The 64661-nt window shown below is 32.0% G+C and overlaps 2 protein-coding genes across 3 annotated transcripts; one reads left to right on the plus strand and one right to left on the minus strand.

The window, feature by feature from the left end:
- Positions 1–6891: 6891 nt before the first annotated feature.
- Positions 6892–46919, plus strand: LOC143916405 (protein gooseberry-like). 2 transcript variants are annotated; one of them, XM_077437503.1, is made up of 6 exons: positions 6892–7514; positions 8847–9019; positions 10679–10819; positions 15995–16106; positions 45760–45956; positions 46032–46919. In XM_077437503.1, exons 1-6 carry the CDS (start codon positions 7478–7480, stop codon positions 46767–46769), a joined length of 1398 nt encoding a protein of 465 aa, XP_077293629.1. In that variant the 5' UTR covers positions 6892–7477; the 3' UTR covers positions 46770–46919. The 2 variants fall into 2 exon arrangements, with proteins under 2 accessions (XP_077293629.1, XP_077293630.1); XM_077437504.1 differs by having other exon boundaries at positions 6898–7510.
- A 1758-nt stretch (positions 46920–48677) lies between these two features.
- Positions 48678–59002, minus strand: Nplp1 (Neuropeptide-like precursor 1). Its single transcript, XM_077438772.1, has 5 exons — positions 58919–59002; positions 57488–57601; positions 56196–57414; positions 50357–50389; positions 48678–48912 (listed from the first exon to the last, which is right to left on the minus strand). The coding sequence occupies exons 1-5, from the start codon at positions 59000–59002 to the stop codon at positions 48800–48802; spliced, it is 1563 nt and encodes a 520-aa protein (XP_077294898.1). The 3' UTR covers positions 48678–48799.
- Positions 59003–64661: the final 5659 nt, after the last annotated feature.

Genomic DNA, 64661 nt, shown 5'->3' on the forward strand with positions numbered 1-64661 from the left:
ATTGTGAGCGTTGACATGTGCAATAATTCCTTTTTTTGGTATCATTCACTCTCAGGTGGGTATATTTATAGATGTTATCTATTTCGATCATAAATCCGATAGGGGAATGGCGTTTAAATTGTAGTAAACTCTCGATACACCCGTATCAAATTAACCAGGACAATTCATGTCATCTGTAAATTAAACACCGTAAACGATGATTTTTAGTTTGAGTATGAATGTATAAGCAAGCAGTTTTTAATCTGCTGTATTGTTCGGATTAAGTGGATTATCTATTTTCTGGATTTAATTTAATGCTTTTTCCTTTAAATTAATAGTGTTGTGTATATATTGAATAAAGACCTTTTTGAAATAATTTTGAGGAATAGTAGAAGTGTTAGTAAAGTGGTAAAATAATACTCAATTAGTAAAATATTTCCTTTAGAAGAAACAAGACACTTTTATAGCATTTTATGCTACGAAATGTTTTTTACTAATTATGAATTTTATATTGAAGATGTTCCGTACCCATACAAAAACTCGTATTTGTATTAACTTATAGTAAAATTCATGTAATATTAAGGTAGTAAATATATTCATATACATAAATATGAATGTATTTTTTTATTTTGATACTTTTTTTGAAATCGAAATATTTGAAACATGTATTTATATCGCTATTCAAATTCCATAACAATGAATATTCATCTCAAAAGGCATCGAACGTCTGGTTGCGTTTCCAATGTGACGCAGTAATTACTATCTGCGAGATGTGGTGTTCAATTTTCCGGATGATAAATCCGCCTTTTCAACTGTTAATAATTCATATCAAACGTCTAAAATACACAGAAGCGGCACGTGAATAATATACACGTAATTATATTACAGGTATTTTAACTAACATATTTATGTATATGTACATACGTACGAGTGTATAATTCTTTGCCAAAACGCCGCCGTGCGAAAAGGTTAACAAACCGATTTTACTTCTACTAATTAATAGTTGAACATTACTGGGTCACAGTGTATGTATGTACTTTTTATGTATATTTTATGTCGCGTTTCCAACGATAAAACGGCACGAAAGTAACGTTTCGACGTCGAAAATTGACTTTCACTTTTGTTGCAATTTCAATTGAGCGCAATTAAAATTGCAAATTAATTTTTATAAAATTGCTGTTGCAATCTGAACCTTGTTTATTTTTTATATTCGTCGACATGCGATTTTACATTTTAATAGTTGGGTATTTCGAACAGAATGTCGATGTAATATGTAAAATTAAAGGTATTTAAACGTCACAATCAGGTTTATAATGTGACGGAGATAATTTTCACCCAGTAGCAATCCAATGCAAAGTGTATATTGATTATATTAATTAAGCTTCGAATTTGAATTTTAAATTATACACACATACTCCATTTTAAAACATTAAACAGTCAATATATTTTTTATATAAAATTCACACATATACATACATATATAGTGTTTTCACTTCAAGAAGGAATATTTATAAAAGTTATATTGGTCATAGGAAAATTTTTAAATTTGAACTGTAAATATATAAATACATTAATTGAGACTCTTTTTTAGTGGAAAAAATACTTCCCTTTTACGTATACATAAATAGTGATGTAACATATGTATGAACATACATTGTATATATATACATATACGCATTCAAGAGATAAAAATGGTGTACAATCTTAAAAATTTGAATCGTCCAATTTAATTCGAATGATTAGCAGTCAATTTCGTAATTAATTGTCTAACGACAAAATAGTCAATTTTGTTTACAAAATAGTAAAGTTTGATTACAGAATTGTCAAGTTGAATTAAAAAAAAATAGATTTATCCACATTTTTTTAACACGCATTGATTGTTGTTGCAATTAGAAAAATGATTACCGACAGAGGTTTAATCAACTATAAAGTGTCATTGGAGAAAATATCATAATGGTTTTCTTTCCCAATACTTTTTGCTGTTACTTATAGAATATCATCATCATCATTATTCTCAGCCATTCGCCATCCACTGCTTGATAAAAGCTTCTCCAACAAGCTTCCATTCGTCTCTGTATTGAGCAACTCCCATCCATCTCATCCCTTAGATATTTTCTGATTTCATCCACCAATCCCCCTTGTGGCCTTCCTTGTACCCTTTTACGTGCTCTCGAGTACGACTCGAGCACTTCTTTCTTCCATCTACATATAGTCCATTCTTCTTGCTACGTGATCCGCCCATTGCCATTCCAAATTTTCAATATATATGTACTCTCTCTCCATTACAACAACCGCATTTGTCTTCCTTCTAATCTACGTATTCCCTTTTCTATATCTTCTCACTATACCAAACATGCAGGGATCCATTCTTCTTAGTTTATGCAGCTTTTTGGCGTTCAATGCCCAAGTTTCGCATCCATATAACATGCATGTATGAATGAGGACTGTGGTTTTGAGAATGGATTTAGGTTTTGTTTTCTTAAATAGGTTGATAGTTCTTAAAATATAGCTTCTTAAGGTGGCAGACGCACAAAGTGATAATTAGATAGTTTTCTATCGTTGCAACTCTTTGCAAAAACTCACCCCTGAGAGAGTTTTCTGTGATATTTTATCCATGTATTGACATAAGTTTGATAGTCATAGATAATGGTAATACCCATATTTGAAGAAAAGTACGAAAACCAAAATAATAAGATCGTATGAATTAACATTGACATGAAGACACGTCTATAACAGCTGGGTTTAGGGACTGACCATTAGGGGTTTCTTCAGCTCATACCACGGGCTCTTGAAGAATGAACGTCCAACACTCAAGTGGGTATTCCATCGACCAACAAATATAAAAATATTGAAGGATCAGATAGTATAAATGAAATATTATAATCATTTACGCCACTTGACAGCTTGTCTAGGTAACATGCATTGGAAAGCCCTGTATTTTTGTACCACGGTATACAAAAAGACCAAAGTGTATGTGTATGTGTGTTGGGGTCTCCGACACAAAAGCAGATTCACACTTCGTCACAGTCCGGCCGGAAGTCGATGTAATTGGTATTTTGTTGCGGGAAAATGCCGGCGGGCACCCGCCATTTTTTAATTTTCACGCCGCTTCTGTTGGAGACCCTGCCGCCGCAGCCCTCTACCACGATTGATGATCCTCGCCGACATACTTAAAAGTTTGAAAAAAAACCACCTATCCATTCGTTCTTTGTTGTTTTCGTATTTTATAAAAATATTACATGTATTGCCTTTCCTCCCCAAATAATTAAAATTAAATTTTCTGGGATACCGTGAACAATACGAATGATTATATCGGGCTACCCTATTTGGTTGACTTTGATCGAATATACCTACACGTCTTATATATTATATATTTACTTCATCTATTTACAAATCGTGATTAGTAAATTCAAGATTTTAACTGAAATATATCACGTTTTTACAACTTTTAGAAAATTTTAACAAAATCAACCCCATCATTTTGAAAGTTCGTATTTTTAAATCAATTTATAAATTATCTAAAATGCGATGTATAAATATATTTATTTAATTTTCGTCAACTGGAACAGGCGATGTTTTTTATCCATTTTTATAAAATGCATCAAGTTGAAAGGTTAAAAGGAGTAATGAATTTCAAAGAATACTGAGTCTAAGTGTAAATTCTGAGTGGATCGAATTGAAACGAGTTTCATTGGATTTTTTTCTGTAAATGACACTGTTAGTATTCGATACTTTTTTGTCAAAATCGTTTCATGACTAAGTATGTGTACTCCCACAGTTCCAGATAAGCCGTGAAAAACAATATAATCAGTTGACAATTTCTGAAACTAACCGTTGCATTGGCATAAAAAGCGATCTACATATACATACATATACAGCTATAACGATCCTGTTTCAGTTAAAAATCGCACAAAACTTTTCGTTCTCACGGATGAATTTGGACGAGTAAAAGTCAACAACTAAACCGGTGCCGGTGTAGCTAACCGACTGCAATAGATGAAATTTCATAGTCGATGGTTCAACTTTAACCGTGACATTTTTTTCAACTCTCACTAATATAGTCGGATTTCAATTGCTTTTAACACTTTTCTATTCGCATACATATGTAAATAACTGTCGTTGCTATTTTCATTTTTTTATTTTCATTCTCGTTGATAAATTTCGATAATCGATCACGTCGTCTTTGAAATTCTTCTGCGTCGTTCTCATGACTTGCAAACGGTTACGTTTAAATATTTATCAGTGGTAAAAGTTTGACGAATCTTATGAATTTTCACATCTCTCGGTGGAAAATGAAGCTTGTTCCCGTTTTCATGGGAAAATATGATGATTATTTGTGTCATCTGAAAATTAGTGCATTTGTACGTACAATTTTTTTATACCTAATGTTCAATAGTTATTTCATGCCTGATAACATTTCATTAGATGATAAAATAGTAGAAATAGTAAATAATTATTTATATTTAGGTCAAATAATTGACATGTCCGGTAATAAAGAAAAATAAATAAAGAGACGTATGAAATTAGGACGGAGTGCATTTGGACGAATGAATGTTGTTTTTAAATCAAAAATGCCATCTATAAGTCAGTGATGACTTATAGATGTGAAACTTAGACATTGAACGCCAAGATGCTACACAAAGTAAAAGCACCCAAAGAATTATGGAACGCTGTATGCTTGGCACATCGAGGACAGACAGGAAACGGAACACGTGCATATGACAAGAGTAGTGGATGTAGTGGATAGAATGAAAAGATTGAAATGGCAATGGGCGAACCACGTGGCTAGAAGAATGGACGAAATGTGGGCAAAAGAAGTACTAGAATGGTACCCGAGAGAATGCAAAAGGGTAAAACGAAGACCACCCGGAAGGTGGGTAGATGAAATTAGGAAAAAGTGTGGGGTGAGATGGATGAGAGTTGCGCAAAACAGAGACGAATGGAAGCATGTTGGAGAGGCCATCATCCAGCAGTGGATGGTGAATGGCTGTAGATGATGATGATGATGAAAAATACTTTATTAAATTATTCGTATATGTAACTAGGCATATATGAAAATGCAGTAGATTAATTTTATTCTGTTTACATTTATGTAAGTTCTAAATATTTTTCATTCCTGAAAGTTATCACGCTATTTTTATTGTGGTGGTCTTTCTATAAAATCCAATTGGAAAACTATACGAGAAAAAAAATTATTATTAGAATTTCATATATGTATGTACATCCGTAAAATATTTAATTGCATTTTCCATGCACTGAAAATGTTTTTCACGAGGTCGTATTTGTTTGTTGATCCGATCTAAGCGAGCGATCGATGCGTGAGCAAGATAGATATACTTGTGTGAGTGGCACCATAAACTGGATGGGCGTGGTATTGTGGCCCAGCCTCCCGCTTAGCACGAGATAACTCAACAGCTTTTTTATTGTTTAAAAATACACGGGGAACTGTGCGCCGACCGTACTCAAAATAATTTTCATTAGTACTTGGCTCCAGTTTTCGATAAATAGACACTAATCCAATATCTGTAACCTGATTTTGTACTGTCAAAATAGTCATCCTTCGAAGAATCAATGTATCAATTTTGGAGATCATAAAACTTACTGATTTGCCACGATCTATATATACACATATATTTAAAAATTAAAATTAAAATTATTACTTAACCTTATTACTGTCTAACACGCAGAATGGTTGATTGTTCTCAGTGTCTAATAATTACATACGTAAAAAGTATGAGAAACAGAGCAGTTCATTTCCTTATTCGAGTGAAAATTTTTTCCCAAAATTAAAAATGAAAATAGTTACATAATCATATTTTTTTTCACTCAGTCATTAATAGTTACACTAACATGTTGGAAGTTCCAAAATCTACGTAAATATCCGAGTCAAAAAAATCTCCAAGTTCCATAAATATCTTATTTCTCGTTAGCTCAATGCTGAGCGTCGTGGTCATTTCTATCATCTGGAATCCGGTGAACAATCCACCTCCACTCCTTCCAGTCCTGTCCAAGTTGAAAACTGTCTTTATCCCCCCCCAGTTCTTTAATTTGATCTGACCACCTTGTGGAAGATCGTCCTCTCGCTCGCCTTTCCTCTAATGTACCGTGGACTATCGGCTTCTCTAGACTCTCCACATTCTTCCTGTCAATATGGCTGAATTACGAGAGAATCCTTTTTCTACACGTTGTGGAGAGTTTTTTATGGGATGTGCAACATTCACCTCCAGCACCACATTTCAAAAGCATCTAACATGCCCATTTCTCTATTTTTTAGCAACCATGTCTCGACTCCATACAATGCAATGGGGATCACAAGAGATCATTTTTCAATGTCGTATGGAAATATTCCGAATTCGGAAAAAGTGGTTCGCCAGGATAATTTCGTGGATCCAAATAATAATGAAATACATACGCAAATGTGGAAAATATGTGAATGCGTGTGAAAAGAAAGTTTTGATTCATATTTAGATAAATTTGTATTGAACCACAAACGAATGCGTGTATATTCCATTCGCAATATGTGGAATATTTCCGTACGCTGCCCAACCGTCCGAAATTATATGCGAACCAGGCAGTATATATCGGAGTATTTCATCAGGTAAAAGTCGAGTTAATTCATGGGCACTGCAATACTATTGGCATCGCAAAGAGTAGCCAATGACAGGAAGGAGCGATCGACCGAGCCTCGCTTCCGAGCCTAGAGGGTCCGCCCTGGCGAGAATTCCGACTTTTGCCTAACCACGTTCATCACTGTGTGTTTTCGCCCTAATTCTGCGTTTGGAGGAATCTATCTGGAGTATTTTTTTTTTTTGATAATTAATTTTACGTCGAATCACTGCTGACGATGTCAGATGTTACCAAAAATAAAATACAACCGTTGTCGAGGCAGTGTTCCGCGGTGTCGGCGGCAGCGCGTTTCATTAGCGGACGCGGTAGGAAGGGATGGACCTCTGAGGTCTGCCAGAGAAATTCATCCGGCGGAGAGCCGCGTTTTTTGTTGTTGTCTTGGGGACCGTACAAGAAGTCGCCGTTGTTTGTTGTTGTCCTCACGTCTCACAGAACTCGTGTCCGCGGTCTCGGTCGCGCCGCGATACTATCAACCTCAACATCACTCGACTGCAACACCGCGTCCAAGTCGCAAACACGCTAAATCGGCAACAACCGAAAATTTGCCGGGCCGGTGATTCAAGTTTCAGTGTCAAAAATAATCATACCAGTGCAACTCGATCGTGTTAATAGCCCAACATCATAAAAATACATAATCCACCGTGGTGTATAAATGACATCGTCGATGTGATGCAAATAATTAAAAATTGTTTTTGTTAAAAAGCGGCGATGTTTCGCATCCGACCGCTCGTTGAAATCGTCTATTATTTTTATCCGTTACCGTTTCGGGTAAATATGTTATAATCCAAAGAAATGTTAAAATAATAATTATAAGCCGTTGTTTAAATACGTTGGTTGTTGTTTGTTTTTTTTTTTTTTTGTAATAATAATTATGGAACATCAACAGAACGGAGTGGATGTGTGGGTAGGTAAGGAAAATATGTTTTTTTCTTGTATTTTTAAAAGTATTGTATTATATAGCGAATCATACGGTGAAAGTGTGTTGTGAAAAATTTGCATATTTGAGTATCGATTAAAATGTCGTTAATTATGGATTATTTTAAAGATTAAAAAGTTATTTTATTTTTATTGTGCGTTCGTGTTGACGTTAACTGTAGGTGGCTTTGAAATATCTCTTAATTAATAGCTCGTATTAGAGGGTAATTAAACGGTTTAAAATTACCTTTAAGATCCATCAAATGGCAATTAATGTGCTACTCGTACTTTGAAGTTCTTGGATGTTAATAATGAATCATTTTTTATAGTCGAATACGTCAATATATTTTATTTCTAATTAGTGTCGTAATGGTGGAATTGCATAGACAAAAATTACGGCAAATGAGACTTAACAGTTTTATATGATTTTTCTAATACAGCGTTCAAATAGTAATAATAGATTTAACGACTAAAGAGTACTTCGTAGGTATATAGAATGTTTGATCTCTTAACAGGAATTTAATTTATATTTTCTTCTAAACTTTATTCCTTTAAATCAAGTTATTCCATTTGGAAAGTTTAAATATTTATTCTGAAGATACTGTTGTGAAATATACCGTTATAATTGTTATAGTTGATGAATATAAAAAACAACACTATCAGTATATATTTAATAATATATGGAAACTACATATGTATATTAAAAACAAGTTTATATAACACAATTAAGAATTGAGAAGAAGGCTTTTGAGCTCTTTTTCCTATTATGCCGTACACTAACATTAGAATAATAACTAACAAAATTAAATTAAAATTGTAAAATAGATTCAAATATTCAAAAGATGTATTGTGAATATAATTTCGTAATAATAAAAAGCATTTAAAAATTAAAATCAACATAACACAATTATTAAATAACTATATAATATCGTTGTACAAAATATATTCAATAATGCAATGATTTTTTAAGTATCTTAGGATAAAATAAAGTATTGCGTCTCAAATGAAAATTAGAAAATGCATCCAATTCATTTTAATATGTTTAATAATAAATATTATATTAGACTTAATAAAATGACATTTCATGGAGTTGACACTATTTTGACAACCTTTCATTGCATATAATTTCTTCATATAGATAATAGGTATTTCAAATTAAGATAAGTGTGATTATTTAGTATACGAATCCAAAGAAAAAAAATTAAAATCTATTTTTGTTATGTATCATAGTGGCCAAAATTATTCATGTTATGTATATAATCTCTATTAGTTTTAAATATATGATTGTCATTAGGCGTATATATAAATTAATTTTTTTTTTTCAGGACAGGGTCGAGTAAATCAATTAGGCGGGGTGTTCATAAATGGACGTCCATTACCAAACCATATCAGACTGAAGATTGTGGAGATGGCTGCTGCAGGCGTACGGCCCTGTGTCATCTCCAGACAACTGAGGGTGTCACATGGCTGTGTTTCTAAAATACTCAATAGATATCAGGTCAGCAAATTAATCCAAAACTTCTATTTAAATAAAAAAAAGAATTACGGCAATATTGCCGAAATCATATTAAATTTTACTATGTATGTATTTACAAATTTCTTGCTATAAAACGATTATTTAAAATGCTGCGAAAATTCGTGATTATGTCATTTTTATAATAGCGCGTGAGTAACAGTACAACTATTCAAGGTCATTTATTTTGTGCCATCTACATCTCAAATGAAGGCGATATGATTTATATTGGATCAAACGACCCAACTAAAACCCACTGGGTGTAGTATGTGTGTTGTGTTTTTTTTTTCGTTTCTAGTATTTAACCGTGTCAAATCAATCTCTGCTACACGTGTGTGCATATCAATTGACATCAGGTCAATTTGTAACATAAGACCGATTCATATTGTGCATAAAAAATATATATGTAACAGAAAACATTGTAAATTTTCTTTTTTTTTATATACATTTGTATATGACATGCAAATTATTCGGAAATGATTTATATTTAACATTCAATCATTTGATTATATGATTTTTTTTTTAAACATCATTTTATATTTAGTCAGACTTAAACATATGTTCATAAGTTCATAATGAATTCAGAATAATATGCAATATGTGAAATGAACTTAGACGAGTTGACCCAATTAAAAATTACGTTAAATAATTTATTGAGACCCAAATCGTAAAAAAGTTGTGAACGTATGAAATTTGCGCCAATAAAAGTTATAATTTTTCTCGAATGGTATTTATTTAAAATTCTTAATGTTATTCTATCTTATATCACCATTTGTAATTAACAATAGTTCAAAATTAAACATTAAAATCATATTAAAATAATTTACCCTAATTTTTAATAGTATGATTCCTACCCTTATTAAAAAATGTTATTACAATATGTATATTATATTATAATATAACATATTATTTATTTAATATTGTTATATTTTAACGCCAAATATGTACATATGTACATATACTATAAATACTGTGTTGATATAATATTTTCTTCTGTATTAAAAAATATTAAATGTAGGTATTTTGGATACAATACATATGTATATCTATTTTTTTTTTAATAATTGAGATAAACCACACTATAACCATTTAATAAAAATGAACCATAATTTCATCAAATTATAATTAAAGTCGCCCAATAAATATTCAATACTAAATATCCCCCAATTACATATGTATATTAAATCAAACCGTTTTAGAACATTTTTCATACCCCAAATTTACATTTAATCATAATTGCTATGAGAAAATTGTATTAATTTATTCATGGTTCCAAAATAGTTGAGCTCGACTATGTTCTCCATTTTTTTCCACAAACTAAAAGGTTGACTGGCGATGTCAACGCCGATCACAGATTTCATTGATATTATCGGTGCCAATTCACGGTATTGCGACGACAGACGGACACGAAAAAAAAAAACATACAGACAGTTAGTTAAGTCACTTTGGTTTGCGCAAGATCCGCTAGTTCCACAGTTTCCACATCTGATCTCGCGATCGGTTCACACGGTATCGATCGCCGATTTTTCCAATAGTTTTTGTCAGCTCGGACCCAACGATCCGCATCGAGATCGATCACTCGAGCGGACGTCGGCCAATTCAAAAAACAGTCAATTTTTTATCGCATGTTTCGTTTCTGAACAGGAAACGGGGTCGATACGACCCGGGGTCATCGGAGGGTCGAAGCCCAGAGTCGCTACGCCGGAAGTGGAGAGCAGAATAGAGGACCTCAAGAGGCAAAACCCCGGAATTTTCTCCTGGGAAATTAGGGATAAATTGATCAAGGTAAGCTAATTCCAAGTCGATTAATTTTTTCCCCACCTTTTAGAGAGTTTGCAAAATGGATTTTTGCCGTAATTTTGATGAGAATTTACGTTTTGCCGCGTGAATTATGTATTTCTGAATAATAAATTGTCTTCACAACAAAACCTTTTCGAGATAGCGCTAACTTCTATAAATGTATTATAATATTTGCATGAATCATCAATGACAGGGGTCGGAAACTCTTTTATACATACATAGTTTCAATAAACTTATTTTAACGACTGGTTTAAAGCTGATTATATGAAAATGAATAAATTTTCTTTAGTCAAATTGCTAAATGATTTTTAAGAAAAACTCTTCAATTTAATCGTAATATTTTAAACATAATTATAAATTCAGATTTTGGATTAAAAGAATAATAATTAAATGAGTATATATTTTATGTAAGTAAATTGTATAAAAGAGTTCTTTAATTAAATGATTTGTAAATTCAATATATGTAAGTATTCAGTGTCCGACTTCAAATTAAGCATGTTTAATATTTGATTAAAAATTGCACGTTTTAAAGTTTCCCAACTCTTCATTGATGCATTTTATGATTTTTTTTCAGTGATTTAAAATCTAAATTTAATAATAAAATTTGATAAATTTATATCTGTAATTACGAAAGCAATTATTACAACCTTTTTTTTACAAGTTTTTAAAACGCGAAAAGAAAATATTTTTTCACACAAAAAGTGTGTTCACATACAAATAACAGACTTACAGGTAAAAGTGAGAACGCTCGACAGGAAAAGCGGGACTAGATGTTGGTTGCCATTATGCCGGTGCCAGACATGATTTCAAAGAAGTGATCACTTTTTTGAAGACTTTGCTCACACATTTGGTCACATATTGTTGTATCTGCCAGATATATGCTCAAAGATTTGATCAACTATGTAGGCTCGCGCAACTAGGCCTCGCGCAGTGTGGCAGGCACACAAACATTTGGACTTTTATCCCTTTGATGTGCGCTAAAAAACCGACACGGAACGGCAAAGCGCACTTAAGTGATCAAATATGTGACAATAGTATCAAATGCCCGTGCCACACATGTGAACACTTATTTGATCACATCTTTGAACACATGTCTGGCGCCGGCATAATGGCAACCAACATCTAGCCCCGCTTTTCCTGTCGAGGTTTCTCACTTTTACCGACTTACAATCGCCAGTAATGACTTTTCTGCAGCTCATTTCACGTAGATTTTCATCAAATTTCTTCGGTGAAAAGTTTCCTATTGCCTGTGACTATTACGGAGGAACTAATTGTGTACCCCTGATCGACAAAGGCCTCTCGGCATAGTGCAAAGGACCGGTCTTTGGAGTGTGCGCGACCTCAAGTGGCCGCTGCCCCCGGGGCCGACCGCTAATGTATGGGAGGTGCGCTACCTTTATTTTACGATACAAAGAGCCGACAAACCACACTGATCTACTTGAACACTAAACACTATGCTTTTGACAGACTGTATCCAGCCTAATATTTTCGATTTTACACCCGATTCCCTCAATCGATGAGCTTAATTCGCAAAATACACACCCCGTCGACGAGTAACCGCTTTCGATACTTCAACTTCCGCATTACAAATGCTCACCCTGTGGAATGATATGTATTTGGTATTATTTCAGTTTTAGATTTTTCATATATTTGATATGTATGTATGATCTGATTCAAACATTAAATATAATGTTTTGCGTTTAACAATAATGTTTTGCATTTAACAATAACTAAAAAATACTGGTGACCTGAATACCTTTATTCTGTTTTTCCGAGATTCTGGTGACATCAAATAAAAATAAGTGATAACCATTTGTGAATTAAGTCAAACAAAAATAGTGTTTTTGGAACGGAAAATTGGACTTCTGCCACTTTCAAATATAACGGCTCATATGTAAATATGTGCATATGTATTTTTCAATGCCTTGGCCAGATTTTCAACAATATTTTGTACCTACTAGAAATATAATTATAATAACAAGTAGGAAATTTATTCGATAGTCCCTCTTCGCAAGTGATAAAGTTTTCCCAATGTATACTTATTTTTTTAATATAATCGGTAAGCTATAAAATATTCGGTTGAAAGAAAAATGAAAAAAACTATTAAATATTAAACATGTTTTTAAAGCTTTTTTAGCAAATATTTTCAGTTGCTAACAAGAATGAATATGCAAATAATAATTGTCATTAATATTTTGACAAACTTATTACAGTAATAAATTTTTAAGGCAATATTACGGGGGATTTCATCCAGTAACCCATTAAATCTAATACGTATATAATTTCGAAAAAGATTTTGCATGTTTCAAAACAAAGTTTCTATGACGACAATTCAATTGGTTGAATATTATACTTTTTTCGATTCAAATAAATTTAATAAAAAAACATTTACTATTAGATTCGCCAAGTTTAAGCTGTTTATATTACAAATACTGAGCGAAGCCGGGTCAAACAACTAGTATTCTATAAATAAAAATATTTTAGGCAAAAAATACATAGGCTAAATTTCAGATCGATTTAACGATCGGAAGTGCACTCAAATGGACAACAGGGCGAATGAAATTTGTATGTCAAACTGAATAGAAACTTTTAATAATATTAGTAGAGTTGTAAACTCTTCTACATATTTATGTAACTGAATCGATAATTAATTCAAATTATTTCCAAATAAATAATAATAATGTAGGTTTATCTACGATTCTAATAAAACAACAAAATTATGTTAGAATTTGTATGTAGTGTTTACAAAATTTAAAAAATATAATTGAACTGCAAACTTAATATTCAAGAATATAACGTATTTAAAAACAATAGCTATAATTATAATAATAATTGATTCCAAAAAAGGGTACGCTGACAGCATAAACAATCGATTGTTTAATTGAAAGAAATTATAGGCATGTTGAAAAATCGTGACATTACACGCCCACGCGTCAAATAACGTTTCGCATAAGATTCGATCTACGATTTTATCACAAGAAGTTAATATGAATATTAAATTATTAGTAGCATAGTTTTTTAAATTAATTAAAAGCAAAATCGTCGGTGTGCCTGCGTGAGTAATTTATTATAGTACGTTGGACTATGTAGTTTGTGACGAACTTTAAGACTTTGATGACATCAATCAAAATGTCGTCCTTACATTGCCTTAGCTTAGATTATGTCACCTGTCCCAGATTCGGTCGTTATAATTTTCAAGTTTTGTCTGATGACTCTTCCGTGATCGTATATTATTATTACACTGTGACGCAATGACAAATTTGAGCTTTGCTATATACATTGTACATATGCACAATACAAATACATTCAACCCATATATAATACATTTGAAAAATATGCATTTAGCTAATTGATGAATTAGTGATTGATTGTTACACTATTATGCATTTTATAAATCAAGTTGTGTATTAAATTGAAACGTGGCGAAAAACCAAAAATAAATTTATGAATATAAAAACCACGTAATCCATAAGTAATAGAGAATATACGATATAGTAAATATATTAAAATAATATACAAAATAGTGGATTCAATTAAAAAATGACAATAGAATATAGTTTTTTTGCAAACATTCGAGAAATACAAACACATATCGGCCTTAAAATCATTATGATCCTTAGAAGGAGGTGTTTTATTGATCATAATCATCATATATTACGATAAATTTATATTATATATGGCAAATCATTACTGCAGTTTAGCCGCGACTTCCAGCCGAACGAATGAAATATTTTTACGATCGATCGGTCAAGCTTTATGTTTTGAATGGTACATGTCTAAGTAGTCATTTTATAAAGTTCGTATTACATATTTTATTATTGTTATAAACAAAAAATACAATGATCATTAATAGGTATTATTATATTTTATACTTACTTATTCTTTCACGCGTACAACTTGGAATCGATTATAAAATTACGATATTAAAAGACATTCATCACCGTTAAAATTGATTCGAGCGAGACACGTCATTAGCACTGGCATAATATTATCGATAGGAACTCACCAATGGGTATGGTAATAAAGATATCTGGAAACAATAAAAATGCAACCATTAAAAATTGCAGTTTTAATGCGTTTTGTTGGGCCTCGCAATCGTTGCGCGCGAATAAATGTAAATCGTTCCAATAAACCAGGCATAAACTCTTACGCGATTAGAAATAAAATGGCTCGAGTTGAAGGATTATTCTATATGCTTATTTCTGTTTTATGGTATACTTTACTCTGCGATTTTGTACAACGGTTAGCGATTGTTCGACTTCGATATCATGATCCTTGCCTGAGTCAACTGATTTCGATCTGACTATATAGCATGTTTTCAAAAATAGTCTTACATACATATGTATGTACATTCGAAGAATGGTTCATAGTAACAATTTGGGTTCGCATCTGCCACACGCTGGCAAACTGTTTAATGTTTTCAAAAACGATTCGCCACGCTTCCGCTACTATATGAATGCTTTTTTGATGGCATAAAAAATCAGCCTTTTCAAAGGAAACTGAACTTTGTGATTTTAAGCGATGTTCGATCATATTAATATATTGTAAAAAAATTTTGGGAACATCCTTAAATGAGGCGGCATTCATTGTATGGAAAATTAGTTTCCGAAGCTGTATTGTTGCTCTATAAAATAATTATAAGCCATCACTGCAGTTTCATTGGAGGTAAAAGTCTCGATAAAATTTTCATAGCATAAAATTCAGCTTATTTAATGATTCAAAATTATATTTTTTTGTAACAAAAATTACAATAATGTACCTATGTATGTATTCAAAACTATAAATAATAGCAGTATATTTCAAAAAAATATATTTTATACACAAAGAAACTTTGACAAATTTAAATAAAATTACATATTTATAAAAATGTATGTATGTATGTAGTTAAAAAAAAGTAGACGGTTTTGTAATAATAATCCAAGCATATAAACGGCCTTGTATTTTATAAGGTATTATAATTAAACTCAAAGAGTACTAAAACTTTTAGTCGATGTTGGAGATTATGAATTACCAAATATGATACCAAATTTTTCAATTGAAAAGTTTGAGATCAAATGGTACGAAGTTAGCACGAGTGTGTTAATATTTTTAAATACCACCGTTAAAATAACTCATGAATTTATTATATCCAGGATTTAATTAATTAATTTCACTTTATAGGAAGGAGTAACCGATCCACCAAGTGTATCTTCAATATCTAGACTTCTGAGAGGAGGCAGTAGAACAGATCCTGAAGGGAAAAAAGATTACACCATCGATGGAATTTTAGGTGGTAAGTGACTAAATAAATTAAATCTAATTAATAGTTAATTTTGATATACCGGTGGTTGACCTTTTAGAATGTTCAAAGATCAATATTGCCACTTATGGCTAATGGTAATAATGAAATTCCTACGGTTTATTTGTGAGCGATTTTAATTAAATATAAGATAATTCAATATTAGCAAAGGGTGTATGTATTTGTACGTAACGTTTTAATTTGATCTAAAATAGCGTATTCGTTTATTCTTGATATCTATAGGTACATATAAATGTGTGTTAATGTATTAAAATTGAACGTATCTAAAAATACACGTAGTATATTTTAAAAGTGTAACTATGTATGTATGTACATATACAAATTTTATATGTATTTGTGCATAGTTAATCAATGTAAAGTATTTCATTCGAGTCGAAACAATTTTAATCAATTGAGCGCACATTGACGTTGTTGATGTAAAATATTTTCAGTTTGGCCAAAGTATTCGCAGAACGTTAATATTTCATGCCACTTAAAGAACACGGAGTTTACCTTGAAAACTTCCAAGAAATTTGATTAAAACAAACGCAATCGACGTCTGAGATGCGAATTACTTGATATTCGAAGGAGTTGCTAGGTATTGATTTACATACATACATTTAATATGATCGAATGTAGACCGATTCATATCTCCAATAGATTCCAAGTTTGGCGATGAATTTTGTATGCTGTATGTTTTCCAAATATGGCCTCCAATTTATTCGAATGAAGTATAATATCAATATAATACGTTAAATAATCTCACAAATACATAATGTAAAATGTTTGGCAAAGAATGTTTAATATACATACATAAATCGCTATTATAACAGTTTCAATAAAATTAATCCGAGAGCTTAAGCCTTAAACCGTACAAATATTTCCATAGAAATTGTAATAATGGTGAATTCGGTGTATTGAAACCAGACCATTACAGACTATTGTTAGTAAATCTAAAATTATCGCGAATTATTTCAAATCGAATTTAACGACACAATGAACTGTCAATTCGAATGAAAGCAATGATGCGTCAAAACAAGCGGCTACCCTACATTTGTGAATTAACATACATCTAAATATGTATGGTATTAAAAAATACAGGGCTTCTCAATATGATTGATAAAGTAATTTAATTACAGTGACAGATTGGTCAGTTGATTTTGGATAAAATAGAAATAAAAAATGTACTGTTTTCGCAATGGCAAAAGTCGCTGATAGTGTTTGAAATCTTGTCAATAATCGTCGTTGCATAAAAATGCAACTCAATTGTAGTGTCAATTTAATACAAAATAGACAAATATTGATTTTAACCAGTGTTCCTTTCATTTTTTTATACCACTCGGAATAAAAAAAATAAAAAAAGACAATGAGAGATCACTCGGGATACTTATCTTTGAAAATTTATGTGATTGTACACCGTAGAATCTGCGTTTGAAATTAAGTATACATATGTAGTAGTACGTGAAAAATACCAAACCATTGTAATTCTGTCATCTTCAGAAGTTCATGTGAAACTCTTGGAAAAATCCATCCGATGATTGATTACATTTCACTTACTTACAAGTATGTTAATTTTAAGACGACCAAAACATTTTCTTTTGCCATTTACCGTTATTTCCTATCCGGAAGAAACTTTTACTAATTACATTTCATAATATGGCATATGTACATATGCTTATCATAGAAAAACATCTACATATGTACATACATACATTCATTCGAAATAGTGTACATGTATATATTAAAATAAAAAGCTGTTTAGCAATTCGAATGACAGATTGATTCAAACGATGCTTAGTACATGCCTAAATTTCTTCATATATGTACGTATGCATACATATATTTCATATGTCATGTTCGTACACAACAAAGCTGGGTTCTCCAACAACGAAATGACGTTATTATCTATATAGACCCGTGCAGGAATTTAAATTCCTGCACCAGGTTGCCACGCTGTCTGGCCGGACATGGTCAGGAATGCAACCCATAATTACTAGACCCCCTCCCCATCAGCCACCCCCACGAATTAGGAATTCTCAAACTTTTTATTTCCACATATTCCGCCGCAGGTACGATTGAGCAATCAAAAATGATTTATTGAAACGCGGATGAATCAAATAAAACGCGTCGTCGTCATTACGTCATTATACAATCGTAAATCTTATACTTTAAATTGTGACTTTGCAATGTGATTAAAATTTACTTTGATTAATAAGTGAGAATTTTCGGAACTTTTGAATGTAATTTTTATTTGACCGACTTTTCATTTGTACACAGAATTAAAAATAAAATTTATGTTTATAATACTTGTATCAGAAAACCGCAACGTTGTTGGTATTTTATTTTGTTTTTGACCGAGTTTATTTTGAAAGGTCTAAAGTTTAGTTTATTACATCGAAATATGAATCGCAATGGCTTTTTGATTGAAATTTATTTAATAATTCCATTGGTTTTTGCGGTTTGTTTATTCGACGTGGCTTAATTATTTCGTGGTGTGTTGATTTTATGAGGATTTATTTGGGCATTAATAATTCATCCAGTAAACAAAATATACATATGTACATAACCACTCAGAGTGTAAAAGTGAGGCCCCGATAGTTAATTGTGTATGAATATTGTTAGCAAAATCTTAAAATTGGTTGTTTTCGTTAAATTGGCATTTTTTTATTCTCATCTATTTACATTATGTTTATCAAAAGTTAGACTAGAGTCCAGTGTTCCGCAACCTTTTTGTTATCGCGGACCGCTAAAAATGTGTATCAAGTTTCATAGAGTCCTGTGATAAAAATGTGTTATTAAAACCATATTCAAAGTTTAACCGTTTTTATCAAATTTTATATAAACATATAAGGATGTCAACATATTAAAAATAAAACATATTTTAATTGTACTAAATATTTGAATAAAATTAAAAAAATATAAAAAAACAATTGTTATTTTAAATATTTTAATTATCAACATAACTTTATAATAATTAATCAATATCAAAAAATTAGTGTGATTTTGGTTCTTGAATATTTTTCGTTAACAAATCTCTCCTTGGTTTTATTGAATTCAAAAGGGCCAAACGCATAACATATGTACATACATGCTTCGAAAGCATTCTGAAGTCGTTTTTTTGTTGTTTTGATTATTGCCATCACAAAAAGTCCAGTTTCCCATAAATACGTTGACTAGAACTGAATTAGAAGTCGCAACGCCTTTGCATTCGGATCTAATTAATGCTTATTCAAAATTCATCAGTTCTTTTTCTTTAAAAAATATCTTCAAATTTTCACTGGATTCAATTAGTTTATCTTCTTCTGTGGGTGAATGGTTATTATCGGATTAATTTCAATTCTTAAAAGCAGTAATCTTGTCATTCGTTACAAATACGTTACTTCGTGAACCTTGTAGAGAAAGATTGGGATGATTCATAATGGAAAATAATATATCACCGATATAGTGAGATTTGTTACCTAATCTAAAGTTGATTTCTTCTTCTTTCATCTCTGTTTATATATTTCGATAAGGCGAGGCAATTCGCGGACCCCTGAGACAAAACCAACAATCCCAAGGGGTCCGCGGATCACCGGTTGAAGAACACTGGATTACTTTATTTTGTTGTTACAATTGAACTCAAATCATACGATCATTAGATCTGAAATTTAATAATTTTTGAATATATGTAATTGGATATATCTGTTTGGTTACATATAATGAACTACTCACAGATTTTAAGCTGATATTTTCTGCTAATAAGCTAAACATATCAAACCTTCATTTGATATCACACATTGATATTAAAAACGCAATAATACTTAAAATAATAATAAATATCAGATTAAAACCGAAATAATATATATTTAATAAAATTTTTGGCGTTTTTGTACCTTGTTCAAACGTATTGTGCCTTTTTCTAATAAAATTCCGTATAAAAAATGTTAATTTTTTATAAGAAAGCCTTACATATCATCCCCCATATAATATGTATATATTATAAATTGCAGTTTATGTTTGAGAGTCGTAGTAGCGTTTGTGGGTAGTACCTACCTATGTACGCACGAACGAGTGCAGTGTGACGTAAGCGCGCACGTGCTCACAATAGCGAATATCCGAGATTCGCTGCTATGCATAATTTTTGCGTAGTATGATAATACATATTCCACATCATTTCCATGTGAATAATTAAACTAAATTTTAATTTATGTCATGTAAACGTAACGCGCACCGGGACGGGACCTTCTGCACGTTATTCGAGCATCGGATAGTGTCACCGAGTCGGACACGTGACACGTTAAATCTGAAGGTGATCAATCCCTAATAAAATATTGGATGATAGATTTATTTATATAAACATTAAAATAATATAGGAATTTTTCCAGTTAAATTTGACATTTAGCGTTAGTTAAATACATTAAAATTATAAATATTTAACAATATAATTACAAAAAATAAATAATTACATACAGTTAAAGTTGACATTCATGATCAACGATTCTTTGCTATACGTCTTAACTTTCGGGTGCTAATTAATTGAACTTTAATTTTTACCATTTTCACATTCATATGATTTACACTAAATTAATACATATGTACAACTAATATGTCGCACGAATAACAATTTATTGAACTTTAATTAAATGTATTCAACATTCAATAAATTATTACAACATTCAACAAATATTATATATTGCACATGAAAAAAATGATTATCACAGGAATTTATAAAGTCAAGTATTTATTTTAAAGTTAAAAGTATTTGAAATAAAATTACGTGTACTAGTGAATACGATATAAAATAAAGTTCAATTATACATTCCTTTAAATTTGAGTAATTGTTTTTAATGCGAAATATGCATGATATTTATATTAGAAATGAAAATTTGAGAAACGCTGCGAAACAATGACAGGAATAAAATGCAATATGTACATTGTTCGGGCTTGATCGAACTGATTCGAGCTTGTCGCGTTGACGCAATAACGTACCGAAACGTAGACTTGATTATACATATACATATTACTAGTGATTAGCCCAATGGAATATCATCGCATGGGCATAAAATTATTATGGCATGTAAAATTATTCAATAAAAAATAATATTAAAAGTAACCAGAATAGAAATCAAAATCGGGAATCGGAACTGAAATCGAAATCGGAAAATGGTATCGGGAATCGGAATTGAAATAGGAATCCGGAACCAGAACTGAAAAAGGAATGAAAAACCAGACCTGAAATCGGAATCGGAACCGGAATCGATCGAGCACATTCGAGAAGATGTGTTCGATCGATTGCAAATATTTGATCATTTTTTCTTTATCTATGTACGTAGTAACAATAGATGTAGTTTTGTGATCATGTGAAAATTCGAACTCGAGATTTTGACTGATTCGAACTCGGAATTACTGATCACGTTTTCATGATCTAGAAATAAATGTGTGTGTGTGTGTCTGTGTATTTTGGGGATTTTTTGAACACCGTTAATCCTATCGAACTGAAACTTAGTGAAACTTTCTGAACCGGAAGTAGTATACATATTTAAAAAGTAGTATACATACTTTTACTCTAGAGAATTGAGGTTTTTTATGTTTTTCTTAGAAATCTTTTGATTCATTGTACTGACATTTCATATCTAGAAGTTTAAGCATAATAACAAGTTATGTATAAAATTTGGTAAGCATCCCTCAACCGGAAGTGGCAACTTACTCTTGTTCGATTTTTCTTCCACTATTTTTTTCGACCTCTTAAACATGCGTTCTTCACGAAAAAATTCAAGTATAATTTTTGTATCAATGTGATGAAAAAAAAAAAATAAAACCATTATATTTAATAAACCGGAAGTGGGATTTTTTCCTCTTAGAAAGGTCAAAAATGTTGTGTCCACTACTCTGTCCACACCCCTGAACGTTTCAAACTGAAAATTTATATTTGTACTCTTTATGTACTAACTTAGAGCTGATAAGGTTTTAGTCAGAATTTATAAACCGGAAGTAGTATTTTTTTTTTTATTTCATTATTTTATTTTGACCTTTTAAATAATTTAAATCTTCTTGATAATACTGTTTTTTTAATTAATAAAAAAAATTTGAACAAAATCCGACAACCGGAAGTAGAACTTTTGTCTTGTGAAAGTTTCCATACATTTGCGCTCAATTTGTATCGAAAATGCTGTCATAGTTATTAGTACATACTTCATAATCTGTCTGTATGGTTCAATATCGAGTTTTGTTTAGTGACCTTCTTATATTCCTCAAATACATAGATAAAGTCAGGGGTTGGTCACATCCGAATTTTTACTTTATCTATGTACGTAGTAACAATAGATGAAGTTTTGTGATCATGCGAAAATTCGAACTCGAGATTTTGACTGATTCGAACTCAGAATCGATTACTGATCACGTTTTCATGTTATAGGAAAAATGTGTGTGTGTGTGTGTCTGTGTGTGTGTTTCTGTGTGTATCTGTGTGTGTGTTTGTGTGTGTGTCTGTGTATTTTGGGGATTTTTTCAACACCGTTAGTCCTATCGAACCGAAACTTAGTATCGGTTACTGAAATTTTTATCGACACGGCGTAAATTTTTTTCAAATTTTTAAGTTGACCGGAAATGGTACCTCCCCTTATAGGTGTCCTCTTTTTTTAAGTTTTTGAATTCAATTATGTATCTCCAAAACCGCTAACTGAATCGGATTAATTTTTTTTTACATATAATATAAATAATAATATCTATAACCTTATATTTTTTAAATATTTTTATCTGAACCGGAAGTAGTAGTTTTACTCTAGAGAATCGAGGTTTTTTATGTTTTTCTCAGAAACCTTTTAGTTTATTGAACTGAAATTTCATATCTAGAAGTTTAAACGTAATAGCAAGTTATGGATAAAATTTGGTAAGCATACCTCAACCAAAAGTGGCAGTTTACTCTTGTTCGATTTATTTTCTATCGTCGTCGTAATTTTTTTTAAATTCCTTTAAAATATAATTAATTTAATTCCTATATTTAATTGTTCAATATGGAAAAAATGCTTCTTTATGGAAAATATCTTTGCATTTATCATTTCGCTTAAAAATTTGGGAATTCTTTTAAATTTCACATTCAATTTTGACGATTTTGGCGTCTAGGGCCGCTGTTCCATTTGCCCCCATCCCTCATTCGTTCACACGGCTATGGCTGGTTCTAAAATATTCCAAAACATTCTGTCTGTATGATGCGGCATCAAGACAAACTCAACTATTATAATTCAAAGTCATTTTTTTTAAGATATTTATTAATTATTTAATTAATTAATTTAAAACACTTCGCAGATGCGGCATTGCCAATCAACATGGAGGTTTCGTTGTGTCATTATTAGATCTCTGTAACAACATCGCCGACACAATTACTTAAATCGCCATTGATGTTTAGTCCGTCAATTCATAAGCTGCTTGTCTAATCCTCTTTGCAGATGTAGTTTTTTAGTGAATGGTATTTATAGATTGATATATCTCTACGTGTTAGGGTCAAAAACCAATTTTTCGATTCATTAGTTCTGAGATGAAAAGCTGTGTGGTGGCTTTGGCGAAAGCTCTGCTCGGGGGGCTTAACTGCGCTTTAGTTACGCTCGCGCTGTTTCGCCACATATCGGTCAAATAACTGAGACCCTTTTGTGCAACACATCACCGACAAAGGATGTAGATAGAGGTTGCAAAACAGTGGTTCGCGAAACTTGACTAAAATTTCCGGGAAATACACTAGCGACTTTTCCGTGAAAATTCACCATCGTTCGTATGTGCAATTTACGTTAAGGTAAAGTTTTCCGTTCGATGACATTTGTGATGTTGGCCTATCTTTGTATAATGTGAATGCATTGTGTAATATACATAAGTCTATAACGTCACCTCGTACAAATTATATAACATGCAACGTTGAATGGAAATTATACTTTTTGCATATAAATACATATGTACATACATTATACGTAAACGTTTGTTAACAAAACGTTTCAAATTTTTTTATTCGGTTTTTAATCAAGAAATGAATGAAAATGTCATTAAAACATGTCATTAGCAGTTCATAATAATTATAAAAGGTATATATTTTTAATTATTCATCTGAAGCTTTATGATTTGATAAAAAAAATTACGATTTTTTATTCAGACTTTCTCTTTCATTATTTTTTCTATTCAATTTCATTTAATCTGTTTCAATGATGGTTTTATTTGAAATTCAATGTAATTAAAATAAAAGCCGCGTGGACTGGTGGTTAGAATATAATGCTTTCGAACTAAGTGTTCACGGGTTCGATTCCCACTGGTTTCTGCTGGCCAGACCTTGGATACGTGACTCCAGGTCGATCATTTCCTATAAGAGTTTACCAATTTATCTAATTTTCATTGAAACGGTTCCCTCAAATTGGCATCATTCAGCTTCTCGATTTTTGCTTCAATTTATTCAGTTATTCCGCTTCTCGATTTTCCGCTGATTTCTATAAATGCTGGAAATTTCTCCATAGATGTCGTATTTAATGTAAAATATATAATGATTATGTATTTATAATTGATCGTCCAATCGTCGCATTGGTGCGATCAGTAATGACGAGTGTGCATGATTGATAAAAAAATAAAAATATAAATAATATAATTAATAATAATTTGTTTAAAAAAAATTCGGTTGGCCCAAATAATATATGTATGTATAATAGGTACATTTTTTTGAGTAAAAAAACTTACATATAATTTGAAAAATCCATTGCTCTTGTATGTATTATTGAGATAAAGAAAGCGTTTTTTTTTCTGAATGAATTCAACTTCTATGATTTTGCTCGAAATTTACCTGAAAAAGGTGCGAGTGTGCAAAAAGCTCATAGTATCCATTTAACCTGGACTTTGTCAGTTTGAAACAATGACGCGACACTATTGCGATACAAAACCGTGAGAATATCCTCAGGTTTTTGTACGAGAAACAACTATAAGCACAATCGACGACAATGGACCATTTCCGCACACACCAGCCTTTGTGCCGAAACGGACGGCGGCTTTTTTCATTTTCATTTTTTTTTTGTATGTGTATGTATGTTCGTCATTGACCATTATTGACCGAACTTTGTCAATCGTGACAGTTGAATGTGTCGCCGAAAATGTATCCAACAGAGTTCGAGTGGTGAAAACGCAAGTCGCGTATACACAAACGTTCAAATTTGTTATCGATACATTTATTTGACTTTTTGTCGGTACCTGTACGATACTCTCATAATGGATGGTTCATATATTTCATTTTATTTATATTTATTTCTTCTCAATGGTCCGCTAGCCGCTCGCTCGTCTCGGGAAGATGGACGTCTCGTAAAGTGAGATCAAAACTTGAAATAGAGTGAAATCGTTCAGAAAATTTAACATTTCGAGCGAAAATTCAATTGTAAGCACGGGCGGAAGGAAACGTTAATGAACGTCAAAGCCGCCGCTCTTTAAATTCACTTCTCTAACGAGAACGCAAGTTACAATCGTCTAAAGTTCTAATGGATCTTTTGTATTCCGTTTGCATATTATTTTTACGCAATTTAACTAATTAAACGTACTTGAAGAACAAATATTCTTAAGCTTATTTCTACATTTACTACATTTCATTGAATTATATAAATATTACGAATATCAAACATCTTTAATTGAATAATTCAGGAAATCTAAAAATGCAGAGATAAATATCGAAAATTCAAGGTTTGCTTATTTACTATAAAATATACATATACGTTGTTAAAAACTACACATTATCTAATCCCAAATCGATCGTTTTGACATCTGGAATGCAAAAATGCACGGTGAATTAGCATTGAAAAATATGGACATTCCTATCTCTCCTTGTTATGCCGAACACTTCTATGGAAAAAGTGCTGAAATTTTACCCGAGAGGTTTGCTTATTTACTATAAAATATACATATACATTGTTAAAAACTACACATTATCTAATCCCAAATCGATCGTTTTGACATCTGGAATGCAAAAATGCACGGGAATTAGCATTGAAAAATATGGACATTCCTATCTCTCCTTGTTATGCCGAACACTTCCATGGAAAAAGTGCTGAAATTTTTAATTTGAGTGAGTGGATGAAATTAAAAAAAAATGTGTGGGGTGAGACGGATGAGAGTTGCGCAAAACAGACGAATGGAAGCGTGTTGGAGAGGCTTTCATCCAATAGTATGTAGATGGTGAATGATGATGATGATGATGATGATGATGGAGATAGAAAAAATAGTTCGTAGGTGAAATGTATGTACATATGAACAATGTTTACGAAAAGATGCATTACTAAATTCTGCAACCCAAACATATTGAACCGAAAAGTAATTGTTTTTTTTTTTTAATTTTTTTCATTACAAATTCTTTATTCTTTATCATATAATATGATAAAACCATATATGGAAAATCCGCATAGAAAAATTGAAATATAATAGAATCGCAAATCGAAAAAATAGTATTACATATTAATTTGAAAAAAATTTTAGACAAGTGTACTATGTATGTATGTATTTGAAACTTGTACTGCAATTGGAATAGGATTAAATAAAATACTGAAAATAATGTTATACTTAAATTTATTAATGAATCAAATTAATATACATACATGATTGTATGTACATATATACAGCATAGCTCGGACGTTAAGCTTCTGCTTACCGTCAAGAAGGTGCCGGGTTCTATCCCTGAATGAAAATGAATTTTTCAGAGTATGCTGTTGGTCAGACCTGGATTTGTGACTCCAGGTTGATCGTTTCCTATCAGAGTTTGCCAATTTTCTCTGATTTCATTATTGAAACGGTTCCCGGAAAAAAAAAATTGGCTAAAAATCCTTCCTACCTACTATGTCACCACTATTTGAAATTTGATGGATGTACAATAAAAATTTATGTACAATTCATAGATGTCTCGTTGATTTGCGAGTTTTTTCAGTGTCTCGCAATTCAACGACTTATAATAAAAAAAAAATGCTGCATTTGTATTTGTAATTGGCCAGGAAGGCGCATTGGGATTTACCTGTAAGGCCTTCCTGGTATATATGTAAAATAAAAAAAATAAAAAAAATAAAAAAAAAATAATATGAGCCGGTATATTTCTTAATTTTGAGAAATATTTCGCAAAACATTAAATATATTGTTTTGCGTTAAACAATATGTATTTAAAATACTGGTGGACTGTAATACGTTCAATTCTGCTTTTCTAAGATTCTGGACATGTCGAATTATAATAAGTAATAACAATTTGTGAATTAAGTCAAACAGAAATAGTGTTTTTGGAACTGAAATTTGGATTTTAGCCACTTTCAAATATAACAGTTTCAATTTCTTCTTATATTCTATCTTATAACCTTTTCCAAATATTTTAATACTATAGTTTAATTATGCAATGTACTACATATTTTGTCATGCCTTTATTCTTTACTTTTTAATTTGTTTTCCTTATATTTATCTTTTTCATTTTTGTAAAAATCTATTATTGGACTCGGATGTTACATATATTATTTATTTACTTTTTGTTTTTTTTATACCTATCTCTGTACATCCTGTCTGTTGATTTTTCAATTAATAAAATAAATAAATAACAGGTAATACATTTGTATGTATGTGTAATCCTATCACTATTCTGTAAGTCCTCAAATATACATATACGAGTATACATTCAGATTCATAGCAACGCAAAAACAAAAATTGATTTATCTATTCATTCATTGGAAACGTGCGACTTGGCGTTCTCAATTTCCTGAAGCGGATTACTTCAGAGTCACTTACAAACTGAAAGACCCTACTCGCACAGAGCTACAAGTCCAAATTAGATTCTGCACGACACCGCATATGTATAAAGCCAAAATCGATATACATAGCAGAGACGACGACTTCGGGATTAACACGGGACCGGAATTGAAAGACGGTGTGATATATGTGGTCGATGTTTGGGTATAATGAGTGCCGCGACAGGTCCGATACCTCAACATCCTCCATTGGAGCCCCAGATGCAATGTGCCGCCAAAAGGAGCCGACAAAGCACAAAAGGCGGCACACACCACTCCCCGATACACCTCCACAATAGAATCTGAGACTTTTGACTTTTGTCAGTGTGGGGTCCCCCTCACCCTCCTTCTAAACGCCGTGGCGACAATAATGCATTTTGACATTTGAATCTTTATGCAGTTCGGCGGCGCACACGTAGGGCGCTCTCTCTCTCTCCAGAGCCGAGTCTCATTGTGCCTCAAACGCATACCCATTGCCCATATTTTGATTGTGAAAAATGCGAGTGCGGTCTCTGGGGCCTTTGATGTTCTTCAGATCTTTGACGTTGGGCGTAGGATTTGTATGATGTCCTCGACATCATCACGCCCTTGCGCCAAATGATAACAATGCAACACAAGCGCCGCATCTTAAAAGTTCAAAAGGATCCTTATTTTATTGATTTTTCTACATGTTAAAACATTCCTGTCATAATATATGCGTGTTATCTTGTAGTGTCCTTCACAGTCTGTATGTATACTTCAAGGCATGGTTTGTATAATATTATATGTATATGTATCTCTAATATATAATTTCGAAAGAGACTTTGTAAGTACATATGTAAGTAAATATGTAATTTTGGTTCGTAAATCCGTGACGTCATAGAACAAATGAATATTTACTATTAGATTGGCCATGTTTAAGTGGCTTATGTTTCAAATACCGAATGAAGCCGGGTAAAAACACTAGTAATATATATTTCATCATATATTAGAATTATTGATCGTTAAACGTCAAGATGTCCAAAATTTTTGCATTTTTAAACGTGTCTATTACAATTATTTTTCACCATCGAACGATCAGAATCGATTTAAATTTCCATCGTTGATCAAACTGCGCAAAACGATCGGAAGACTGTAGGACTATAATACTGAATCTTTAGCGAAGTGAAACATAAAGTCTAGTAAAAATGTATGATATGGACGAGAGTTGCTCAAAACGTAAACGAATGTAAGCGAGTTGGAGAGGAATTCACCCAGTGGTGGATGGTGAACGACTGTAAATGATGATGATGATATTTCATCATACGTTAGAAGCTTATCATTCGACTTTTTAGCACTTTAGTGGCTTATGCAATGTTCTAAAAGATTAATGAGTTTTGTTACCTCTTTGTCATGCTACATATGTATATGTAGTAGGATTGGATTTTATTATTAATCAATATATATTAGTAATTTTTTCTTTTTATAATATTTGTATGTACATATTATGTATATAGATATGTCATGAATGAGTCATGTTGAGCTTCGAGGGTTAAAATGTATCTTGAAGTATAAAGAGATACGTATGACTGCTGAAGTCGAAGGAAACTAATCGTAAAGGGGAATTGATTGGTAGTAAATACTAATATTAGTATTGAGAAATTGGAGATTCAGATAAAAGCATGTAAGTACATATATATTTCCATAAATATGAATTTCATGAATCTTTATGAAAATTGAATATATCATAGATATTAACGTTCACAGTTGGAGTTATTTTATTTTATATTTCACAAGTTGAAAAATATTTTTAATAAAATACCAGCGAAATTATGTATATGTATATGAATCGATAAATGGAGAGTGAAATAATGAGCGTTCAACCCGAGAGTTCTTCAAAGGGATCAAAATTCCCAGAATACATTTCAAGCACTTCGAAAGCTTGCAATAGCTAATTAGCATATAATTTTATGGACTTCTCGGTGTATTTCTTCAGAATTTTCATATTGCTAAGTATTCATAATATACAGATATATGTACATATTGTATGCATATTTAAGAATAAGCTATATGTGTACACATATTGCAGTCAAATTACACAATAGTAACTTAAATCACACGTAGTGGACGTAAATTAGGCATAACATAATTTTAGGACCATCTGTAGTTAACTATTTCTTTAAATGCCGTAAAATCAATGGATAAAAATTACATATGAATATTAATTTTATTTATTTTAATTCGATTGAACAGTTTGATTTTAAACTGTGCTTCATGTTGCTTCCGTATTGTTTTTCCTATATACAATTATTTCATAATATTAATTATTTCATAATTTGCAATTAAGCAAATAAAGCTTTGTCGTAAATAATCATATTTTGACAGTAGTTATGTATTTTATTTTAATACTAATCACTTTATTATGTTATAAAAGTATTATACAAAAATACATACATATAATATAAAAGATACGTAACGATCAGACTTCGAATATACATATTATATACATAAGTAACTTGCACGCACATAGCCATTGATTATGTCGAATACTTTTGCTAAAATTTTGACGACGAACGTATACTTAAAATGTTAAATTTACATATTTTACAAGGACTCGATAATTATCGAATTCTAGAATCGCATAAAACGAGCAATTTAAACGGTGATCGATCGACGTTTCCAGCTAATTTCGGCAAAGACGCGCTAATTGTTATTGGCATTATGCTTTGACGAATTAATTAAATTGAACTCATACATACATACGTATAATACCTGTAAGGTATTACGACATTTTTTCCTTCCAAATAATTTAATTTCTGTTGTACAAAGCGTCATTCTATTCGTAGTGGAATTTTAAAGGTAACAATTGCTTTAATGTTAATTGCTGGCGTGGAGTACTCACAGTACGGGTCAGTCGTTTTTAATTTAAGAAAGGTTCGGTGTCTTATGGTCTCCCCCTTTCAAATGAGGCTTTATTAAATATAAAATTCGTTTGGAAGGCAATAAGTATGGCGCGGGCAGCCTCTTTTGATATATGACACCAATATTTCACTGGGCTCGTACCGCGAACCGGTTCACATACTCCTTATTAATTATTATTCAAATTGAAAATCAATTTTACTTTCGACAAAACATCCTTCGCGAGGATCTATCTGCTCGATATAATTTCGTGTATGCTATTTATAAATGTATACTATAATAGTATATGTATCCATTGAATTTATTGACCGTATAGAAATGTTGCCATTCGGATCAATGTCTCGTTTTATTGGGAAAATTGAACGATAACATATGCATTTTGATGTGGGCAACTTTGTGAGCTGTTATCAGCTCTGGGCGTTTACCGACATTTGCATTTGACAAGCGGTGTGTGAATGAAAACACGAACTAAAAGGCTTTAGCGTCATTCAATCGCACCGGGTGGCAAAATATCGCTTTCAACTAAAACGAAAAAAAAATCATCAAAGACATCCGACTGGCACACCTTCCGAAATATATTGCGACAGGGGTTGTGAATTTTCGATGCGTTTTATGTGAACGTTTTGTTAAAAAATGTTTTTATGAATTTTGTATGAAGTTATGTACATACATAGTTTCAATCGGCGGTAGTTGGGAAATTGGTACGTTATGTATGGGAGTGGCGTTTGGCTAATTTATGGAAACCGTTGGGGAAACTTTCAACGGCAAATGTTGCTTAGAACTTGAATAATACATATATTTTAAATAATTATATATGTATATTTCTAAGAGAGGTTACGTAGTTTTATTATATTACTATTTAATTATTGTAGGTACTTACTATCAGTATTTTAATTTTCTTTTGATTTAAATCATATTGCAGTTGATAGTTAAGTACCTAATATGAAAAACTGACATTCAATCAGTTATTATTTCGATATTGTATTATGGATGGAAACAATTTTTATTTTATTTGACTTAAATGCCACTGTGTCATGACTAGTCACCGGAGCCTGAGGGGGCCGTGTATTGTTCAAAGGTTGTAAATGCATTGTTAAAGGTTTGCCGAACAATGGATAGCACTGTGACTATCTTACCTCTAGTCATGACTAGACATAAGCGCTGTAATGCGCCAGCGCCGAAATAAATGGGTTCCTTTTGTCAATTTCTATTGTTAAACCTTTTTTGCTTTCTAGAGAGCTTAAAGGTTGACAAAAGGAACCCATTTATTTCGGCGCTAGCGCATCACAGTGCCGGAGACTGGTCATGACCAGAGACCGGCGAACAAGTTTCTTTGCCCACAAAAAATGGTTCACTATTGTCAACCTTTATTTTTGCTCTCTTACTTTGTAGGACAATAGTAATAGTCATGACCAGATCTCTGGTCATGACTAAAACTACACTAGCTAGTTTTGAAAAATTGCATGTATGAACGTAGGTACATAGGTACATTACAAAGTAGGTATATTAGGGCGGAGCGAAAAACTCGAATTTTGGATTTCCATCGATGGACCTAGTAGAAAACTTTTGTCGTATCAAGGGAACACTAGATAATAAAAAATAATTAATTTTAAACAATGTCCTGTGGCTTCAACCAATTGATTTATCTCGACAAAAATCTCTTTTTCGAGAATAGTTTCGATTTTTTCACCATTTAAAAAATAAACACTCAATATTCATATATTAAAGTTTTTTTTTCTTCATATTCTTGTGATTATTTTGAAAATAAAAGTCGTTGACGGCTTCCTTGGGTACCTTTAATATTTAATATACCTTTAATTTGAACACAATTACGAATTTCGTGAAATATAAGGACCTATTTTGACGCAAAATGTCATGTTTTACCAAATACATTTTTCATTTCATCCGTGGCTTTCCTTGCACCCTTTTAAATTGTATCGGATATCATTCGAGCGCTTCTTTCGTCCATCTATCGTCCGTTCTTTTAGCTACGTGACCTTCTCATTGCCATTTCAATCTCTCTCACTCTCACAATTACACCAACCACCTTCGTCACTTTTCACCCACATTATAGATTTATACATACCAAATAATAAGGAAATAATATATGCATGTTAACGCCTGTCTACTGCGAAATGTGATAGGTGCATATGTATTTTGGAAAATGGATTTTCCTCCTATTGAAGCATGTAAATGATGAATTGGAGAGCTTTCTTCCAGCTGTACGCTTTATGAGCATTCAGCGAATTTTTACCGTACAGCTCAAATCGCACATTATTCTCTCAGCCTTCGCACACTGGATAATTTATAAGCGTTTGATGTTTGAAAATTAATTTATCGCGAACATGTTCCATCTGTGCGGGCTTGAAAGCTTAATGGCCGGCTCGCATTTCTCGCGTTCACTACCACTGCCGGCGAGAGAGGGCCACATCACATACACCTAGCTATCGCGTGAAATTTACGATCCCAGGAAGGGAAAGAGAGGGCACAAAACACAGCAAACGAAAGAGCGAGAGAGAGAGAGAGAGTTCTTCTCTTTGGCGATCGCCGAAGAATGACTCGGAGAAGAGAACGAGAGGGCGGGTCGGCCTTTTTAGAAGTCGTAATGTCTTGACTGTTCGGAAATAAGACGCGGAGCGAGTGAGAATTTCACGAACATAATATATTATTTGTGTAATGGGGTTGGATGGCCACCAGCCGGCCCACATGCGGCCCCCGGGGCCGTTTCGCCTTAATTGTCAGGCCCTTGTTTACATTCGGCGGGCCGCAATCGGCACGAACAGGTGCGTAAGCCGCAAACCCCCCATTCGGATTCTAGAGCAATGCCGAAAACTCCCACGGTTCATATTTTAATATTTGTATAGTTCGATATAATCAAAATCATTAATGGTTTGTACCCCATAAAAATATATCTTCAAAACTCACAACGATCATGGGACTGATACTAAATACAAATCAGCCGAAATCTTTATCGATACTCATTTTCATCTATCTATTAACATATTGATAATTTTATATTTTTATAATTTATTTTATTTACATTGATACGTTTTTTATTAGATAAATCGCTGAATTTCGAGATGCTGAAGAACATGAAATTAACTATTAATTAATCAATGAATTAATCCATAAAGATATCTATGGATTTAGACTTGTACATAATGTTTTACATATTGTACATACATCAAATTCAGATATAATTCTCAAGCGTTGCTCCAGCAGTTAAAAATTGAACATTTTAATACAATTGTTTAGTACATATGTACATATGTACTAAACAATTGTATGAAAAATATATTTAGCCAGCAGCATAGCTAGGTCGTTAAGCTTCTGCCTAGCACCGAGAGGCGCCGGGTTCGATCCCAGGAGCTGACCTCGATTGAAAAGAATTTTTCTGAGTATATCTGTAGTGCTGCTGGTCAGACCTGGATATTTGTGACTCCAGGTTGATCGTTTCCTATCAGAGTTTGCCAATTTTTCTGATTTCATTGTTGAAACGGTTCCTGATTAAAATTGGCTAAAAACCTTCCTTCCTACTATGTCACCACTGTTTGAGTATGATTAATGTACAATAAAATTTATGTACGATTCATAGATGTCTCGCTAATTTTAGAGTTTTTCAGTGTCTCGTAATTCAGCGACTTGTGTAATTAAAAATGCTGCATTGTTGGTATAAAATGTAATAAAAATAAAAATATGTATGTTACGGGGAAAATGTTATTGTCAGTGAAATTATAATTTTACTGCCTCGTGTAGTGAGTACGGATGTAACAATAGACTTAAAAATTCACTTCTCAATGTCAGTGAAGCAAATGATTCGTATCCGAACCAGCTCTCCCCACGACCACGTCTATTTATCATTACTAATTTTCTCCATATTCTTGAAAACCAACAATCATGTTTTACTACGCAAAAGCTTGTTTATTATTATCGCTAACCTATATACATATATTATAGACAACCCGCGACCCAGCAGCGCTGCCCACACAATGCAATTAAATTAGAAATTGAAATAACTTTATTTTCATATACGTAATATTAATTAATTATTGAATCGTAAAGCATTCTATAAAATCATTCAACTATCAAAAATTATAATTTCACTAGAAGGGGCCAGTGAATATGTAATTTCCGTAGTGAAAATATAACCACACAATGTGAATATGTAATTGAATATGAATTCACTGAAAAGTCAGTGTAATTATGATTTCACTGTAACGCATACATATGTATTAGGTATACCGTTAGAGTAAATAGAAAAATATACTAAAGTATATGGTTCTAAATTGAAAGTTGTAGATTTGCATATCGGACAGTCAAACAAACCTTTCGCCAACATAATCGGCGAAAACATATTACACATATCAGGACATTGAATACATGCTGTCAACTTGGTTGCTAGATCATAATAGCACTAATTGAAAGAAAAGACTGAAGACAGTCCAATTTATGAAAAATAGGGCACTCCATTCTGGAATCAAACCGTCTCCATATGAAGTTGTATTTGGATCACCAAATTTGCCTTTAATTTAATTGGACATTTATGCACTGAAGAAGATATCGGAAAAATTTTGTTGAATGTAGAAAAAGAAGACCCAACATTAATACATAGAAGTATCAGAAGTAAATGGAAAGTATTCGGAATATGAATTCTCTACAACGTCAGTGAAAGTATACTTTCGCCACTAGTAAGACATCACTGTAACATATGTATAGGAATTATTATTGAAAGTATACTTTCACTGCTAGTATGAAATCACATCTACAACGTACATATATAGGATTTTTTCAGTAATAAAAATACCAGAGTTGCTTTACAAATAATAATTTATTCCATCGTTGTCACCATTGGATTCATACATTTGCTTTGTAAACATCATTGTATTTAATAGTTTTGTTCATTACGATCTGTTACGAGACTTCATATAAAATCCACAGTTTCCTTATGAATTTGAAAAAAGACTACGAATTAAGCCTGTTACCAGGTCTACTCATTATTATTGTTACAAAGCATTATTCTTGCTACATAGATTCAACGAATATGTACATAACGCGAATCGATAATGAAGTGACACTTTTTATGTTGTGGCTACCGCTAATATGTATTCTGAATAAAAGACAGGGTTCTACTTTAGAACAATTCAAATAAATATACCAACTTGTCCCAGGTTTTTGTATTATAATTCTGATTGGGCGTGCGCTTACAAAATTTCGACAAAATCTTTGTCAAAAACACAGACGGATTTTTTACACACTCGTAGTAGGAAGAAAAGGGTATCAAAGCGTGACACACGATATTTCCTGAAATAATAACAGTGAGACAAGACGGGAAATTAAATCCTCACGCCTCGTTAACTACCCCTTATCCTGGCCGCAGAGCCTCCCCAGGATCATTATGCGGTTAAGAAATTGTGGCGGCACTAAAATTTAATTTTATTACTGTCATAATGTCTTGGAAATTAAATTTACGTATGCAAGTAAACACATTATGGCAAGTTTTAATGTTATGTATTTTTTTGTGCCACACCTACATATATACATAAGGCATTCTAAACATATTTAGTTTTATGTTTCTCAATAATTTATAGCGTTTGGGGGGGAAGTTGAGTTGTATTTAATTTTTAAAACTCAAATAAAAAAAACCGTAAGAACTCGCCGCTGTTTGTTTTGTGTAAATAATTACTGTCGAAGGGTTGAGTAAATAGACTGTTGGCTAAGAATGGATTAAATCATGCGAGTCTACTGTGGCAAGAACCAAGTCGAGCGAAAACAAAGAAAATCTGTTTTCCAAACTGTTTGTTTGCACGGTTCGCTCCGTTCCATTCGGTATTATATAACAATTTTCATTTTTGCTAGCGATTTAATTATTTTTTTATGTGCAAGTAAACATGGGATTTTCACATGTACGATGTACCTACATAATATAAAACGAGTGGTATTTTGCTCTTATCTTGCAATTACTGTATAACAGATTCAACCGGGTCAAATCTCGTTTCCATTTGCTACACCGGAAAAGTCCTATAAAGGCAAAAGCGCGTTGCGGATAAAAGTAATTATTTTGATAGAAGCAATGTACATTATGTTGAATAGTGCAATATATATTTTTTAAATAATATATTATGTATTTATAATAGGAGAATTTTTAGAAAAAAAATGCCAGTTTGGTTGAAGAAAAAGATAGTCTAACAATGTCTTTTGACACTGATGACGTATAGTTGTGAAATTTAGACATTGAACGCCAAATTGTTACACAAATTTAAATGAACTTAAAGAAGTATGGAACGCTGCAAGCTCGGCATAACGAGAAGAGATAGAAAACAGCATACATGGATGAGAAGTAATAATATGATAAGGATTGTTGATATATTGGAGAGACTAAAGATATTGAAATTGCAATTGGTGGGTCACGTAAGCAGAATAACGGACATTAGATAGACGAAAGAAGTACTCGAATGGTACCCGAGAGAAAATAAAAGGGTGCAAGGAAGGCCACAGGGTGGATAATCAGTGGGTTGAGATGAATGAGAGTGCCCAAAACAGAAACGAATGGAAGCGTGTTGGACGGGCCTACATCCAGCAATGGATAGTGAATGGCTGTACATGATAATGATGATGATTATGAATAATACATGTAGATAATACACTTACAACAATATTTAATATTTAACAACGTTAATAATATTTAATGATAAAATAAATTGAATGTAGAATAATTACTATTATATATTATCTATTATAATTATATTATATTATATCATATGCATAGTGCAATACTAATGCATTCATATAATTACAGTAATAATATAATATTTGCAGAAAAAAACGGTTTTTTAATTTTATTAGGATCATCATGCATGTATGTATATATTATATGTATACGTACGTATGTAAGTACTTATATGTACATACAAACGTATTTTCAATAATACACGGAAGTCTTCATGTATATACATACATATCGAGCGCTTTTTGTGGTTTTTGTACTCAATATCGATTATGTATTACATATTACAGTTTTGTCGGGAATATGCGGGTGCAGATTTATATATAGAGCTATTAAAATCTTGTTCCACACATAAAACTAATTTCCTACGCCTACGAGCGAACTTGGAATACAAATTTCGGTGGTTTCCACATAACGAATGGGTGCAAAGTGTCACATGGGGGACCTCAGCGATCTTAAAGGGACCGCCAAAGGGTCCGCCTCTACGGGGGGGCCCTACTCCTAAAATCCCAGGGTTGCCCGTTTCATTTGACCCCGAAGATTTTTTCAAGGAAAGGAATTTATATGTTCCGATTTTTCAAAAACCCCCACGACTCGGCTCGACCTCGATTAATTTGTCGACTTGATTTTTTTGATGGAAATATTTTAAACACGAACGCAGCCCTAGACGTGGTGTCACGAATTTATTATTGTGACTCTGTGTTGTCCCATTTCATGTTCATTTGCGAACCTCTTTCATATTTATTCAATAAAAGCTCACGTTTCGTTCGGCGGCTCCTCATTCAGAGCAGCTTTGCCTTATGACCAAAAACCATCTCACACACATATACGCCCCATATGAAGGGATTAAGAGGCATTAACGATAGCGAAAAAGGGAACCGGCCCGGTCGTAAATAATAAATAACGATAAAAAGTGACAACCAACCGAAAAAAAAATGAACTAACCCGCAAAAAGGTGAAAAAGTGTGCCGAAAAGGCGGCTTCGACTAGACTTTGCGGCGCGAAAGGCCCCATCGAACTCGTCATATTGGACCAGTTCTCTAAATAGGATCAATTTTGACTGCAAAAAATGTTGGGATTTTGCGTCGAAAATGCGTACTTTTCAATATTGAGTTTCGTTGAAAATTGATAACTGGGTGGCCGTATCGGGACAAAAAAAATATATAGCGTTTTTTACATTCTTTCAAAATATTATTTTTATACTCCTCTTTTAAATTTTTATACACTAAATTATTTTATTATTTTTAAAGGATGATTTCTATATATGCACATACATATAAGTTAAAATGGCATATAAAAAAATAATAATAATAGGTATATATGTATGTACATATGTATATGTTTGCGAATTTCAGTCGATTTTTTTGAGAAATCATGCATATGTACATACATACATAGATATTAAGTTATATGAAGTAATATAAATAATAAAAACATCGCTTTTTATACAATTAAACACTGATATAAATTGAAATTTCCAGTTTCACTTCGTTTCATAATATTTAAAGAAACAAAATAAAATAATATGACTCGGATAAAAAAAAATTCAGGGGTATGAATATAAACTGTCCTTTAGCAAATTTTTAATTTATTTGTTTGTTACAATTCTTTTATTTCAAATATGAATTACTTTTTCGTAAATCTGTTAAATTTTATTAAAAAGAAACTGTATATAAAGAATATGGCATTGTGTTCTTGTATTCAATTTACCTATTAATATTAATTATTTAATTATTTCTATTTGTAAAAATATAACTTATACATATGAGCCGTTACATTAGAAAGTGGCGGAAGTCCAATTTTCAGTCCCAAAAACACTATTTATGTTTGACTTAATTCACAAATTATTATCACTTCTTTTAATTCGACGTATTACAAGCTGCCAGTATTTTTAAATATTGTTAAACGCAAACCATTATATTTAACTAGTGTAGGGCCCGTTGATTTCAACGGGTGGTTTCAAAAAGAAATTGAAACTCGAATAAAAATAAAGTTAAAGATATGGAATCGACTGGTTTCGGAAAGACAAAGGCACAAATGAAAATTATGAAAATTATGAAAAAAATGAAAATAATGAAAAATATGAAAAAAATGAAAAAATGAAAAATATGAAAAAAAATGAAAAAACTGAAAAAAATGAAAAAAAATGAAAAAAATGGAAATAATGAAAAAGATGAAAAATTTGAAAAAAATGAAAAAAAATGAAAAAAAATGAAAAAGACTGAAAAAACTGAAAAAACTGAAAATAATGAAAAATATGAAAAAAATGAAAAATATGAAGAAAAAAAAAATTTGTTCCCTATACTGGTTGATGGTTGATCATAAGAAATCGGAAATCGATAGTCGACGAAAGCCGAAGATACGCGAATGATTGGTTCCCCATACTTCTAAAGGATAATCGAATATTAAGTAATTTTAGAGCGTTTTTTCTGTCGAGGCCGTAGTCTAATGGCTAGCGACCTGTTCTGGGCGAGGGGGCCTTAGTTCGATTCCGTGATTTGGAATTAATTTTATTTTTCAAATATCGCTAAAATATAAATTAATTTCAATTTCAATTAAAAATATATATTTAATTGTTTTATATGAAAAGAAAAAAAAATGGTTCAAAACCTCGCTAAATAAAATTATTATAATTACGTATTTTTATATGGCGAGAAGGAATATTTCAATTAATGTTTAAAAAAAAAAGGCGAAGTGAAGAATTGGATTTGGCGTGATGCACGTGACCATTAGCTCAATTTAGACCCATATTCAGGCTATTTGGGGTGATCGGTTCGAGTCGCGACAAAGTCGTCTGGTCGAAAAATTAATTTATCGATTTTTATCGATTCATTCATTATGTTCGGCGAGAGTTAGGACACACACACACTCACACACACAGTCTTTATATATATGATGTTTTGAAGAAAATTGGACCATACCACTTTCAATTAGAATTTATTTTAAACTAGCTGAACCCGGCATGCGATGCAATGCCACAATAACGCATGCAATTCCCGTTCCCGTTCCCGTTCTCGTTCCCGTTCACAATTGTCGGAAAAACGCACTTTTTCAATTAGTCAATTGTTTGTTTATTTTATTTACCCTAACAACGTAGGTTGCGAACTGATTTGAAATTATTTGCCATGCAATGCTACTCATTCCGTTTTTCCCATTTCTGTTCCCGTTTTTGGGGGATTTTTTTTACAGAAACCATTGCGGACATGCACACAATAACTCTTGTAAGTTTCATCATTTCATCAGTTGAATGGTATAGGAACGCATATGTGACAGATTGTATATGTAGATAGTCCTGGCTAACAAAAAAAGTTAAGTGAAATTTGTTTCTATTATGGAGTATATACTATTTTCAAATGGTTTGGAAGTTTGGAAACCTTTCAAATCAACACAATCTAGATTAATATTTATCCAACAAATCCGTATCAAACAATACGTTTAAATGTGAAAGGTCAAAAATTTCACCTTTGAATCGGATTGAATAATCGAGAAAACTTTTTAGAAACCAAACAGGAGTTTAGCGACGAATAGCTCAAAACCTTCATTTACTTTTGACCTTTTGATCAAATATTGCCATTTCAGAGGCGAAATCCAAGAGAACATCATTACTAATTAATCATCTTTTTTACAACGTTCGCATCAAAGTACGAGTGCTTGTTTGTTTATTTAAAAAAAAAATCTAAAAGTAGAAATAAATAGGCCCTTTCAGTCATTGGATCTCTTCGAAAAGAGAGCACTTAAACGAGCTTTCGTTTGTTATTGTTTGCACAAGCCGAAAAACGCTTAAAGCGAAAAAAAAATTAAACGAAGTAATATCCTATAAAAAATGATAATTTCAAGTATTTATATTCCTTGTTTACTTTTAATTTATTTCAAAGGAGATATATAAATTATATATCTGTAAATTTAATTGATTTCATGTTTTATGAGAAAAAGTGCATTTGTACATACATATTTATGAATGTTGGTACATAAAAATGAATAGTGGTGGTCACACATGAAGGAAATGTTGACGATCACTGTCACATTTTTCAACATTTTCAGGAAAAATAACGGCCATCTGACGGCAAAACGATGGAAATAAACCGGCTATTTAGCGTCACTATACGCTCACAGGTGTCACCACGTTTTCCGCTTTTCCGGACGAAAGATAAATAATGTGTACGTTCGTGTATTATCATATGCGTGTACATATATTTTAAGGCATAATATATGTAGATTTATTTAAAATCACAGAATTCAGAGAGTGTTTACGGCTTGCGTATATGGACTGTAAAGCTCTCCACATAAACTTTTCGAATAAAATTGTTCCCATGAACTATTTCAGGAAGAGATACGCAGACAGACGAACACGGATTATTTGCGTGTAACGGGAAAGAGAGAGACAGAGAATGCGAAAGAGATTTTCAGTAAAGCCTTTATTTTCTACGTTCGCATAAAAGACATGTCCTCCAAAAGAATATTCTATTGTGAAATACATACAATTTTGCTTGTATTACAAGCAAAATTCTGCCTCCATTAGCGATTAGTAAATTCCAAGATCAATATTTTTAATATCCCGTTATTAATATATGTATAGGTATACATCTGCAAATTAATTTCTTCAAATGACTAAAAACTCTTCAATATCTAATTTTTTATTGAATGCAAAGATACTTTGAAAATTTTCAATAAAATGCAATCGTAGATTTTAATCCAAAATACATATATTGCAATTGTATGTTAATAATATCTCTATAATATATGTTTAAAGAATAGAAAATTTAAGCCCGATGTTATGTAATTTTACACATGGAAAGGTCTTACTTAATTTCTGAACTATATGATGAACCGTTTATAACTCTGTAAATTTAAAACTGTTTTATTATACGTTATATTTGAAAGTGGCATAGGTCCGGGTCATTTCGAGTAATTTTTGGCAAAATATTCAATATAATGTTTTGAGTTTAGCAATATTTAAAAATACTGGTGGCCTGTTATACGTTTATTCTGCTTTTCCGAGATTTTGAACATTTCGAATTAAAAAAGTGATAATAATTAGAGAATTTAAGCCAAACAGAAATAGTGTTTTTAAGATTTAAAATTGGACTTCCGCTAATTTCAAATATCGTGTATTTAAAATGTTATATGTATATGATTTCAATTAAATATAATTTAAATGATAAATTAATTGAATTTAATTCGGTTAGATATTAATTGTTAGGATATTGATTCGAACAATACCAAATAAAATGCTATTTATACTTTGATATACATACATATGTATGTATGTGTACACGGGTTTATATTATCAGATTTTCATTGTATGTAATGTATAAATATATGTAATGTATAAATATATGCCACATTTTGACGGGGTCTTTTCGAGAGGGTCATTATTTAAAAACAAGAAATAGGTGGTCATATTTTATGAAGTGACACATTTTTTTTGTTTTACTGTGATGGATATGCGGGTGATGTGAATAGCACAAATTTACATACGTAAGAGTCAAATGCGTCACAAAAAACGATCACTAGAAAGGTCACCCAGAAGAATATTAACGTTGATACCCGGTAGTGTGTTATCCGAGACTATTGTTTAAATTGTGGATTAATTCGGTGTAGTAATTGAATAAATTACATGGGGAAATTCAATCCTAAATGACGATAGAGAGGCCTGTCAACCGCCTCCATGTATTAACGTCAATCAAACTTATCTGAAACGTCCCCCGTTCACAATAGAACAGTCATTTGCAGATGCCGTTCGTCCTGTTCAGCCGAAAGTATCGAGATTGTTTACGTAAACGTTCGTATGGTGAAATTAATTAAACGCGTTCATCTGCTACTGAATTCTGGTGTGAGAAAGTTAAAGTGCCTTCCTTCACATTTTGCTAAAGGAAAATATATCTAGATTCTAGACATTCAATTAAAAGTTTGTGCCATAAATAAAATGGGGGAAAAATCTCATCCAAGTCGACCGGGGATGTCGAGTACATGATTACTTGGAAGGAAAACTAATATTCAATATTTTTTTCATTAAATATTTTCATCGATACGACGTTTGAATTTTCAATTGAATAAATTCAAACTTTTCGATGTGGTCTATTTTAAATGAAATTTTATATTAAAGAGTTCTTATGGAAATTTCACATTAATATTCCATATAAAATTCAAGTTGGAAACATATTCAGCCTACGAGAAGGGATCAATTTGCAAATTTTCGATTTTTTAGTAGCTTCTTTTGGATTCTAATATAAATAATGCTTTGATTGTCATGAATGAGGTTTTTGTAAAACTGTTTTTAAGAACTGTTTTTAAAACTGTTTTTAAAACTGTTTTTAAAACTGTTTTTAAAACTGTTTTTAAAACTGTTTTTAAAACTGTTTTTAATGTTTTATGTCACATATTTTAGGGATTTTCGCGATTTGAATTTTTTCAAAAACGCAAACATATGTATGTATTTTTAAGGAGACGAAAGAAAAACTCGTCATTAATACTCATACTATTTATTTATTTATTATTCAAATATAAATTAATGAATATGGTTGTGAAAACAATATATTGATAATCGGAGCTGTCAATAATCTAATTAAGCTATCAATATTCTAATTTAAGTCATAAAAAACATGTAATTTTGTAATATTTTAATTTTGGAACATTTCAACGTTTATACTAGGGTTTCTGATTTCCCGGATTTTTCAATTCCCGGGACACGTAAAAAACTTTTTTTTTTCAATTTAATATATTTTTTATTAATAAAAAAAACATATTTATTTATTTACAAAACAATACATAATATATCCATTTACTTGAAAAAATGTAAATATAAATGTGAACTTATTTAAAGAAGCTTCTTAAGATTACTAAAATATTTAAATGCGAATATGAAAGTCTAATTCTAGATTTGGTACAAAAATTTCCAGCAATGGAAAAATCTCTTTCAGTTTCGGTCGAAGTTGGCTTTTTTGTTAAAAGGGACGAAAACAATTTTTACTAGCAAGATTTTTTTAAATCCAATTCCCGGGACACGGGACAACAAAAATTCCGTGAATTCCCGGGAATGTCTGTCTCGGGTCGACCCGGGTCAGAAACCCTAGTTTATACGATACACATATACATTTGTAGATGATTGCATATATTTGTGCCCGATTTTCATAGATTTTATCATTTTTTTATACATATATATGTACATACATACATATATGTATATTAATTTTAATTATTTTTACCATGGTGTCATTACGGGTTCACCCCCAAGGCGACACCTATGGCCTATTTTTATATACATATCTACTTAATATAAATTTATAATGCTATTATGAATTTGAAATTAAATTCATATAATGGTGACACATGAAAGTAAGAGGCCATTTGGTATTTGGTAGGAATCGTTTCAACAATGAAAACAGATAAATTGCCAAACTATGATAGGAAACAATCGACATGGAGTCACATACATATTTATTTATTATATTTTATACCAGGAAGGCCTTACAGGTAAACCCCAATGCGCCTTCCTGGTCAATTACAAACAAATCAGCATTTTTATTATACAAGTCGCTGAATTACGATAAACTGAAAACTCGCAAATTAATGAGACATCTATGAATTGTACATACATTTTATTGTACATTAATCATACTCAAATAGTGGTGACATAGTAGGTAGGAAGGTTTTTAGCCAATTTAATCGGGAACCGTTTCAACAATGAAATAAGAGAAAATTTGCAAACTCTGATAAGAAACGATCGACCTGGAGTCACAAATATCCAAGTCTGACCAGCAGCACTACAGATATACTCATAAAAATTATTTTCAATCGATGTCAGCTCATGGGATCGAACCCGGCGCCTCTCGGTGTTAGGCAGAAGCTTAACGACCGAGCTATGCTGCTGGCTAATATGTATATCAAAGGTCTGGATCTGGACCACTGGATCAGGGTTCGAACTCGTGACTCAATTGTTAGCATTATACGCTAACAACTGAGCTGTTGCTGGTATGATGAATCTGGAACAGTCTCTTGTAAAAATTTTACTAATACAATTCATTACAACCATTTTTATTATGGATTATGTAAAAAATAGATATACATTCTATAAATTTAAATGTAAATAATAATATATCGTATGAATTGTTCGTCCTTTTTATACCATTTGTAAAATGTTCAATGTACGATTGATACGAATCCCTTTGCCGACCCAATGAATTTGATACAAATTATATAATAGTATCTGCGCACAAGGAATTTAAAACGATTGACTGCACTTTAATATAAATATTATTTATATGTACACAAATTCATTTGATCTCATTTCACATTTATCCCACAGGGAGAGGGTCCGATTCGTCTGACACGGAATCCGAGCCTGGGATAACTCTCAAAAGGAAACAGAGACGGTCCAGAACCACATTTAGCGGGGATCAGCTAGATGCCCTGGAGCGGGCTTTCACGAGAACGCAATATCCCGATGTGTACACTAGAGAAGAACTCGCTCAACAGACGGGATTAACCGAAGCGAGAATACAGGTAAATTATTATTCACATTTCAATACAATACTAAATATATTTTAATGAGTTTCTAATAAAGTTTATTTTCTTTAGGTTTGGTTTTCAAATAGAAGAGCGAGACTTCGGAAGCATACCGGATCGAATCCGTCTGGATCATTGGCCGCTTATGGCGGTCTACCTTTGACGAATATACCCTGCCAGTATCCAGCAGCCGATTTGTCGACTATTCCTCATCATTCAGCTCATCATGCGGACGCTTGGCACCACCAAAAGACCCAGTTCGCAAATTACAATCACCTGATGGCTCACTCGCAACAGTTGAACCACGCGTTCCAGAATGCGGCGTTTCCGGGACCATCTTCCGGTTCCACTTTTGCTCACCTGTCCTCGGCCGGAAACGGATCTCATCACAACCAACTAATCGAAAACGGAATACCGAGAAACGAGTTTGCCTCGCGCTGTTCCGGTTCTTCAGATCCTTATCCGAAACATCCGTCTACTTATCTTCCGAAAGCGAGCGGCGAAAATGCCAAGACAGCAGAATCCGACGAGAACAAACCGGAATCTTTCCCGAAGAGCATTATAGACGACTACAATAAAATAGCGGCAGCTGAAAATTTTTCTAAAATGGCTGCTGACTATTCGAAAATGGCGTCGGAGTCCAATTTGAATTGGAATCAATCTCACGGAGGAATCAATGTCGGATTCGGCGGCTTAGGACCGATGGGGATGCACCATAGTGACGGTTACTCGTTTCCTAATATAAGTGATGTGTTCAATCAACAGAACTACGGTTCCGGCAGTGGAACTGTTAACAAATATTGGGCATAGTAAAACTTTATAATATAATACATAAGATAGGATTAAATCGATCACTTGCCAAACTGCCTTTGATAGGTTATTATTTTTAGTTTAGAGTAAAGCTGAAAGGACTCTTATATGCATATATTTTGAGACACAGGTGAATAATAAAAATGTTATAAATAAATAAAAAAAAATGTTTCATTCAAACTTCAAAACAAAAATCCATTCTAAGCCCCGTAAAAGACTTTCATCCCAAATAACATTAGAGAAGAGAAAAACTTTCCATTATTTACCGAAGGCTCGAAAGCCTCATATTTGCCAACTTTTAATGCATCGTTCGCTTCTGGATACTGGATATTATGAAAGTTTGAAGTGCCCACATTGTCTGAATGATTCAGGGAAAAGAATAGAGGATTTGCTGGCTCGGAAAGTTTGCATTTTCCCTATGGTACCACATTTGTTTACGTTCGAAACGCGTATAAAATATAACACTCGCATACTTGAAATTCGCACTTAGGTTTCGCTTCGACTACTCTAACAATAGTGCGATAGTATAAAATGCTGTTGATTCATGGAACATATTACGGAAGTTATACGCTGAGTCTATGTACATGACAATGGGCGAAATTTATATGGAAAGTTTTTTACCAACCGTGCTTGTACTATGTATGTATGTATGTATTGTGTGAACGGTTCAAAGGGAAATAGGAATTTTGCACAAGAGAAAGGGACAAATTGACAAATTTCAACGAATTCATACAACTCTTTATTTGCATTTGTGAGATACAAGATATGAAGAATTTTGATATTCTCATGGTTGACTCCAACTATAATATGATAATAAATTACTATGGAGACTTTACTCTATGCTAAACACAACGATAGAATCTTCTAACACCATAAAAATACCATATTTATACACAAAAATATTTTTCACAATTTAATGTAATAGTAAAACTACATATAGTATATGTATGTATATAGAGATGTATTTATTTTATAATAAACATATCCTAAACAATTATAATATCGCAAAAATGTTTTAAATTTATGTTAATTCACGTAAAAAGCGATGTTTAAATTTTATAAATATAATATACATATATATAGTATATAATTTATTGAATTAAAAGTAAATTTGTATTTTAGAAGTCGTGCTACAAAACATGACATAATTTTATTGTCAATACATTTTAGATCCCTCCGTTGTAAAATACTTTTTTTTACTATAATTTTTTTATTTCCAACAAAATATGCAATCACTATTTTAAATGGTCTCAATTGTTACATCATTTATTGTCTTAAAATACTGAAAAACGCTTCGATCAAAAGTAGAAAGCAATGAAAGCATTAAAGAAAACGAATATTTTTCATATTATAATTGTCATTCACAGCATAATTCATAACAAATATAATATAATATATATATATATATGAATAAATTTAAAATTTATTGTCAACTTCTTAAATTTTTCCTGAAAATTTTTAAAATGATTTTTTTTAGAAATTAAATATAAAATTTACCCATTGCTTCTATTGCACCAGCCACATAAAAGCGATGGTTAATTTTGTTTTTGGTTATTAATTTATAATACATCAATTGGCCTTAACGACTAAATTTGATATTTTTTGTGTATAACATCCCCTACTATTTATACGAATTTTATCCTATGAAATGTGCTCGGATGATATTTAAAAGTTGATATGAATTGATATGACACAAACGAACAACGAAAACTATATATGCATGTACATACATACATATGTCTATCGGTAAGTATAGAATATATTGTCGAATTGAATTGTGACTTATGACGTTTTACTTTTGATTGCGGTCGTGTAGCTGGGGTATAACCTTCTCAACAGAATATTGTCGACGGCCGGAAGCAAGAGATAGCGTTTGATGAAGTTGACTTCCGGTTCGTAAGAGTCAGGATCGTCTTCTTGGTTAGATGCGAGTTCGTTCGAGTCGGAAAATTCGTTCGGCATTTTATAGGATCGGTCTGCGAAGAAAATGGCGAGTGCACTCGGGGATGACGAGGCTAAATCCTGATCGTTTATTCGTTGTCGGCTGAGTTGGTCCTGGAGAGAAGGTATTGGCGTCTGCGGTACGTGGGGCTCGTCGGTGTTGTGTTCGATGTTGCCGATTGGCCCATCATCGAAAACTTGCCTAATAAGTTTAAAAAAATCAATATAAATTATAAATCTGCATATAAAGGTTCCTAAATTATCGATGATCAAAATATATTTATGTTAAAATACATTTGCTTCTACAACACGCTATTATTCATATCTATGTATGCATACCCAATAATCCATTCATTTCCCATATACATGTGTATTATATACATTAGTTTTCCTTATACTGTCTTCATTCATTTTCCATATATTATACATGTGTACATATGTATATGTTACAGTTAAAGTGTATTTTCCAGTTGTATTATTCCATCTAACCTGGTACCAACTATAGTTGAAGTGTATTTTATATATAGTTGAAGTGTATACTATTACATTCGTACTGATCAAAATATATTATAACTGAAAATACAATTCAACTATACGTTGGTACCAGGTTAGATGTAGTGGTTAGATTTCGTGAAAACGTCACTCGACTGGTATATTGATTTGGAAAGTCACATTTTTGTTTTGAACACTTTAAGTTATTTCAATACGGTACTCATTACTTTTATTCGAAATACTTAGCAAATATTAACGCATTATTGAATTCTAAAGCTTTCGTAAAAACATCAGAGCTGTCAAAACTTTGAAGCGTTGAAATATTATTTACCATATAGTTGAATTTTATTCGAATATGAATGACCTAAAACGCCAGTTGGAATATATTATATTACAACTGAAAATACACTTCGACTGTAACATAAATGCTAGTTCTACTGTAACATATACATAAATTTTCCATACAGTATCTAAATTGGCACCTCGACGTTAGCGCGCAGTAGAACCCCGATCTAAGTGCGTAAAAGAAGTTTATTTTGTATTGTTGTATTTGTATTCATTTTCCAAACATTTTCTATGTATACATCTCTTTTACACCTTTTTTTTAGTCTTGGATACCATTCGAGCAGTTCTCTTATCCACCTTTTGTTCACTATCACAAGATATTGGATGGTCATCAGGGCAATGGCAAATGAGCAAAAAAATGGTTTCCACGAAGTTAAAAGTAGCAAAACCCTCTTGCCCTAATTACCCTAATTTTCCTGATTATCCGTCCCTACTCTTTATAACGAATATACAACATTACATTTTTTAGAGCATTATGCAACATTTTAGCATTTGATGGCCTAGTTTTGCAGGCGTATGCGAATTGGTGAAACACATTGATCAAAAACTTTCTTCTTCGGACAAAGTGGCATTTTTTCATTTAAAAACATCATTCATTCACGCTTTATACGTCTTAATTTCATCTATATCTCATCTTCTTACTTTCAAATATGTACATATGTATGTTGATGGTTGCCCAAAATATAATATATTCACATAACTATTACATAACTGTTTCTACTGGCTTGTTATCGATTGTAATTTTGAAATATATATTAGCATATTAAAATTAATTTGTTAATTGTTTGGAAAATTCAAAATTTATTTACCTAATTCTGCCATCCGTGAGAGGGGAATATTCCCTGAAAAATAAATTGTTCATATTAATAAAAGTACATTATGTATGAAAGATTCATTACAAAAAATACTAGTATACAAATCAATGAACATACATATAATATATGTATATTGTCTATCTACATATGAATTCAGTAATAAAATAAAATTCAAATATTAATATAAACGTTTAACGAAAAAAACTTTATGTTATATTTTTACAAGAAATTTTCAGATACTATCTATTCATATAATTATGTATTTATGAAAATTCGGAGAAACATTTTGGTAAGCTCAAAAAGCCTGGGCAATTTTCACGTTAGTTTGAAAATATACAATAAAAGCGTAAGCGGTAAAAACTTTCGCTTGAATTAGCTTTTGCACTGGAGTTAGCATTTTTAATATTTAATTAAAAGTTTTTGTTGAGAACTTTTCCGTTTCGTTATACACAATTGATAAACATTAAATTAAATTATGTACATTTTCGTATTTAAATTTCATATCCTGTTTTTGAATGATGTAAAAGTTCTACATGTATAAAACTCAAAGTTAAAGCTGAACATATACAAATTGATACAATAAAATTTGAAAAAAATCATTGAAGATGATATTAATCGATACTAATACATAATATGTACAATACAACTAAATATTTCAATGGAACAATAATCTAAATATGTTCAACAGTACATACCATATGTACCAATATACATACATATCTATACAATCTAAACAGCAAATCTACAATACAAAAATTTCAAAATTAATTAAAACCAATAAAAAATCTACAGTTTCTATAACTAATTCAAATAAAACATTATTAAAAAATGATGGAAAATTCACATATTTTAAACTAAAACAATGGGACGAATTTTTTTCTCTAAACATTCATAAAAGTATACACAAATTCTACATCTACATATGTATGTATGTTTCTAAGAAAGAAAATCAAACGAAATACATCGAAAAGCCGTATATTTAATGTCGAACAGCAATTTGCCTGTTTTTGACTTCATTCATACGAGAACAAAGGAAACGTGTGCGACTTATACACATAATGTACGTATAATACAATAGAAGAAACCCTTTATAATATACGTATATATATATATATATATATATATATATATATATATATATATATATATATATATATACATATATTGTTACTATAAAGAGGAATCAATACAAAGATCTTTCTGAAAAACGAATTCTTGGTAAGCGATGCGCGATCCATCTTGAATTTTAATCAGGAAAATGGCTTACACCCTTTGTGAAATTTTATTTATGTCTTACTCCGCGCTTTGAATAAAAAAAAGTACACACAATAAACATCATAGGATATGTTAAATATGATATTATATACTTTCAACTGCAATAAAGCTTGAAAATGAAATCAAAAAAAGGCAAAACGTTGAGGAAAATCCTCGAGTTTTATCAGGTATAGAAGAAAAACGCGAGCTTTCCGACGTGGAAAATCTTGACAATATATGCAGTTTAAATGACGTCATTGCCTTATAAATTTTGCAGAAATCCACGATCGATAAAAAACCTCTGAACAAACAGGAAATGAATCATAATATATTTATATACACTTCTGGCCAAAAAAATGAGATTAAAGTTCCCATCAGAAAAAAATAGTACTATTTCCCACCAAAAGAAAGATATATTGAATAGTTTTTCATTTATTTTCTGGAGCAGAAAGAAGAATAAACCGGAATGTATTATGATTTTAATATGTTTAATTTTGTTTGGAATCATTAATAAATAATTATTTTCAGCCAGCAGCATAGCTCGGTCGTTAAGCTTCTGCTTAGCGTCGATAGGCGCCGGGTTCGATCCCTGGGCCCGGGCCTTGAATGAAAATGAATTTTTCAGAGTATGCTGTTGGTCAGACCTGGATTTGTAACTCCAGGTTGATCGTTTCTTATCAGAGTTGAAACGGTTCCCGGAGAAAAAAATTGGCTAAAAATCCTTCCTACCTACTATGTCACCACTATTTGAAGTATGATTGATGTACAATAAAATTTATGTAGATGTCTCGTTAATTTGCGAGTTTATCAGTGTCTCGTAATTCAACGACTTGTAATAAAAATGCTGCATTTGTAATTGCAATTGTAATTTGTAATTGGCCAAGAAGGCGCATTGGAATTTACCTGTAAGGCCGTCCTGGTATATATGTAAAAATTAAAATAAAAATAAAAATAAAATAAAATCGACAAACTGTGATGTGATAGAAGACGGTCAATAATAATCATTCAGAAATTGCCAGATATTTCGATTGAGATTTGAAAACGTATTGTAAAAATTCTATTGGGTGCGTTTTATATATATTGTACATCGGAACTTTTTCACTGACAAATATTTTAAATGTACGTTGAGACATTTTTCAAGGGAAGAAATTACGCTCTTTTTTTTACCAGTACGAATCCGCCTCCGAAAAAAAATCCGCCTTCATAAGATAAAGTGTACATGGCAAGGAGATCTTACGTTTAGATTTTGCAATGCAAAAGGAGAAAGGCACATGTCAAGATTTTCCGAGGTGTCGCAGCGAAAACTCGAGGCGGGTGGGAAAACTCAACCCCTTCGACGGCGAGGGGGTGGTTGGGCGGCCGTTGTGTATGTGTTTGTATGCACACTAAGAAGAGTTTTAGACACGTAACGAGAACATATGCGTGAGCGTTGTCTGTTGTTTGGTTTTGTTTGGGTACGGAACCTCGTATGTGATTCGGTCGAGGAGCGTCCCGACCTATGAAAGCGGCTGCGAGCGTAACGGAACGAGGGAAGCCACCCGAGGCGTGCCAACGAACCGATATGTCTCTTGATGGGGTTAAACCTCACCTGCCCTGGACCGGAACCGGCCCGGAACCAGCCACCCCTGGCCACGGAACCTGCAAGCAACCCAACACCGGAAACTTACACCTATAGTACACTGGCAACCTACTACAAGACGGAAATGGTCAATGATCAAAATAGGAAATGGTCAAAGTAAGGAAAACACCAACAGTTGTCATTTGTCAATAGTTTCTTCATACAAAAACTAGTTTGGTTGTGTACTGCAGTGCTTCAATTCCTATGCACGAACCGCGTCTGATTGTTCCTCCATCTTATCACAACTGTATTATACCTTTTCAAGTTCGAAAATCTAAAATTTGCAATACAAAAAGTGCTGCGTGCTATGTATATACCTACATAGGTATAAAAAGTCAAGCATAATATACCCAACTAATCAGCACTAAACATTTTCTTAACAAGCACTGATATTGAAGTGTGAACTTTTCCAAAAAGAAGGATGCTTTATCTCAAATTTTATATACAAAATATTACATTGACGATTTTTTTTTAAATATAAAATTAAAATGCATTTATTAATGATTTGCAGTGCATTGTTTTTTAACAGTGAATTATTTTTCAAAGTGCAATTCTATAGCAAGAGTATATATGTACGTATGTATGTAGATCAGTGCTACTCAAACTATGGTCCGCGGCCCAGTACTGGTCCGTGCACAAAGAAGTAAATAAAAAATTAAAACAATAGCTTATTATAACGTATATATTAATTAATTTGGAAGATAAACTAATTGATCTGACTACAAATGAAGAATTAAAAAAGTGTTTTGAAACCACAATTTCACTTGCATCATTTTAGATCAAATTGAAAGCAGAATTCTTCCCAGATATTTAAGAATATGTACTGAAACTCTTTTACCTTTACGAGACTGGTTTCTCAACCATTAGTTTAATAAAGACAAAATATCGTAATAGTGTAAATATTCATGATCCATTACGTGTGGAATTAATTGTCTTCGATAAAACCACGACTGGATAAGTTATCTAATAACAAACAACCTCATGTCTCATTAGTTCAACAAAATAATTTTACTACTTATATTTAATATTATTTTTATTTGTTATATGAACAAATTTTCACTCATATTCATATATAACTTTTTTATTTAAAAATATGATGCTGGTCCGTGAGAAATACTGAAAAATATATGCTGGTTCGCCAACTGAAAAAAATTGAGTAGCACTGATGTAGACTGTAGAGCGAACAAAACTCCTATACGACACGAGACATGTTTTTAAAACGCCAATAGTCTTGTTCTGTAGTATCTGAATTATTTATAAAATCAATCGGTTTTTGTGTCTATAAGGTCAGTAATTTTTACGAAAGTTTATTGATTAGGTTGTTAATAAGGTGTTTGTTGTTAATTAATAAGTGTTTTTTGACAAATGAAAACAGTCAAGCAGTCAGTGACCGATAATTTTACTTACTGACCATTTCAATAAATAAACTTGATGATTTGCTTAACATAAATGGGTTTTTGTAGTTCTTAATTTTTTAAATTTTATATTTTGTATTTTTTCTTGTTAATTTTTGATTATTTGATATTTGTATTTTTGTACACTTTATATATTAGCAAATCCCTTAGTACCATCGGCTATGTCGCCTTTCCCAAGTATTCTTAAATTGAATAAATAAAAATAAATGGTCAGTAAAAAGGTACCATAGGTAAGTATACCACTTGCTGTTTTAAGTATTTTTCGACAAATAAAAACAGTCAAGCAGTCAGTGAACGATACTAATACTTACTGATCATCTATTTACTGACCAAATCAAACAAAGAGAGTGACCAAATGAATACATACAATGAGGAATATTGATTTACATACTCCATATACTTCTAATTCAATTTTTTAATCAAGATTCCAAGTCTTACTTTTATTAGAGTTGCTAATTTTCAAAGCCGATTAATAATTTTTGTGTAAATAAATTTTTCCTTTACATATTAATGTGAGTAAAAATAGATATACATACATAGGTTATAATAATAGAAAGAATTCTATCAAAAAGAATGTGCGAAAAAACCATACTTTCGTTAGTTTATTTTTAATAACCAAATACGTTTGTTAGTTTATTTTTATATTTAGGTAGTGAAAAGATAGAAATGGCAATGGGTGGGTCACGTGGCTAGAAGAATGGACGAAAGGTGAACAAAATAAGTGCTGGAATGGTACCCGAGAGACTGCAAAAGGTGAACGGAAGACAGGGGTTGATAAAATTATAACAATGTGTGGGTGGGATGGATGAGAGTTGTGCAAAACAGAGACGAATTGAAGCATGTTAGAGAGGCCTTCATCTAGTAGTGGCTGTAATTCTGTAAATGATGATGATATATGTATGTATAAAAATATACAAAAAGTCGTTGTAAATGACTTGAGATCTAAAAAGAGTATTTTTGTACTCAGCGATCTATTTATAATCTCGATTTATTGACCTGTCGAAAAGTTGTAATGAATCAGTGAGGAAATAAAATTAAGTTCTATGGTAGTTCGTGCGGTCGTGGCTTGAAGTTTTTTCGCGTCTGTTTCACCACAATGCAAAACTTCGAAACTTATTCTGTCAACTTAAAGCTTCCTAGTAAGTTAGTCAACGACGACACTGGTTAAACTTTGCATAATGGATATACCTACTTATGTATGTACAACTGCAGTGAGGATTAACAAAAAAGTATAATAGATTAAAAATTGCAATTAAAATGTATACAATTACATATAATGCTTCGATACGTTCGAACAATGAAAGGCTGTCTTTATTTACCCACCAGAAAATAAAGCCACAGAACCTTTTACGACGATATCAATTATCGTTGGTTAGTTTCCAGTCGATTTCCCAACAAACCCATTTACTATTTTTACCAACATTTTCCTGCGAACCCAATATTCGTTCCAATAAAATTGAAAACTCTATTTCAGGGCGACCCACTTTGCTCAATGTTTTATTTTACGTATATTAAGCATTTAAAGCCGAAAAAAATCAACACATACCTAAGAATCTTTTATCGTTTGTTGGATATCTTCCCGTCAGCGCGTTAATCAATTCTTCATAGTCGACACTGTTGGAATTTTGCATCACCGGAACCGGATATTCGTCAGAGCTTCCTTCGAAGTAGTCATCAGATTGTCTCTTGGTTCTTGGATGTGCTTTATCGTCGTTCAACTTGGCTGAATTTTCGACACCTCCTTGATTTTCAGTCACGGACCGCTTCACATTCCTATTTCCGTAGTTGATGTAATTGGAAGTCGCTTGAGCTTTCAACGAAGCCAGATTCCTCTTATCTTCGCTTTGAATCTCGTCCATTTCAGGTGTGGGATGAGCTATAGAATGACTGTTCATGGAATGCAAATACGAGTCCTGTCGCAGGAGAGCCGCAACATTTCGTTTATCATCTCCGTTCTTCTCCCAACCTGTGCTGTGATTCGGCAAAGACCAATCTCTAGCAATTGCTCCTATGTTTCGTTTGTAGACTTCATATTTACCGTAAAAAGGCATGCTTTGACTGCGAGCCAGTGATGCGAGATTTCTCTTACCGCCTCCGAGACCACCAGATTTCATCAAAGATTGAACATTTCTCTTATCTGAATCTAAAAGGGCGTCGTCTGCGTTGTTCCTGTTGTAGCGCATCAATTCGCCGTTTCTTGCCAGAGATCCCAAATTTCGTTTACCCGACGGAAAATTATACTGTTTAGCCAGAGATCCAATATATCTCTTCTGATACAAATCTTCCAAATAATCGTTCATGTCTCGTTTGAGATATCCGTTCCTCGCCAATGCTCCAATGTTACGTTTACCGGCCATATAACCGCTACGAGCTAAAGATTCGATGCTCTTCTTCAGATAACGATTCATCGCTCCAGCTCTAGCCAAAGATGCAATGCTCCTCTTCTGTTCCTCGTCGTCCACTTCAGTCTCTTCCGGAGATTGTAAAGTTGGAAGTTGTCCGTTTTTGGCGAGAGTAGCTATGCTGCGTTTGTTGTAGTTTCTCAAAAGACCAGCTTTAGCAAGCGCTCCAAGATTTCTCTTAAGTTCATATGGAAATTGTCCGCTTCTGGCCAAAGCTGCTATGGAACGTTTGTCTTCCATAGTTGTCGACTCATCATAGGCAAGTTTTCCATCAGATAATAAATCATAGTCGGGAGTTTCAGCGTGCTCGTTCAAAGCTTCATTGTTCAAGATACGGAAAAGCTCTTGTCGCAAAGCTTGAACCTGCATAAAATATCATTCAAAGTAGATGCAAAGTAATAATTTAGTTCTATTAATAATGATTAAACACACTTACGTGAATGCTTGCCAGTTCATCCGGTGTTAAAAGACTTTGGAGGACGCTGTCTAATTGACAATTATTTGTCAAAGAACCTGCGTCCAATCCATAGCCGAAGTCTTCCGGTCGTGCCTGAACAAACAAATACAAAATTAAATTATTTATTAAAAAATAAATTACCATTTAGAATGCGAATGCTTTTATCTCGGAGAGTATGCAATTTTCCAAAGACAAACTCAATTATCATAAATAAGCGAGAAGCTCTGGGCCACTCATTTGGCTTAATGGCGACTCATTTGCATTTGCTTAGCATTTCATTTTTTTATTTTCATTTTTAACGCCTTCGAGGTTTCGAAACATTAAATAAACACCTCGGTTCTTTATAGTAAAGCACAAGCCCTCGGGGTAGGAGCTTTTAAGCTGTTAAATCCGGACAAAATTTATTTTATAATTTGTATTTAACATTCATTCTTCGAATAACCGAATGTGAATTCGAAAGACAATTTGCTTAGATTGACAATTGGGCAATGTGCACATTTCCCAGAAAACTGCCAAGGAAAGTGTGCCGTTTACATTTGCAATTTTGCTAAAAGCTACGACGGTATACTTTTGCAGACGTCATGGAAAGTGACAAAAAGCACTGAGGCGAAACTTTGACAGCTATCCAGATGATTAAAATCCGTTAATTAACCCATCAAGGTTTTGAGAAACCCTAAATGATCCATTAAAATGCAAATGTCCGACCGAAACTACCTCAAAGTCATGTTTATGCATAATACGACGATAAAATCGATTTATTCGAGGATTCAATCACGGACTTAAGTTTAATATTAAATTGAGTAATTAAAATTTATCTACAATACATTTACAAGCGTAAATATATATAATATATACATATATATGTAGATATTTTATGAAGGGCAAATAAATTGGTCGTATAATACGCCAATATCAATTTTATATGGAAGAATAATAAAAATAAAGCTCACGCTCGTTGACGGTCAGTGTGTATATTATAGGTATTTCATATTTAATAATAATTTGAGCTCCCTGGTGATGAAGAATTTTATTTTGGATTAACCAGCAATGCAATGTTGGAAACTGCGTATTAAAATATTATTTTTTTTATATAAAATATTACATATATTGATGATTAATTACAATTATTGTATATTAACAAAATTTTCAATACTTCCCTGAAGAAATAAATACCTACATATATATCAAATTTAATATAATTTACTAGGCATGTAAATATAGCTTATAGATATGTATATTACATATATGTATGTACGTACATATGTAGGGGAATGTATGTATGAGTAAACAATTTAAGGTTTTCTGTTTTAGATAAGTTATCGAACAAACGAAGGACGAAGCGTCTTTGCTTAGAAACCGATAAAGATAATCGCGGTTTTAGAGAGGCCAAAGGGGAAAACCACCCCAAACCTTTTGTCCCTGGTGAAAGTCAGCAATTTTAATGGGGTGTGAAACGTGCTTTAGCTCCAACCCTTGAGCGGTGTTCAATAACATTGTGGTTTCGGAGTATGTAGTATACATATATTGAGAATTTGTAAACTTTCGTATCGATTCCAAATATTCACAGGCCATAAAACTTGATGACTTTCTCACAAAATTTAGAAAATAGCACACCGACAAGTTTCACCAAACGTATGCTGAAAGGGATTTGTAATAAATTTTGATATTTTTAACTCGTAAAAATATATACAACTATGACTAGGCACGATATGAAATTTTTATGCCAACATAAAATTGTACATTTTTTATAGGAACTGAATCAATCAACGTCAGTTGGTCTCGACATTGATATCAGATGAAAAATTTAATAAAAATTCTAGGATTTTACATTGAAAAGGTCAAGGTAAAGCTGGATATTTTCATATGTATAACGTATGCATCGACAAAGCCGCTCAAACATTTTCAGTCGTTACAGGTAGCGACAGGTAGCGAAAATTTAGATTATTTCCTGTATAAATATTACATATGCATACATAAACGTAACATAATCGTGAAATTGCATCAATCATTTAAATAAACATATGTTCTCGATACCAGAAAGTTAAACACATTTCGATAAATATTATGTTTTACATATTCTAAAAATCGAATTTTAAACGAGGCAACAACTTTACATTATGAAATTCTCCAGTAACTAAGAGAATTCCTATTTTCAGATTTGCTATTTTATGAACTATTTATTAAAGACTATTTTCTAGTACTATACTAGACCTAATTTTTTAATATTATACGAATTTTTTTTATAATATACGTACATATGAACAATATATGTATAATATATACATATGTAGGATCTGGTTGTCAGGAGATATAGGCGGTAGAGTAAAGCGTTGGGCAGTTTAAAACATTGTTTAATACTCGGAGAGTTGGAGTTTATTCCGGACGAGCTCCCATAATGTAGGATCTGGCTGTCGGGAGACATATGTATGTGGTACAGTAAATAATACTCGTTCAATTGTTTTTAATTATTATTACTGTTTTTAATCTTTCCTTATTTCTTGAGCCGCTATGACACACACTCACTACTCTCAGTGGTATAGGTATGTATATGTCACCAACCTAATCATTCATATATGCACTCTTCTAAATAACAATAATCTTCCCTATACATTTCAGTGATTTCATACATGCGGTAAAAGTAAACTTTCACTGGCATTTCAGGGAATCCATTTCCAACCCATTTTTATATATTAACACGACATCTATGATCAATATTGTACATAAGTATTACAGAAAATAACAATCATCGAACAAATTATGAGATTCTATAAGCTCAAATTTTCTTAGAAATACATAGGTTGTTAGAACCGTTTCCAATGAAATCAGATAAATTGGCAAACTCTGAAAAAAAAATATCGACCTTGGATATATATAATCTATAGTCGGGTATTTTATCTTTCATTTTTAGTACTTTTCAACTTTCAAATCTCTCTAAGTAGTCGTCCAGCTCAAATCAAAAGTCAAAAGTACGTATTTTTACTTGGGATTTTTTTCCAATGTTAATACTATTTTATATTGAGTATTTTCTATTGAAACATGCTTATTGGGATAGTGTTCTGGCCACACTATTTTTTGTTTTCGTTTAAAAGGGATAATTGGAAGTGTGCTGAATTTTAAATCGGTAAAATTGCGAGCTAAAAGCTCGTACTAGTATTTACTCGTATTTACACGAATCTGAATTGAATTAATAGGGATAATATATTAAATTGTCTTTACAAAACTTAAAGTTATAAAAATCATATTTCGACTTTTTCTACCTTCAAAAATGATCTAACATACAAGTTGACAGCATGTTTTCAACGTCCTGGTTTGTGTGATATGCTTTCACCGACTGAGTTGGCGAGAGTATACTTCTACCAGTGAAAGTATGATTTGACTGGTGAATACAAATTAACTGTAAATTATGCAATAAAATCTCATTTTCCAAAGATATGTCTTCAACATTAATATTCAATACACAAATTTAAGCATGTGACTATTGAAGCCCAAACTTATCGGATTCAGAGCACTACTAAATAAGCTTTTTCAAACACGATACATACCTAACTTATACTAATTATGTATGTATGTATCTATGTATAAATGTCGAAGTCTAAGAGTCTCTAAACTGGAATATGCAAATTGTATAATGTGTCTATAGAATGAAATTCGTCACAGTGGATAACTACAAAGACCATTAACACCCTCAGGCGACATAGAATGCTTCTGGGTTGACTTTATAACCTTCTCATCGCCAGCACAGACAGGGTTGATGGGAAGACCATGAGTGGGGGGGGTGAGTACATCCGCCAGGGGAAAACTCAATATTGTCGGTCGACTGTCAACGCCATCCGCCTCGGTTCGATGGGGTGGAAAACGTAACAGCCTCTACATATATCTTACCCCACACAAGTCTAATATGAACCGAGAGTATGTCGTATACATTCTTATGTATTTTGCTTGAAAAATTGCAATAACGGAAACACATTGTGAATTTATAGTGCGACTATTCTCGAAGACGACTTTTTCACAAAGTCGTTCCTTGTATGGATATTTGCGCGAAACGAAAGAATTCAATAAAACATTCACGTTGTTTCGAACTTGTGCTACGCATTTTTTTCTCGTTCGCTTTATATTAAAAGATCTAAATTAACTTAGGAACAGCCTTGAGGCGGAGTTCAAAATTGCGCCGTGATATATATGTATATTTTTAAATAAGTGAAATAGCGTAAGAAAAACTTCGTGAAAAACGGCGTATTGAGAACGTGCCACAGGCGAAATCTTTCTTTTTGAAAAAAAAAGTATTGAAATTGAATATTTAAAAAATCATCAAATTTAAACATTTGATATATGTACATACATACATATTAACCTAATGCGTTTTGATTTAAAAAATTAGTATGTTTCGTACTTTATTTTCATAAATATATTTAACAATATAAGACTACAAATTTCATATTAATGCGCAGCCGAAACGACTCGTCTATCTGGAGATATGATTGTTCACTTGAATTTTGCAGAAATATCTCCAACACAATGCAAAAAGTCTTATGATTTTGTAATTCAAAATAGTAGACTGAAATATGTCGAAATTTTTTGTTTTTAGTTTATTGACAAATACTACACGCGCCACTGTGCGCAACTAGGTTTAATTTCGTAAAAATTTCAAATTATTCATTAAATTAATTTATATATGTATATGTATTTACGATTTTTTTTAAAGCGAGTTGAAAATTACAATAAATTTTAATTTGTTTAAAATTGTAATTCTTCCGTATTTCGAAGACAAAATCCTTGTTATTACGTTAGTATCAGGTATGTATATATTTTTACTTTATCTATGTACATGGTAACAATAGATGAAGTTTTGTGATCATGTGAAAATTCGAACTCGAGATTTTGACTGATTCGAACTCAGAATCGATCACTGATCACGTTTTCATGCTCTAGAAAAAAATGTGTGTCTGTGTCTGTGAAATATAATTTAACTTCACTATAATATTTCACTATAATATAAAACATGTCAAGTATAGAGATGCACGGAAGCAAAGAAGAGGAAATAAAGAGACCACTTTGTCTAAAAAAAAAAGATATTCTATCATAATCTTTTGACAGTAATAACGTGTGGATGTGAAACTTGGAAATGGAACGCTAAAATATTTCACAAAGTCTAACATACTCAAAAAAGTATGAATTTTATATGCTCGGCATAACAAAGCAAGATAGGAAACGGAATACGTGCATGAGAAGTATGCCAATGGTAGTTGATATATATGTATGTATATTGGAGAGAGTGAAAAGATTGAAATGGCAATGAAGAATGCACGAAATGTGGACAAAAAAGTGCTGGAATTGTACCCGAGAGACTGTTAAAGGGTGAAAGGAGTAGATAAAATTTGAAAAACGTGTGGGGTGAAATGCACGAGAGTTGCGCAAAACGTATTGGAGAGGCTGTAATTAAATCAATGGATGGTGAACGGTTGTAAATAATGATGATGACATGCAAGTATAAATAATAATTCTGATCCATTGAAGTAAAATAAATATATTGATTGCCAGCTTTCATCGGTTGAAATTGATAATATACATATGTACTTTTACAAGCTTATTTTCTGCTATTTTCTATCGAGTTCCGTCATAGATTTATTTATTGCGAATGGATTCTTGAGATGGAAACACAATTTAATATGAGAATAGTCACGAGTTGGTTGCAAGCAGTAACAATGTTACGAACTTGGACCGGGAAAAATGGGAATTCCTTCTCTCGCTAGTCACAATACATTCTGCAAAGATATTTTATTTCGCATACGTACACTTGAGAAATATGAGAAAATGTACATTCTTCAAATTTGAAGCGAGGAAACGTATAATAAAATGATTTCAAATGACGATGTACATTATTTATAGAATAATATATATGCGCAGTTATATAGTTACATGTATGTATATAGTATGCCCTTTTTATATAAATACTATAAATATAGACTTTTGTTTTATTTAAAAATTGAAATATGTACATTTTAATTCAAAACAAAAACGTGATAAATTCACAAAAACGGTCGAAAAGATTCGTACAAAGACAGAAACTTAATCCAAGTTAAATTAAGTTAGACGAAAGTTCTGGACAACGACTGTTGAAAGTTGGATTTAATGGCTATTTAGGTCATAAACTATAAATAATGCTGAATATTTGTTCTAATGTACATATGTATATTCGTATGCATTATTTATTGAATTATATACACATAATTTGTATTAAAGGTTTTTTTTTAAAAGAACTAATTATAATGAAAATGGTTTTTTCGATTTAAGCCCGTCAATTTGATATGCATTCCACGCTTTCGAAAATTGTACAACCAATAAAAATGTAAATTTTTATCGTAGCCTATTTCCAAAAATAGCATATGCTAAATAGTCATGTCATATGCTAAAATTAGAATAAAATATTATGGTGTAATATTGCAAATTTATTTGAAATAAATTGTACGTTATTAATTTTCCGAAGGTTTATTGGTACGTTTTACAGTAAAATTGAAATGATTATTGCTTTGAAATCAATTTTCAAATATTAAAAATACGATATCATGCACATTTAAAAATTTAAATTGATTCTCATGGCTTCCAAACATCTAATAATCTCATCAGATACTCGACGTCAAAGTGGAAACGAGTGTGGGAGTGGTTTTGATGAAGGAAAATCGTACTTTTTCCTAGAATTTGCGGAATGGAAAATTGATGGATCTTACAATGGCCATCCTAATGCGATTTCCTGCCTTTGACTACTTTGCGGTTTGTTTGTGAAAATTTTCGATAAAAGCAAACGAATAATGCGATTCGTTTTAAAATTTCACAAATGCGCCGGATATTACGAATAAAATTTACTTACAATGAACGAGCGCCGGAGCTGAAGATATCACAGATAGAAGAAAATTCAATTTCCCGGTTTTCTTTGGACGTGCTGAGTGTACGTCACATATTTTAGGGATTTTTACGATTTGAATTTTTGCGATGACGCAAACATATTTTTAACGAGACTAAAGAAAAATTCACCATTAACACTCATACTATTTATTTATTTATTATTTAAATATAAATTAAATAATATGGTTGTGAAAACCATATCAACAATCCAAGTTATAGTTAAATCATAAAAAAAATATATGCGATAAATTAG

The sequence above is a fragment of the Arctopsyche grandis genome, chromosome 9 (assembly GCF_051622035.1).
Source record: "Arctopsyche grandis isolate Sample6627 chromosome 9, ASM5162203v2, whole genome shotgun sequence".
NCBI lineage: Eukaryota > Metazoa > Arthropoda > Insecta > Trichoptera > Hydropsychidae > Arctopsyche > Arctopsyche grandis.

What these genes read in the sequence shown, in the direction of transcription:
- LOC143916405 (XM_077437503.1), top strand. Translation starts at nt 7,478, where the DNA reads ATGGAACATCAACAGAACGGAGTGGATGTGTGGGTAG. An exon ending in AAATACTCAATAGATATCAG is followed by an intron (nt 9,020 to 10,678) that starts GTCAGCAAATTA and finishes GTTTCTGAACAG; the next exon opens with GAAACGGGGTCGATACGACC. An exon ending in TAACCGAAGCGAGAATACAG is followed by an intron (nt 45,957 to 46,031) that starts GTAAATTATTAT and finishes TATTTTCTTTAG; the next exon opens with GTTTGGTTTTCAAATAGAAG.
- Nplp1 (XM_077438772.1), bottom strand. Translation starts at nt 59,002, where the DNA reads ATGTTATTGAACACCGCTCAAGGGTTGGAGCTAAAGCACGTTTCACAC. An exon ending in ATGAACTGGCAAGCATTCAC is followed by an intron (nt 57,415 to 57,487) that starts GTAAGTGTGTTT and finishes TATTTTATGCAG; the next exon opens with GTTCAAGCTTTGCGACAAGA. An exon ending in AAACGATAAAAGATTCTTAG is followed by an intron (nt 50,390 to 56,195) that starts GTATGTGTTGAT and finishes TTTATTTTTCAG; the next exon opens with GGAATATTCCCCTCTCACGG.